Source organism: Musa acuminata, chromosome BXJ1-11 (assembly GCF_036884655.1).
Source record: "Musa acuminata AAA Group cultivar baxijiao chromosome BXJ1-11, Cavendish_Baxijiao_AAA, whole genome shotgun sequence".
Classification (NCBI taxonomy): Eukaryota; Viridiplantae; Streptophyta; class Magnoliopsida; order Zingiberales; family Musaceae; genus Musa; species Musa acuminata.
In genome coordinates, this window is record NC_088337.1 from 9,616,549 (window position 1) to 9,684,917 (window position 68,369).

At 39.0% G+C, this 68,369-nt stretch overlaps 5 protein-coding genes and 1 long non-coding RNA gene across 10 annotated transcripts; 5 read left to right on the plus strand and 1 right to left on the minus strand.

The window, feature by feature from the left end:
* Positions 1-26,921: 26,921 nt before the first annotated feature.
* Positions 26,922-28,553, plus strand: LOC135597172 (mitogen-activated protein kinase kinase kinase 17-like). The gene has a single exon (XM_065089762.1). It carries the CDS (start codon positions 27,087-27,089, stop codon positions 28,536-28,538), a length of 1,452 nt encoding a protein of 483 aa, XP_064945834.1. The 5' UTR covers positions 26,922-27,086; the 3' UTR covers positions 28,539-28,553.
* Positions 28,554-28,593: 40 nt separating this feature from the next.
* On the plus strand, positions 28,594-29,785 carry LOC135597173 (uncharacterized). Its single transcript, XM_065089763.1, has 2 exons — positions 28,594-29,505; positions 29,581-29,785. Exons 1-2 carry the CDS (start codon positions 29,176-29,178, stop codon positions 29,626-29,628), a joined length of 378 nt encoding a protein of 125 aa, XP_064945835.1. The 5' UTR covers positions 28,594-29,175; the 3' UTR covers positions 29,629-29,785.
* A 4,073-nt stretch (positions 29,786-33,858) lies between these two features.
* LOC135597174 (mitogen-activated protein kinase 10-like) lies at positions 33,859-43,438 on the plus strand. 2 transcript variants are annotated; one of them, XM_065089765.1, is made up of 11 exons: positions 33,859-34,492; positions 34,902-34,952; positions 36,053-36,461; positions 37,731-37,858; positions 37,999-38,058; positions 38,625-38,774; positions 38,877-39,032; positions 39,193-39,404; positions 39,483-39,584; positions 42,620-42,783; positions 42,885-43,438. In XM_065089765.1, exons 3-11 carry the CDS (start codon positions 36,065-36,067, stop codon positions 43,295-43,297), a joined length of 1,782 nt encoding a protein of 593 aa, XP_064945837.1. In that variant the 5' UTR covers positions 33,859-34,492; positions 34,902-34,952; positions 36,053-36,064; the 3' UTR covers positions 43,298-43,438. The 2 variants fall into 2 exon arrangements, with proteins under 2 accessions (XP_064945837.1, XP_064945836.1); XM_065089764.1 differs by lacking the exon at positions 34,902-34,952 and having other exon boundaries at positions 33,860-34,492.
* Positions 43,439-45,088: 1,650 nt separating this feature from the next.
* LOC103971226 (uncharacterized) lies at positions 45,089-48,302 on the minus strand. 3 transcript variants are annotated; one of them, XR_010481148.1, is made up of 4 exons: positions 47,912-48,302; positions 47,415-47,836; positions 45,464-45,959; positions 45,089-45,358 (listed from the first exon to the last, which is right to left on the minus strand). XR_010481148.1 is itself a non-coding variant. In XM_009385193.3 (3 exons), the coding sequence occupies exons 1-3, from the start codon at positions 48,074-48,076 to the stop codon at positions 45,521-45,523; spliced, it is 1,026 nt and encodes a 341-aa protein (XP_009383468.2). In that variant the 5' UTR covers positions 48,077-48,301; the 3' UTR covers positions 45,089-45,520. The 3 variants fall into 3 exon arrangements, 1 of the variants encoding a protein (XP_009383468.2); XR_010481149.1 differs by having other exon boundaries at positions 45,089-45,363; XM_009385193.3 differs by having other exon boundaries at positions 45,089-45,959; positions 47,912-48,301.
* Positions 48,303-48,579: 277 nt separating this feature from the next.
* On the plus strand, positions 48,580-51,472 carry LOC135597175 (uncharacterized). Of its 2 annotated transcripts, XR_010481151.1 has the most exons (4): positions 48,580-48,683; positions 48,777-48,872; positions 50,777-50,907; positions 50,996-51,472. It is a non-coding gene; the product is annotated as an uncharacterized LOC135597175 (long non-coding RNA). The 2 variants fall into 2 exon arrangements; XR_010481150.1 differs by having other exon boundaries at positions 48,609-48,872.
* Positions 51,473-53,978: 2,506 nt separating this feature from the next.
* LOC135597176 (nuclear cap-binding protein subunit 2-like) lies at positions 53,979-60,313 on the plus strand. Its single transcript, XM_065089766.1, has 9 exons — positions 53,979-54,108; positions 54,208-54,285; positions 54,388-54,611; positions 56,295-56,433; positions 56,526-56,559; positions 58,468-58,572; positions 59,686-59,739; positions 59,920-60,023; positions 60,118-60,313. Exons 2-9 carry the CDS (start codon positions 54,268-54,270, stop codon positions 60,190-60,192), a joined length of 753 nt encoding a protein of 250 aa, XP_064945838.1. The 5' UTR covers positions 53,979-54,108; positions 54,208-54,267; the 3' UTR covers positions 60,193-60,313.
* Positions 60,314-68,369: the final 8,056 nt, after the last annotated feature.

The window sequence follows — 68,369 nt, forward strand, 5'->3', positions numbered from 1 at the left end:
TACCATATACAAGCTAGCAAAAAATTTCTACATTTTAAGGCCCGCAAGCTAGCAATTTTGAGATGTTCAAGAAAGCAACTCTTGCTTCTTGAAATATAAGTTTTGCTAGATGTGCAAGTTAACTTTTTGCTTCTTGAGATAGGCAAGATAGCATTCCTTGGTGATGTTCAATATAGCTAAGTTCTACATCATGCAAGCTAGTGAATTTTATAACATTTTAGAACATGCATAATCACCAAAGCATCATAAATTTTAATGATGTGCAAAATTACAAATTTTGCATGATTGCATTTGTGTGTCTTGAGATTTGTAAGATAGCACTTCTTGGTGATGTTTAAGATAGCAATTTCTTCTCTTTTGAGAAGTGCAATTTTTGCTTTCTTCTTGAATTGTGCAAGCTAGCTATCTCCCCTTTTGTCATTGTCAAAAAGAAGGGAAAAACCCTTTACATCAATTTTTAAATCATGACAAAGGTTAGTATCAATCTCATTTGTGCATCATTATATTTTCAAATTAAAACATGCACATTTTCAAAACATATAAACTCATTATTATATGCATGATTCCAAATCATCATTCATATTATTTCAATCATTGTTTCACTCATCATTATAGCTTATCATGCATAATATGTAAAACCATCTAACATGATATAAACATTTATTTATTTAATTTTTTTTTTTAAACATTCATGATACACATCATACATTATCATAATAAAAAGCATATGCATAATTCCAAATCATAAATATTTCAAATTATCATGGTATTAATTTGTCACATTGCATCCTACCATGCATGATTGAAACTTCTCATTTGCATACATCAATATAAATTCATGAATATCTCATGCATTCATATCATCACTTGAGGAATATTGAAAAGAAATAATTGGGTGATGAGATAAATATTTCATGAGTACAAAGAATTGCATAAAAATCATATCATGAATACAAGGAATACAAGTCACAATCATTCAAGAGAAAATTCATCATTCATTTTCAATACATTCAATTTGATAAATCAAGATCATGATTTTGATAAAACTCATTTCAAATTTAAATCATCAAAATCATTTTTATGGCTCACAAAATTTATAACATAAATAGATTCATGATTTCATTGATAATGTATTTTCCCCCTTTTTAAGTGTTTCATTTTAAGTGGTCGATTTCATGTTAGCATGCCTTTTCATTTATGAAAACATGCATCAATTTTTTAAAGCCACTGTTATTATCATGAAAATCGATAATCAAGAATCATCATACATAATTTCAAAAATATATACTCATTAATCATAACTTCAAATTAAACATGATTTCATATACTCAAAATCGAGAAATAACAATGGAAATCAACATGATACACATTATTACTTCTCAACCACATATAGCATGATTTCATAAGGTATTTTTAATCAAAATCATTTTGTTTATCATAAACATGCAATTTTCATGATTATTTTCAAATTTACTAGAATGATAAGCATGATTCCTAATTGTTTGTATTTTCATTATAAAATTATTAAACATGCAATTTTCAAGAAAATTAAATAAAAAAGAAAAATACTTTATGAAAAGCATCATATAATTTCAAAGTAAATTAAAGGCATTTTGATTACCTCAGCGTCGAAAGGCGTAAAGGCGTAGTTTGCCACCTCACCTTTGTTGATTTTCTCCTCGTCTTCGGAGGAGCTCGATTCATCCCAATTTTTGTTCTTCTTCTTGCGTTCAAAGCAAGTAGTTCCGTTCTTTTTACTTTTTAATTTTTGTTTCATTTGTAGTTTAAGTTCACACTTGAGCTTATGCTCGAGTGGTCTTCAAATGTTCTATGTCCCAAATCCTTCCTGTTCTTTGGAAGGTGGTTCTCAAGTTCTTCACGTGCATTGCACGTCATTTCATATGTGATCAATGAACCAATTAGTTCTTCAAGTGGAAATTGGTTCAAGTTTTTCGATTCTTGAATAGCAGTTACTTTTGAAACCCAAGGTTTAGAAAGTGAGCGCAAAATCTTGTTTACGAGTTCAAAATCCGAAAAACATTTTCCAAGAGCTCTTAAACTATTGACGACATCCGTGAAATGGGTGTACATGTCGCCTATAGTCTCGTTTGGTTGCATTCGAAAAAGCTCAAAATCATGCAATAAAATGTTAACTTTCGAGTCTTTGACTCTACTAGTTCCCTCGTGCGTGATTTCAAGTGTTCGCCAAATGTCAAAAGCCGTTTCGCACGTAAAAATACGATTGAACTCATTTTTGTCCAAAGCGCAAAATAAGGCATTTATAGCCTTTGCGTTTAAAGAAAAATACTTCTTTTCTAAATCCGACCATTCGTTCATCGGTTTAGAGGGAAGTTGAAAACCGTTTTCAACGATATTCCATAAATCCAGATTTAGAGAAATCAAGAAAACTCTCATTCGAGTTTTCCAATAAGTGTAGTCCAATCCGTTAAAGAACGGTGGACGAAAGACCGAAAAGCCCTCTTGAAGAGCCATTTCTCTCGGGTGTAAATCCGAAATGAGAAATACCCCGCTCTGATACCAATTGTTAGGATCAAGAGCACTAAGAGGGGGGGGGCGAGGAATTAGTGCAGCGGAAATCTTTCAGCGATTAAAAACGAAAGTTGCGTTCGTTCGATAAAAACTATTTTGATGTAAAAGCCGATTCTAAGATTACTTATGATTAAGTGCAGTTTACGTCTAAACACAGTTTGCGTCTAAGCGTAGTTTACGTAGTTTGCGTCTAAATGCAGATTGCGTCTAAGCGCAGTTTGCATCTAAGCGCAGTTTGCGTCTAAGCTCAGATTGCGTCTAAGCGCAGTTTGCATCTAAACACAGTTTGCGTCTAAGCGTAGTTTACGTCTAAGCTCAGATTCGGAAAGATCTGAACTTAGACACTCGTTCGCAAAAGCGCAGAAGGCAGTTTGCAGTTATAAATGGAATCAAAACATAAACGTAAACTACAAAGAAACTCGTTCGTAAAAGCGCAGAAGACAGTTTGCAGTTATAAGTAGAATCAAAACATAAATGTAAACTGCAATGTAAAGATCGTACAAAAACACCGATTTACGTCCGAATGCAGATTCGGAAAGATCAGAACTTAGAAACTTGTTCGTAAAAGCGCAGAGAGCAGTAGCTATGTAGGAGGTTTGCAGTAATGATAAAGTGCTCAAAATAAAAGCAAACCAGAGATTTAGAGTGGTTCGGTCAGTCTTGACCTACTCCACTTTTGGCTTCCTCCACCGACGAGGTCACCGACGTCAACTAGAGGCCTTCCTTCAATAGGCGAAGGCCAACTGCCCTTTTACAGTTTCACTCCTTTTGACGGGCTCAGGAGACAACCCTTACAGAACCTTTCTCTCCTCTCTTTACAACTCAAGACTTGAAGAACAGAAAGAGGAGAACTAGCAGCTTTGAGCTCTAAAAAACACAGAAATATAGCAAGATTTCGAGTGTGTGTTCTGTGCTTTCAGTGCTGAATGGGTGGGGTATTTATAGGCCCCAACCCAGTTCAAATTTGGAGCTCAAAACGATCAAATCCCAGAATTTCGGGATCAGGCGGTTGCACCTCCTGACTGGAGAGGTTGCACCGCCTAGCAGAGCTCGAAGACTGAGCCTCTGGGCGGTGCCACCTCTGTCAGGGGCGGTTGCACCTCTCTGCCAGAGCTCGAAGACCGAGCTCAGGCGGTTGCACCGCCTGACTGGAGAGGTTGCACCGCCTGGCAGAGCTCGAAACTTGAGCTCTGGCGGTGCTACCTCTTGATATAAGAGGTTGCACCGCCCAGTCTCGCTCGGAGACTGAGCCCGGGCGGTTGCACCTCCTGGCTGGGGCGGTTGCACCGCCCAGTCTCGCTTGGAGACTGCCTCCTGGGCGGTGCTACCTCTTATCCTGGCGGTGCTACCTCCTAGCACTATTTCAGGTCCGAATGAGTTGATTCATTCGGCCCAATTTGGATTTTTCAAGGGCCCGATTACCCCAAGATTAAGTTAATGGGATCACCTCCCATTTCTAACTTAATCATTATGCTAACTACGATTATTTCCTAAGACATTTACTGCAACTTGCTCCGGTACGTCAATCGCTTCTTTCGGTGAGCTTCCGGCGAACTTCCGTCGATCATCCGATGAACCCTCGGTGATGCTCCTACGGACTTCCGGCAAACTCCTGGACTTGTGACGATCCACTTGGCGAGTTCCGACGAGCTTCTTTGGCAAGCTCCTGGACTTCTCGGATTTGTTCCCGCAGAACCTCCGACGACCGTCCGAACTTCCGTAGAACTCTCGAACTCCCAACGTGATCATTGTCTTGACTCCGGCGCAACTCCTGCTGCATGTCTTACTTTCATCGTAGTTAATCCTGCACACTTAAAACAAAAACTTCGATCGAGACAATTAATCCTAAGCAATTAACCAAGTTGTCCAGCATGTCATTGGTCCCTCGACGCTTCGTCCGATTCTTCGGCGCATCGTCCTTTCCTGCAGCCTATTGCCCAATCGGCCTGTTGACTCCGCAACTCCGATATCCTTGGCACAATACCCGCTCTTCTTGGCCCGATGCCCGAGTCTACGGCCCGAAGCCTTCTGTCGATACGTCGACCGATCCACCGGCCCGACGTCCAATCTTCTGACATGTTCCTCCGGCACAACATGATTTTCCTGCTTTAATTGTCTCATCCTGATCGAGGCATCTTGCGTCACTCAAAACGCAAATTAAATCATAAACATATATCAAGTAGTTTCATCATCAAAATACGAGATTCAACATGATCGTCTCATCAAATCTTATGTTCCAACTTTAGAAAGTTTGTTTTAATCCAAAGATGGACCTAAGCAACCTACACACCTTATCTGGACTATCTTTGGATACGAATCCCTCGTGTTGTATCATATACACCTCCTCCTCGAGGTTGTCATTGAGGAACGTGATTTTCATGTCCATTTACCAGATCTCATAATCATAGTGTGCTGCAATAGCCAATATAATTCAGATGGATTTTAGTATAGCTATGGGTGAGAAGGTTTCATCGTAGTCAACACCTTGTCTTTCATAATACCTCTTGGCTACTAGCCTTGCTTTATAAGTCTCCACGTTTCCATCTACTCCGATCTTCTTCTTGAAGATTCACTTGCAACCAATGGGTATAATACCCTTGGGTGCATCAACGAGGTTCCAAACCTTGTTGGAGTAGATAGAATCAATTTCAGAATTTATGGCTTCTTGCCACTTCTTGGAGTTTATATTCATAATAGTTAGTCATAGGTCTGAGGATCAATATCCTCAACATTCTCTCCTTTAATATATCTCATGTATCTCTCAGGAGGATGGGATACTCTACCACACCTACGTAAAATTAGAACTTGTTTGCTAGGTACCTGAACAGACTTGGGCAATGGATTGGCGCTTGAGCTAAGTTTTTCAACCTCACTCAACTCTATCATGCTCCCACTATTTCCGCCAAGAATGTGTTCCTTCTAATGGAACACTGCTCTCTTAGCTATAAAGATCTTTTGGTCCTTTGGGTGATAGAAATAATACCCATAAATTTCCTTGGGGTATCCCACGAACTTGCATAGTTCCGTCCTGGATTCTAACTTATCAGGGTTATCTTTTAATATGGGTAGAGCATCTCCAAATCTTAATAACCTTAAGATCGGACTTCTTCCCTTTCAATATCTCATATGGTGTAGATACTACTGACTTAGTTGGAATTATGTTCAGAAGGAAAGCTACGGTCTCTAGGGTGTATTCCCATAATGAAACGGGTAGGTCGGTGAAACTCATCATAGACCGCACCATGTCTAACAGTATATTGTTGAATCTCGTATTTTGATGATGAAACTACTTGATATATGTTTATGATTTAATCTACATTTTGAGAGACGCAGGATGCTTCGATCAGGATGAGACAATTAAAGCAGGAAAATTCATGTTGTGCTGGAGAAACATGCCAGAAGATTGGACGTCGGGTCGGTGGATCGGTCGATGTATCGACGGAAGGCTTCGGGCCGTGGACTCGGGTATCGGGCCAAGAAGAGCGGGTATTGTTGTTAGGATCGAGAGCACTAAGAGGGGGGGGGGGGGTGAATTAGTGCAGTAGAAATCTTTCAGCGATTAAAAACGAAAGCTGCGTTTGTTCGATAAGAACTGTTTCGATGCAAAAGCTGATTCTAAGATTACTTATGATTAAGTGCAGTTTACGTCTAAACACAGTTTGCGTCCAAGCGCAGTTTACGCAGTTTGCATCTAAATGCAGTTTGTGTCTAAGCACAGTTTGCGTCTAAATGCAGTTTGCGTCTAAATGTAGTTTGCGTCTAAATGCAGATTGCGTCTAAACGCAGTTTGCATCTAAGCGCAGTTTGCGTCTAAGCTCAGATTGCGTCTAAGCGCAGTTTGCGTTTGAGCGCAGTTTGCGTCTAAGCGCAGATTATAAATGGAGTCAAAACGTAAACGTAAACTGCAAAGAAACTCGTTCGTAAAAGCGCAGAAGACAGTTTGCAGTTATAAATAGAATCAAAACGTAAATGTAAACTGCAATGTAAAGATCGTACGAAAACACCGATTTACATCTGAATGCAGATTCGGAAAGATCAGAACTTAGAAACTTGTTCGAAAGAGCGCAGAGAGCAGTAGCTATGTAGGAGGTTTGCAGTAATGATAAAGTGCTCAAAATAAATGCAAACCAGAGATTTAGAGTGGTTCGGTCAGTCTTGACCTACTCCACTTTTGGCTTCCTCCACCGACGAGGTTACCGACGTCAACTAGAGGCCTTCCTTCAATAGGCGAAGGCCAACCGCCCTTTTACAGTTTCACTCCTTTTGACGGGCTTAGGAGACAACCCTTACAGAACCTTTCTCTCATCTCTTTACAACTCAAGACTTGAAGAACAGAAAGAGGAGAACGTTTGGACTTTACACAAATTTGAGCTCTTAAAATCACAGAAAAGATGTAGAATTCAGTGTAGGTCTATATCTTTTCAGTGCTGAATGGGTGGGGTATTTATAGGCCCCAACCCAGTTCAAATTTGGAGCTCAAAACGAAGAAATCCTGGAATTCCGGGATCAGGCGGTTGCACCTCCTGACTGGAGAGGTTGCACCGCCTGGCAGAGCTCGAAGATTGAGCCTCTGGGCGGTGCTACCTCTGTCAGGGGCGGTTGCACCTCTCTGCCAGAGCTCGAAGATCGAGCTCAGGCGGTTGCACCGCCTGACTGGAGAGGTTGCACCGCTTGGCAGAGCTCGAAACTTGAGCTCTGGCGGTGCTACCTCATGACAGAGGAGGTTGCACCGCCCAGTCTCGCTCGGAGACTGAGCCCTGGGCGGTTGCACCTCTTGGCTGGGGCGGTTGCACCGCCCAGTCTCGCTGGGAGACATAGCCTGGGCGGTGCTACCTCCCTGCCTGGGCGGTTGCACCTCCCACAGCAACCTGGGTCCGAATGGGTTGAACCATTCGACCCAATTTGAGTTCTTCAGGGGCCCAATTGCCCCAAGATTAAGCTAATGGGATCACCTCCCATTTCTAACTTAATCAAAGTGCTAACTACGATTATTTCCTAAGACATATTCTGCAGCTTGCTTCGGTGCGTCACTCGCTTCTTCCGGCGAGTTTCCGGCGAACTTCCGTCGATCATCCGATGAACCCTCGGTGATGCTCCTGCGGACTTCCGGCAAACTCCTGGACTGCGACGATCCACTTGGCAAGTTCCGACGAGCTCCTTTGGCAAGCTTCTAGACTTCTCGGATTTGTTCCCGCAGAACCTCCGACGATTGTCCGAACTTCCGTCGAGCTCTCGAACTCCCAACGTGATCATTGTCATGACTCCGGCGCAACTCCTACTGCATGTCTTACTTTCATCGTAGTTAATCCTGCACACTTAAAACAAAAACTTCGATCGAGACAATTAATCCTAAGCAATTAACCAAGTTGTCCAGCATGTCATTGGTCCCTCGACGCTTCGTCCGATTCTTCGGCGCATCGTCCTATCCTGTAGCCTATTGCCCAATCGGCCAATTGACTCTGCAACTCCGATATCCTTGGCACAATACCCGCTCTTCTTGGCCCGATGCCCGAGTCCACGGCCCGAAGCCTTCTGTCGATACGTCGACCGATCCACCGGCCCGACGTCTAATCTTCTGACATGTTCCTCCGGCACAACATGATTTTCCTGCTTTAATTATCTCATCCTGATCGAGGCATCCTGCGTCACTCAAAACGCAAATTAAATCATAAACATATATCAAGTAGTTTCATCATCAAAATACGAGATTCAACAATCTCCCCCTTTTTGATGATGACAACCACTTGATGACGGAGTTAACCTTAACTCCCGAAGTTTAAACAAACTCCCCCTATCAATATACCATATTGATAGAAACTATTAGATTCAAAAATCTAAGCAACATGTCATCATAAACGGAGTTAACCTTAACTCCCAGAGTTTAAACAAACTCCCCCTATCAATATGCCATATTGATAGAAACTCTTGGATTTAAAAATCCAAGCAACATGTCATCATAAACATATGCATAACATGTCATGTCATCAACATACTTCTCCCCTTTTGTCATCAACAAAAAGGAGAAGTACCACAATCAAGTGTTTGTGATATTGGTTCAACTCATTGCATGAAAAACATAATATCTATTGTTATCATCATGCAAGTTTGCTATTATCAAATGGTAAGATATCAACATGTAAAATTGCGATTCAAGTTCTTGATATCTTAACATGATATGACATTCATAGCACCTATTCATATAAATGCTGCTTTTGATATCTCATCATAATATGGCATTCATAACATCTATTCATATTCTTCAAATATGGCACTCATAGTATCAATTTATATATTTCTCCCCCTTTGTTATCAACGACAAAGAGAACGATATAAGCAAATTTTAAATATAAGTGCGATGCCATAAGTTGGTTCATGTCATTTTCCAACAGTGAGTGATAGGATACCAATTATGCAAACATCTCGAGGAAAACATGACATAGAGATAGCTTTTATTGCTTCTTCCTTTTTATTTGTTATCTTTTTACATGAAGGAGGAAAGCCATATGTGAAGTTCAAATCGATAAGATGTTAAAGCACACTTCATTTTTTGTAAGGATTAAGGTATGTAAGTGAGTCAAATCCTTGTATATCTTCCTTTTATAAGAGGGAATCATCAAATATGTTTCTCGAAAAATATTTTTCACATGATAAGTGCATTTGCTAGATGATTCCATATGTCAAAAATCAATGATGTGAATTAAACTTGATATGACATATGCTTGTTAAGTTCGGAAGAGGATAATGTATCAAGAAAATCTAATTGTTAGGATCAAGAAAATCCGAAAATGAAATTTGACACTTTCATACATTCGGACAGGGTTTTACTAGAGATATTCAATTACAATCATGAAGGTAAAACATGCTTATTATCATGGAAATTTTTGTATTCAAGCACATAATTTCCAACATGTAATCATGGCAAGTAATTGTGTAAAATCATTATGGCAATCAAGTGATTTGATCATTCGATCAAAAAAGTCCGAAAAATAATTTTAACACGTTTAATCATTCGGACATATTTTTGCCATAGTTTTTCAAATATAATCATGAAGATAAGGCATGCTCATCATCATGGTAGTATGATAGCAAGTTTACCATATACAAGCTAGCAAAAAATTTCTACATTTTAAGGCCCGCAAGCTAGCAATTTTGAGATGTTCAAGAAAGCAACTCTTGCTTCTTGAAATATAAGTTTTGCTAGATGTGCAAGTTAACTTTTTGCTTCTTGAGATAGGCAAGATAGCATTCCTTGGTGATGTTCAATATAGCTAAGTTCTACATCATGCAAGCTAGTGAATTTTATAACATTTTAGAACATGCATAATCACCAAAGCATTATAAATTTTAATTTTTCTTTTAAACATTCATGATACACATCATACATTATCATAATAAAAAGCATATGCATCATTCCAAATCATAAATATTTCAAATCATCATGGTATTAATTTGTCACATTGCATCCTACCATGCATGATCGAAACTTCTCATTTGCATACATCAAAATAAATTCATGAATATCTCATGCATTCATATCATCACTTGAGGAATATTGAAAAAGAAATAATTGGGTGATGAGATAAATATTTCATGAATACAAAGAATTGCATAAAAATCATATCATTAATACAAGGAATACAAGTCACAATCATTCAAGAGAAAAATCATCATTCATTTTTAATGCATTCAATTTGATAAATCAAGATCATGATTTTGATAAAACTCATTTCAAATTTAAATCATCAAAATCATTTTTATGGGTCACAAAATTTATAACATAAATAGATTCATGATTTCATTGATAATATATTTTTCCCCTTTTTAAGTGTTTCATTTTAAGTGATCGATTTCATGTTAGCATGCCTTTTCATTTATGAAAACATGCATCAATTTTTTAAAGCCACTGTTATTATCATGAAAATCGATAATCAAGAATCATCATACATAAAAAATATATACTCATTAATCATAACTTCAAATTAAGCATGATTTCATATACTCAAAATCGAGAAATAACAATGGAAATTAACATGATACACATTATTACTTCTCAACCACATATAGCATGGTTTCATAAGGTATTTTTAATCACAATCATTTTGTTTATCATAAACATGTAATTTTCATGATTATTTTCAAAATTACTAGAATGATAAGCATGATTCCTAATTGTTTGTATTTTCAGTATAAAATTATTAAACATGTAATTTTTAAGAAAATTAAATAAAAAAGAAAAATGCTTTAAGCATCATGTAATTTCAAAGTAAATTAAAGGCATTTTGATTACCTCAGCGTCGAAAGGCGTAAAGGCGTAGTTTGCCACCTCGCCTTTGTTGATTTTCTCCTCGTCTTCGGAGGAGCTCGATTCATCCCAATTTTTGTTCTTCTTCTTGCGTTCAAGGAAAGTAGTTCCGTTCTTTTTACTTTTTAATTTTTGTTTTATTTGTAGTTTAAGTTCACCATCACTTGAGCTTATGCTCGAGTGGTCTTCAAATGTTCTATGTCCCAAATCCTTCCTGTTCTTTGGAAGGTGGTTCTCAAGTTCTTCACGTGCATTGCACGTCATTTCATATGTGATCAATGAACCAATTAGTTCTTCAAGTGGAAATTGGTTCAAGTTTTTTGATTCTTGAATAGCAGTTACTTTTGAATCCCAAGTTTTAGAAAGTGAGCGCAAAACTTTGTTAACGAGTTCAAAATCCGAAAAGCTTTTACCAAGTGATTTTAAACCATTGACGACATCCGTAAAACGGGTGTACATGTCAACAACGGTTTCGCTTGGTTTCATATGAAAAAACTCGAAATCATGCAGTAAAATATTAACTTTCGAGTCTTTGACTCTACTAGTTCCCTCGTGCGTGATTTCAAGAGTGCGCCAAATATCGAAAGTCGTTTCGCACAAAGAAACCCGATTGAACTCATTTTTGTCCAAGGCGCAAAATAAGGCATTCATAGCCTTTGCGTTTAAAGAAAAATACTTCTTCTCTAAATCCGACCATTCGTTCATCGGTTTAGAGGGAAGTTGAAAACCGTTTTCAACGATATTCCATAAATCCATATTTAGAGAAATCAAGAAAACTCTCATTCGAGTTTTCCAATAAGTGTAGTCCAATCCGTTAAAGAACGGTGGACGAAAGATCGAAAAGCCCTCTTGAAGAGCCATTTCTCTCGGGTGTAAATCCGAAATGAGAAATACCCCGCTCTGATACCAATTGTTAGGATCGAGAGCACTAAGAGGGGGGGGGGTGAATTAGTGCAGCGGAAATCTTTCAGCGATTAAAAACGAAAGCTGCGTTTGTTCGATAAGAACTGTTTCGATGCAAAAGCCGATTCTAAGATTACTTATGATTAAGTGCAGTTTATGTCTAAACACAGTTTGCGTCTAAGCGCAGTTTACGCAGTTTGCGTCTAAATGCAGTTTGCGTCTAAGCGCAGTTTGCGTCTAAATGCAGTTTGCGTCTAAATGCAGTTTGCGTCTAAATGCAGATTGCATCTAAGCGCAGTTTGCATCTAAGCACAGTTTGCATCTAAGCTCAGATTCAACAATTGTGCCAAGGATATCGGAGTTGTGGAGTCAACTTGCCGATTGGGCAATAGGCCGCAAGAGAGGACGATGCGCCGAATAATCGGACAAAGCATCGAGGGACCAATGACATGCCGGACAACTTGGTTAATTGCTTAGGATTAATTGTCTCGATCGACATTTTATTTTACATGTGCAGGATTAACTACGATGGAAGAAAGACATGCAGTAGGAGTTGCACCGGAGTCAAGACCATGATTACGTTGGGGGTTCGAGAGTTCGACGGAAGTCCAGATGATCGTCGAAGGTTCTGCGAGAACAAATCCGAGAAGTCCATGAGCTTGCCAAAGAAGCTCGTCGTAACTCGCCAAGTAGATTGTCGCAAGTCCAAGAGTTTGCCGGAAGTCCGTCGGAGCATTACCGAAGGTTTGTCGAATGTTCACCGGAAGTTCGCCGGAAGAAGCGATTGATGCACCGGAGTAAGTTGCAGTAAATGTCTTAAGAAATATCGTAGTTAGCATGTAGATTAAGTTAGGAATGGGAGGTGATCCATTAACTTAATCTGGGGGCAATTGGGCCCTTGATAGACCCAAATTAGGCCGAATAAATCAACCCATTCGGACCAGAATTCCTGCTAGGCGGTGGGACCGCCCAGGAGATGGTCTCCCAAGAAAGCTGGGCTGTGCAACCGCCCAGGTCAGGCGGTGGCATCGCTTGGGCTCAATCTCCGAGCGAGACTGGGCGGTGCAACCGCCCCTGTCAGGCGGTGGCACCGCCAGAGCTCGGTCTCCGAGCTCTATCAAGCGGTGGTACCGCCCCTGTCAGGCGATGGCACCGCCAGAGCTCAGTCTCCGAGCTCTGTCAGGCGGTGGTACCGCCCCAGTCAGGAGGTAGTACCGCCAGAACCCTAGAAATCCGGGAAAAGATACTTTTGAGCTCCAAATTCAAACTAGTTTGGGGCCTATATAAATCCCACCCTTTCCTGCATGAAAGGGCAACCAAAGGCATCGAAAATCCAATTTACTCTGTGATTTTTAAGAGCTCAAAAGTGTTATAAAGGCTAGAAGTTCTCCTCCCTCTTTTCTTCCAAGTTTTGAGCTTTCAAGAGAGGAGAGAAATTCTGTAAGGGTTGTCTCCTAAGCCCGTCAAAAGGAGTGAAACTGTAAAATGGTGGTTGGCCTTCATCTATTGAAGGAAGACCTCTAGTAGACGTCGGTGACCTCGTCGGTGGGGGAAGCCAAAAGTGGGTGTAGGTCAAGATTGACCGAACTACTCTAAATCTCGGTTTGCATTTACTTTTAGCATCTTATCTTTACTGTAAACCTCCTCAGTATCTTACTGCCTTCTACTCATTTATGAACGTGTTTCATAGTTAAGTATTTTCTGAATCGACGTTAAGACGAAAATCAGTTTTATCATACGAACATCATATTTCAGTTTGCGCTTATATTCTAATTTTCATCATAACTGCAAACTACCTTTATATCTTTGCTTTAATTGCATCTTGCTTGATCACAAGTTAAAGTGATTTCCGAATCGGCTTTCTTACCGAAATTATTTTTATCGTACGAACGTCGTTTTAAATCGTCGAAAGTTTTCCGCTGCACTAATTCACTCGACCCCCACCCCCAACCCCCCCCCACCCCCTCTTAGTGCTCTTGATCCTAACATATATGATTCCTCCTTTCAAATACACCATTGAGTTGAGGTATATAAGGAAATATCCATTGGGATAGAATCTTATGGTCCTTGAGGAATTGAGCAAACTCTGTACTCAAGTACTTACCTCCTCGATCTGATCAAAGAGTCTTGATACCCTTTATAGTGGGGTTCTCAACTTCATTCTTATACTCTTTAAATTTCTCGAATGTCTCAAACTTATACTTAATCAAGTACACCTGTCCATACCTTGAGAAATCATAAGTAAATGTAATGAAGTAGGAGTAACCACCTATGGTATGAGTTGACATGGAACCATATACATCACTATGTATGAGTTCTAGCAACTCAGTGGCTCTCTCTCTAGTTCTACTAAATAGAGAGTTGATCAATTGTTCACGAAGGCAAAGCTCATAAGTTGCATATAACCCATAGTCAAATGGATCTAAGTATCCATCCTTTATTAACTTTTGAATCCTTTCCTCACGGATATGACCTAGCCTACAATGCCATAAGTATGCACTGTTCACCTCATCTCATTTTCTTTTGGACATACTTACATTCATGATATGTAGAGCAGTATCTAGTATAAATAAACCATTGTGCAACGTTCCTCTCGTGATGATCTTATCATTTAATAATATTAAATAATCATTGTTCTCAAAAACTAATTTATATCTACTAATTATCAAACACCAAATGGAAATAATATTTTTAATAATAGGAGGAACAAAATAGCATGCATCCAATGCAATAATGGCTCCACCAAGCAGATGTAGGGTGACCTCGTCAACAACTATTATAGCAACTTGTGCTTCGTTGCCAATTTTGAGGTCCATCTCACCTCTCACCAATCTCCTAGGTCTAATCAGAACCTGCAACAAATTACAGATGTAATAAGCACTCTCGGTATCCAATACTTATGTGTTATCATAAGAGTCTAACAAATGGAGACTGATCATAAATGTACCTGAAGCTTCTTCAAGCTTCTATTTTGCCTTCCCTGCAAGGTACCCTTTGTAGTTCCTCTTTCGGTGCTCATCTTTTCCATAGTGGAAGCATTAGTCTTTGTCCCTTACTGGGTCCTTCTTAGCAACCTTTACTTTACCCGATCTGCCCTTGCCTTTGTCCTTCTTAAGGGACTTTTTTGCTTTTATTTTCTTTATGGTCTCACTAGTATAGAGAACTAGCTTCTCTTTCTTGATAGCACTCTTTGCCTCTCTCAACATATTAAGGAACTTAGGGAGAGTCACCTTAAGCTTGTTCATATTAAAATTAATTATGAACTGATAAAAGAAATCTGGTAGGGATTGAAGTATAAGATCCACACACAGGTTATCCTCTATGACCATTCCTAAACCTGTGAGTTTCTATATACACTCAATCATCTTTAGGACATGGTTCTAAACCGATATCCCCTTAGTCATCCTAGCGCGGAAGAGACTCTTGGATATATCATATCACTGAGTCCTTCTATATTCCTCAAACAGCTTGTAGACATATAGTAGAATGGATTTGGCATCCATATTTTCATGTTGTCTCTATAACTTGGGAGTCATGAAGCCTAACATGTAACATTAAGCAAGAGTAGAATCATCTATATACTTTACATAGCGAGCAATATCATCCTCGCTTGCCACTTCCTCTGGTATAAGCATCATTGTATCAAGGACGTATACAATTTTCTCTACCATAAAAACAATTCTCAGGTTGCGAAGCCAATCGATGTAATTTAGACTAGTGAAGCGGTTGACATCAAGTATGTCATGTAAGGGATTTGAAAGCGATATTTTTTTGAAAATAAACATATAGCAAAAATGAATAACATGCAAACTTTGTAAAAAAGTAAACAACTAAGATATGGTCTTCTATCTTAAACTACTCCCACTATTTTTTCATGAAATACACAACTCCCTCCGATGTGTGAATTGGAGATCTCCGATGGATCTTCAGTAGGGATCGGGATCCAATCGGCGTCTCAACGTAACCTCAAGTGACTTGACTAATCACACTAAGCCCAAAATATAGGCAACTTTTGTCGATCACAACTCCTTATGATTGTCGTCATATTCGACCTCCGAACCATCATGGTCTCGAGGGACTCGACTAACCATGATATTCGGTTAAGTCATCATTATCGTTACAAGATGAGTCTGATTTAATAATATGCACTCAAGGGACTCGACCAAGTATACCATATCCTCAGGTCACCAATGACATCTTTATGTCATAGGTAAGATCTTGAATCATGATATAGGTGAGCCTTAAGGGACTCGACTTAATATAACGATGGTAGGCCATGTGGGCTAATCTAATTACCTTACGTTTATCGACTTAATATTATCGAGAGAGAGGATTTTAATTTGATATCCTAATATGATGTGTCACACACATACATATTTAATATATATCTACATCGCATGCAAATATATACATATATATATAGTAGGTGTATAGGCAATCACATATTATGACCAATCATACCAGATGATCATGAACCATAACCTAATATGATCAGGCCTGAGCTAGTGGGCCCAATCACTCGTATTAAGGTCTATGTGTGCAACGACGCATCTCCATGTCATGTGATCATATATCTCGTCCTTATTGATTCCATCGACATCTCATCGCATCTCCATACGTCGTGATCGTCCATCTCGTCCTCGTGGGTCCCGTTATTGCTTCTACGCTTCCCTTGCACTTTCTCACGTAATTACAACTTAATCACAGGTATGCAAACCCAACAATAAATGAGAAATTAATTGGTGGCTCGTAGGCCTCAATAATAATAATAATAATCACATCACATCACATGTACACATATCACACGGCCCATGATCATCCATCCACATCACACCTCATTTGTATACATCATCATGTAGGACTACTAGATATTATTATTATTATTATTATTATTATTATTATTATTATTATTATTATTATTTAATTAATTAATTATTCTATAGTATTTTGGGAACCCTACCAAAGGGTGTCCTCATATGGCAGGTAGTTCCTTAAGTGGCTAAGAAATCTCAATCACTAAAGACTCTCTTGTGGCCATGAATCCTAGGCCATAGGACTGTCTTGTGTGGCTAGGAAACCCTAGCCACCAAGGAGTCCCTTACAACCAGGAAACCTTGGTTGTAGGGTAGCCTTGTGTGGCCAGGAAAATTGGTCGTCTGCTTGCCCCACTCCTGACCACTAGGGACACTTGGGCGGCTAGAAAACCCTACCTGCCAATGGTGCCCCCTACAGCCAGGAAATCTGGCTACAGGTATTGCCAACTCCCAAGTAGAGAGCCCCCTTATAGCTCTCGGCCTCCCTACTTTTGGCCAGGCCGAGAGTAGCAATGTGCTCTCGGCCAAGGCTACAAGCAACCTTCGACCAGATTGTAAGGCAGCAACAATTACTGTCATTTCTCCCTTTTCTGCCCCAATAATTTTGACATTAAATGACCTCTCTAAAACACCTCTTAACAGTAAGAAAGGGTGCAACATAGATTTGAAAACTATGACAAAAAAATTGTAGCAATCGTGTAAAATAATTCTATGTGATTTAATACAACACACGTAATTTAAAATCCAATCTTTTGCACAAGCAACCTGGCTCTGATACTACTGTTGAAAAATTTAGGGTGATATCACATGTGTAGCAAAAAAACAAAAAATAAAAATGCTATAATTTTCTACAGAAAAGAACATTTTATTATCATGCAAAAGTTGGTGCGTAAAAACCCGTGAAACCAAAAACTACGCGTATAAGAAATATGTGTTACATAGGGAGATTGTATATCCATGAAAACCTATAGTTCTATAGAAAAGGATGAAGAAGGTTAACTATCCTCCTCTCTAGTTGTGATCCACATGATAAGGGCTGCAATGATGCTCCTCAAATCGCTACACAATCCTCCTCACTGCGTGCACTACACAATCAAGAAGGGTTTGCCCCTTCTTGCTGTCTACATGTCCCAAATAGGGTCTGTAGGTTGAGGAGGAGAGGGAGAGAGGAGAATAAAAGGTGGCAACTAAAAAGAACCTAGCCCATAGTCCTTTGGTTTCCTCCTATTTATTGATACCGGGGAGGGTAAAATGCAGAATGGATTTCGAAAGAAAACTAATGCAATAGTTTCTCAAATAGAAAATGTCACAATAGACAAAGAACGAACTCTTGAAGAAAAGTCACAGTGCAGTTGTATTTGCTGGAATGAATGTTTTGAATAGAAAAGGCACGAACTCACGATAAAACATAAAGAAGATCAAAAAATAGTTCACCACCAAGTTAAAATCACAAAGGGATAAAGAAATTTACCACCCCAAGGATTATAAACGAGGATACAGAACAGAAATCAAAAGACTCACCACTCAAGGACGCATCCAAGAGATACAGAGTTTAAGGGAGTTCTCCAAGAGAGCTTCTACCAAGATATTATCGGTTTCTAAAGTTCTTTTTAAGTCCTAAATATCAAAATAAATACTAGTATATGAAACAACCCTTCATGCATAGGGAATTTCGAAATTAAGTGTTTACGGTTGCTAACCAACTCCTTTAATGCATTCCTTAGTCATGAAGAAATGTTTACAACTGCTGACCAACTCCTTTGTTATAAAGAAAAGCACCTTGAAACAGCTTTAACTTTGTGTAGGGAATATGCTGATGAGCTGTCTTATTTGAGTGAGCTGAGTTGAAGATTATGAGGTATCATTATTGGCTAAAAAAAATATCATATCATAATCAAGGTACATATAATCAAATTATAGTAAATTAGACACTCCCGTGTCAATCTCCCTTGGTTGAAAAAGACTTGTCCTCAAGTCCTTGTTTGATTCATCAATATGATTATAAAAAGGACTTAAATCAGTCACATTAAATGTTGGGGATACTCCGTAATCTTCAGGTAGCTCAATCTCATAAGCATTTTTGTCAATTCTCTTAAGTGCTTTGAATTGACCATCAACCTTTGGTTTTAATTTTTCAAATTTGTCCGATGGAAATCTCTCCTTCCTTATATGAATCCAGACTAAATCACCTGCATTAAACTCCACATATTTTATGTGTTTGTTGGCAGCATGCATGTACCTCTCATTTTGCTTCTCAATGGTTGCTTTCATACCCTCATGCAGCTTCTTTATTTGCTTAGGTCTTTCATCAACATTTCCACTAAATTGCTTTGTTATAGAATGAGGGATTAAGTCCAAAGGACTAGTAAGATTAGCACCATAAATAACCTCAAAATGACTCTTACCAATACTATGATGGATAGAACGATTGTAGGCAAACTCAATTTATGAAAGAATGAGATCTCATTGCTTAATATTCTTACCAAGATAGCTTCTAAACAAATTTCCCAAGCTTCTGTTCGTTACCTCAGTTTGCCCATCGATTTGTGGATGATGCGAGCTGCTAAAATTCAAAGAAGTATCTAACTTCCTCCAAAGAGTTCTCCAAAAATGATTAACAAATTTTGAATCTCAATCAGACACCATGGTTCTTGGAATACCATGCAATTTAAAAATCTTCTTAAAATATAAATCAATAATATAAGATGCATCATTTGATTTATTGCAAGGAACAAAGTGAGACATTTTTAAAAATCTGTCAACAACAACTATGATAGAATCCTTGTTCCTTTGAGTTCTTGGCAGTCCCAAAACGAAATCAAGACTCACTTCCTCCCATGGAGCATTTGGCACAGGCAATGGAGTGTACAATCCAGAATTTTGGCTTCTTATTTTTGCCAAATGACACACTCGGCATTGCTTTACATGTCTTTCCATATCTCTAAACATCTTAGGCCAATAGAAGTTTGATTGAATAAGAGCTAAAGTCTTATCTCTACCGAAATGTCCACCCAAAACATCACCATGAGCTTCAACTAGAATTACTTGTCTCAAAGAATAAGATGGAACACATAAAGTATTAGTTCAAAAAAGAAAACCATCAAGGATAGAAAATTGTTGAAAGGAACCTGATTTGTAATTCTATCATATTGAGCCAAAATCCACATCATTCTCATAGAGATCTTTAAACGTCTCAAATCCAACAACTTTGACTTCCATTATCGATAATAAAAAGTACTTTTTGCTCAATGCGTCAGCAACCACATTTTAAACACCAGATTTGTGCTTAATTGTAAAGTTATAAGATTACAAAAACTCCACCCAAGTTACATGTCTCTTGTTTAGCTTATGTTGGTGATTTATGAACTTTAATACTTCATGATCTGAATATAACACAAATGGCTTGGTAAGAAGGTACTGACTCCAATAAGATAAAGCTCGATATATAGCATAGAACTCCTTATCATAGGTAGAATATTTTCTTCTTGTATCATTCAGCTTCTCACTAAAAAATACAATCGGCTTTCCGTCTTGACTCAAAACAGCACCAATTCCCACATTAGATGCATCTAATTCAATCTCAAACACATTGTCAAAATTTGGTAGAACTAAGATAGGAGCTTCAGTCACCTTTTTTTTTTTAAGCTCAAAAGCATCATTAGCCTTATTAGTCCATTTGAATTTATCACATTTCAAGCATTCAATGATTGGAGCTAGAGCTGAAACTCTTGATGAATATTCTGTAAAAAGAAGTTAAGCCATGGAAACTCCTCACATCATATAATGAAGCAAGTGTTCGTCAATTGAAAATAGCTTCTACCTTACTTTGATCCATCGCGATTCCATCTTTTAAGATAACATACCTCAAAAACACAATACTAGAAGTAAAGAAATCATACATTTAGATTAGCATAAAGCTTTTGCTGCCTCAAAATAAGAAAGATCTCTTTTAGATGATTCATATGCTCTTCTTCGCTCTTACTGTACACCAATATATCATCAAAGTAAACTACAATAAATATTCTAATACATGACTTAAGTATGTGATTCATAAATCTCAAAAATTGCTAAGAGCATTAGATAGCCCAAATGGCATAACCAACCATTCATATAAGCCTTCTCTAGTTTTAAATGATATTTTCTACTCATCTCCAAGCCTCATTCTTATTTAGTGATAGCCACTCCTCAAATCAATTTTAGAGAAAATAAAAGCACAACATAATTGATCAAGTAAATCATCTAATCTTGGAATGGGAAAATGATAATCCATTGTGATTTTGTTGATAGTACGGCTGTCCACGCACATTCTCCAAGAACCATCCTTCTTAAGCACCAACAAAGCTGGAACTGTACAAGGACTCATGCTCTTCCGAGTTAACCCCTTTTTCACCAATTTATCAACTTGCCTTTGAACTTCTTCATGCTCCTTGGTACTCATTTTGTATGCTACTTTATTAGGTAGAATAGCCCCCGGAATGAGATCAATGTGATGCTGGATATCTCTCCAAGGTGGAAGGTCATGTGGAATCTCTTCCGGTATAACATCTTGAAATTCCTCTATGATTGATTTCATGATTACCGGTGTCTCCTTATGTTGTTCATTCTCGTCTACTACCACTAGAGCCATAACATGACCACCATTTTTCGATTCTCCTTTGCACTCACCATAGGACATAAAAGCGCTAACTTCCCTTTTTAGTACGCTGATTTTGGAATGTTATAATGGAGCTAAGATAATCTTCTTTTCATTCATCTTAAAAGAATAAGTATGTTTGTAGCCGTCATACAACACCCTCCTATCATAATGCCAAGGTCTTCCCAACCGTAAATAACACGTGTCCATAGGACCAATATCACACCATATTTCGTCTTTATAATATTTGTCAATAGAAAATAAAATTAAATATCTTTTGGTTACCTTAATATCATTTCTTTTTTGCAGCCAACATAATTGGTATGGATGTGGATGAGGGAATGTGTCCAACTTTAGCTTCTGCACCATCTCCAAAGATACCATATTCTCAAAGCTACCGCTGTCGATGATCACCAAGCACACCTTGCCAAGAGAAGTATATTTAGTGTGAAACATATTTTTTCTCACCCAACTTTCATCCTCGGCTATATAGGACACTTGTAAGCTACGTTACAATACAATAGACAAACCATGATCAGCATAAGTAATCTCTTCCTCATCATCATCGTATTTTGGTTCGTTGTCAGCTTTATCTTCTCCTCCATCACTATGATCTTCAACTAAAGTTACAATCCTCCTATTTGGACAATCTGAAGCAATATGCCCAAAACCATGACATTTGAAATATTTTCGGCCACTTGGGGTAGAAGAGTTAGGTGTTTTTTTACTGCCAGCAGATTCTTCACCCTTTTCTTGCACCTTCGAAATCACCTTACTTTGGACAATAGGCTTTGAACCTCCTCCTTTTTTATATCCTTCTTTTGAACCATATCGATAACTCTTTTCAAACTTCTGTTGCTTTTCAACTTTGAATGTCAGCTTGCTCACATCATTTAAAGACTAATATGGCTGCACTTGAACCACTTTAGCAATCTCATATTTCAGACCTCCTAAGTATCTTGCAATGGTTTGCTCTTCCGGTTCCACAAACTCTCCTTTTAACATCAGATTATCGAATTCTACAGTGTATTCCTCCACACTAAGATCTTTTTGCTTGAAATCATGGATTTTGAGAAATATCTCTTGCCTATAATTGTGAGGTAAATATTTTCTCTTCAGCTCCCTTTTCATTTTTTCCCATGTCACAATTTTACTCTTCCTCTCATGTTCTCTTTATTTTTTCAGATTTTCCTACTAAAAAGATGCATTCCGTTTGAGTTTGAGTGCCACAAGTTTGACCTTTTGTTTTGGTGGTTCATGAAAATCGAAAATTCTTTCTACTGTATTAAGCCAATCGATAAAGCCATCAATATTTATTTTACCTTCAAACTCTGGAATCTCCAATCTTGGGTTATATTTATTCTGTCACTCGTCTTGGATTCTATTTCTTGTCCGACATCTTCTCGACTCCCTTGGGAGAGGAGGTGTATCTTTATCAGAAGTATATTCATGAACATCATTTTTATGCTGATTTTGTCTACTTTGAAGTTCTTCAATTATTTCATTCTTTTCTTGTAGACTATGCAGCAATCTTCGTAGCTGCAGCCTCAACGACTCAGCATCATCTTCATGGTCACTACTTTCACCAACTATATCTTTTCTATTCCGCCTTGTCATGATCTCTAGCCTTTAGCTCTGATACCAAACTGATACCGGGGAAGGTAAAATGCAGAATGGATTTCGAAAGAAAACCAATGCAATAGTTTCTCAGATAGAAAATGTCACAGTAGACAAAGAACGAACTCTTGAAGAAAAGTCGCAGTGCAGTTGTATTTGCTGAAATGAGTGTTTTGAATAGAAAAGGCACGAACTCACAATAAAACTTAAAGAAGCTCAAAAAATAATTCACCAAGTTAAAATCACAAAGGGATACAGAAATTTACCACCCCAAGGATTATAAACGAGGATATAGAACAGAAATCAAAAGACTCATCACTCAAGGATGCATCCAAGAGATACAGAGTTTAAGGAAGTTCTCCAAGAGAGCTTCTGCCAAGATATTATCAGTTTCTAAAGTTCTTTCTAAGTCCTAAACACCAAAATAAATAATAGTGCATGAAACATCCCTTCATGCATAGGGAATTTCGAAATTAAGTATTTACAACTGCTAACCAACTCCTTTAATGCATTCCTTGGTCATGAAGAAATGTTTACAGCTGCTAACCAACTCTTTTAATGCATTCCTTTGTCAGAAGAAAAGCACCTTGAAATAGCTTTAATTTTGTGTAGGGAATATGCTGATGAGCTATCATATTTGAGTGGGTTGAGTTGAAGATTATGAGGCATCATTGTTGGCTAAAAAAAATATCATATCATAATCAAGGTTCATATGATCAGATTATAGTCAATTAGACACTCCCGTGTCAATAGCCCTAGCCCATAGCCCTTTGGTTTCCTCCTATTTATAGAGGTCTCGTATAAACTTACCATAATGGATCCTACTATATTGGGTATTGGATCTCCATCCAACTACCCAAGCCTCTTATATTAGTAAGCCTTTACCTAATAATCTCTTATTAGCTCTTATTGAATCTCATTCATAGGATCTAATAATTCAGGAGCTTATTGGATATTCAATAAGATATAGGCTCCAGCGGATATCTCATATCCAAATATCTATTCATCGCAATACCTACCATATGTGTGTGACCCTCTAGGCCCAATACTGAGCTGGTCGTAAGTTATTGACTGTGGATGTACTAGGTCACTATGCCGCAATCCTCAAACGATATAGGGGAATCCAATCCTTTGGACCTATTTGTCATCAATTACTATATATATATATATATATAGTCCCTCATCTATCTAATACCCTAGAGACCATATACTATGGTGTTGTCAGGCCAATATAGTTTCTACTCGAATCTCATTTTAATCGGATTCTCCCAAAGAACTATTTCTCTCTTAATTCGAATGACTCTAGCTCGGGATTTGTTTGAGCAAGAACATATGATATATTTCTCTTATGATACAGAGAGCAAATAATCCTCTATCAATACTCAATAATCCTTGTAAAGTTGACTACCACTCCCAATGACTGGTTGCCCTAGATCTAGACCTTCCAATCATCTAAGTCCGGTATTAAAGAGTGGAATACTCATATAGGACATCCTTAGTATCTCAAGTACAAAGACCAGATACACCACTAGGACGACGGAATTACTATTTGATAATAAGGCATCACCAACCATCCAACATTCCATGAGTGGATCAATCAGTGAACTCATTCTCCAATGAGCACCTACACTATATCCCTAGTGTCCTCACACGGCTAGCTATGAGATCAGCTACCTCCATCATATGTATAAGTATATAGTATACCAGTCTGTCCGATTATCTCGATGTCCCTCTTGAGTAACCTATGACCGGAATTATTTAGGGTTTGTGTTTAAAGATGAATTGGTCTCATTATCATGATCTCGTTACGATCTGATTCTCATTGCACAAATCCATGGACTCACAATATATTCATATAATAAGTAATATAAAGTGATAAAATATTAAATAATATAACTAACAAGATTGTCATAAGTTTGTTATCGAGGAAGTAAGAGATTCAATAGAATTATCCTATGTAGTTAGATATTCTTAACATCCCGATCTCTAAACTTAAAAAATTTATATTGAAATCTCTATAGTCTCATAAGTAGTTGTTGTGGATGAGAAGAGCGGCGACAAGAAGTGAGGGTTGTTAGTTATCGACGTAATTGCTGAGCGATGGAAAGATCGCTCAGCATATGTATTGATGTCGACATAGATATAGAGCAATGCTGCTTGACAACTACGTCGACGTCAACATAGATATAGCTCATATGCAACAACCATCCACAACCCCTAGTGGCACTCTCATTCACCATCATCAACACCGTGCACCATCATTGTCAACTGAAACGTTAAAATTATTTTTTTACTCATTATTTTTATATTTCTATAGATGAAACTAAGATAAATAAACCTAAATATTTTATTTTTATAATTATAAAATTTTTAATATAATTTTTTTAACTATAAAGATTAGATGAATAAAAAGATCTAACTACACGGGGCATATGTAATTAGCTAGACAAAAGATGCACCCAATACCTTTCATCGCAACAAAAGAATGTACCCGAGTATTTTCATAGTAAGTTTGGGTGAGGAGATAATATATGAATCAATTATGTGAAATCATCAATCTTTATTGGTCTTTTTATTGTTGCAGGTGCTCTCGCCTTGACTCATCCAAATCACCCCCATCTGGTTCAACAGCTAGGCTGGATCAGCACATGAATCGATCGATTCCTGCAGGGGGCAAGCCATGGATGGCCCGAGGGATTTCTGCTCTTACGGCGCCAGCCCGGCTTCGACTGCGATGGTGGCCTGCCTTCCCCGAGACCACATGCTGGGGGGAACGTGCCTCGTGCGTTCGAATGGTACCGACGCCGTCACCACGAAGGAGATGGACCCTTCCTCGTCTTCCTCCTCCCCGTGTGGTCCAACGCCTAACTAAACGAAAGCTACGTCCTACGCTACGCCACCGACGCACGGCCGAGGTGGGCGTGCGGTGGAAGGCGTGCGTTGGCATCTCTTTTCCTTGTGACTTGTGACGGCAGGGAAAAGGGGGAGGCGGAGATGCATGATTGGCTTCCAAGCCATGGCCTGTTCTTTTCTCCCTTTAAATCCCTATTCTAATTAGCCCCTCCTCCTTCTTCTTCCTCTGAAGTCTTCTTCCCAATGGAATGTTCTATATTATATCTTCTTCTGAATCATTCTCATCTAAGCAAAGCAGGTGCCTTTCTTCTTTGACAATACAACTCTCTGAAAACATCCATTCAACGCCATGCATCTTATCCCATTCATCAAAATTATAATGGAGGTGGCAGCTCAACCATCAACGTTTTCCAGGAATTCCACCGCTCTCTCTCTCTCTCTCTCTCTCTCTCTCTCTCTCTCTCTCTCTTTCTGCAAGGAAATCCACTGCCCACCCACCTCGCCCATCATTGTAGCTTACCCAATCCAGATGTACAGTGACCACCTTTTGGCGTCCGCCCCCCAAATATCAAAGCCAAAAGGACACATCTTTGTGAGCTTGTTCGATTGCCTCGGTTGATGGATGGCGAAGACAGAAAGATGCGTCAAATCCAAGCGTCGACAGCGTGTATAGTACTGTTTCGATCGTTAGCTCAACTACAACCATGCGTGATGTGCTCGTGTGGGAGTGGCGCCACCAAACCCAGTCGTGCACATTTGGTATGACGGCGTCCACAATCCCATATGGGAGTGGCGCCACCAAACCCAACCGTGCGCATTTGGTATGACGGCGTCCACGATCCCCACCCCCCCGTCCGATCCGCTCTTGCTTAATTCAGTAGGTGAGGCGTCGTCCTGGTTGTTGTCCATGGTGTTCTTATGCTGGTCCATGCTCGATTCCCTGGACCGCGGCCGACCACGTAGCTCTCCCTCCAGCCACTTCGGAAGGACTATCAGCCGACGGCCATGGAACTCATCTGTGACGTCATCGCCATGGCTGGGGCCTGAGTTCTGTTCGTCACGCTGGCAAAATTGCTCACCATGCAACGACAGTAAATATTCTCCGTCCACGTTCAGCATCTTTAAAGCAGGCGACGGACGGCTGACCTCATCCGGCACGCGTTAGCCTTTTAATTAATAATATTGCTTGAGAGAGGAGGTAGAGTGGTGGTATACTTCATTGCTCGGCCAAGCCAGCCAAAGGCCTCGAGGCTCTTGAGAGAGACAGAGGGTGGAGGAGGAGGACAGGTCTTCCTCTCTGCTTTCGACATCTGGAGATCTCACGCCAAGGGCCAGAGTGACTCTTTCGAACAGCCAAAGTCCTAAATCCCATCCCACTCCTCAGGCATATATATAAATATATCCACTCCCACCAATGCTTTCCCGAAACAAGCCACCGAGAGCGGGCTCTTTATCTCGGCCTCTGCAAACCTTTCTCTTTCACCCCACCTTTTCTCTATCGCGCTCCGGAATGGGGATTGGTGGGTGGCACCGAGGCCAGGTCATCGGTCGCGGCTCTTCTGCCACCGTCTCCCTCGCCACCGCTCTTACCTCCGGTGAGGTCTTCGCGGTCAAGTCCGCGGAACTGTCTCGCTCTGCCATCCTGCAGAGGGAGCAGAGGATCCTGTGCTCGCTGGATTCTCCCTACGTGATCTCTTGCTTCGGGTTTGACCTCAGCTTGCCGACGCCCTCCGGCGGTCTCTACTACGATCTTTTCATGGAGTACGCCCCCGGGGGGTCGCTGTCCGATGAGATCGCGAGGCGTGGTGGACGGCTCGACGAGGTCGCGATTCGAACGCACGCCTGTGACGTCCTGAGAGGGCTGGCTTATCTTCACTCGAGGGGCGTCGTCCACTGCGACGTCAAAGGCCGGAACGTCTTGATTGGGTCCGACGGACGCGCGAAGATCGCCGACTTGGGCTGCGCAAGCCGGATTCGTGGCGACGAGGAGGAGGTCGAAGGAGATTGCCAGCGATTAAGGGGCACGCCGATGTTCATGGCGCCGGAAGTCGCCCGAGGGGAAGAGCAGGGGCCGGCGGCCGACCTGTGGGCACTGGGCTGCACGATCATCGAGATGGCCACCGGGCGCCCGCCTTGGCCGGACGTCTCCGATCCGGTCGTTGCCATCCACCGAATCGCATTCTCGCAGGAGACGCCGCGCTTCCCGAGCTGGCTCTCCGGTGAGGGGAAGGACTTCCTGAACAAGTGCTTGAGGAGGGATCCCCGGGAGCGGTGGACGGCGGAGCAACTCCTCCACCACGAATTCGTGGCTTCCTCGTCGAAGCACTGCCCGAGGTCAAAACCAGACGCCGATCGCAGTTGGGTCTCCCCGAAGAGCACTCTCGATCAGGCCTCCTGGGAGTCATTGCCGGAGCAAGACGAGGAAACGGTCGAACACCTCGATGATCCGTCGGCGAGGATCCAACCGTTGGTTTGCAGCTGCGGTCCAAATTGGACATGGGAGGAGAATTGGTCGACGGTCAGGCGCGACGGCGACCCGATCGAATTGATGAGCTGGAACAGCACAGGACGAGCCGATTCAACGACGGATTCTCCTCACAGTTCACACTGCTCAATCGATGGTAACGGTAATACTAGTAATTCTTGTAATACGAGTCTTGCATTCGTCAGCCGTCAGAGAGTGGCGAGGTTTTCCGAGAGCGGCAATGTTTCAGATAACCATGAACAGCGAATCCAATCTAAGATTTGCTATTGGCTCGTTTGCTTCCATCTTATTGGCTATCGGCTTTCGTCTTTCCCCTTTTGTCGTTGTTGCTGTCTTATCTGTCATGCACGGAGAGAGATGAGAGGAATCCTAAATGATTAAAGGGCAGCCGTCCCAACCGCTGCGCGCACGGAGAATAAAGCAACGAGGAAGAGTTAGATTTGGGCAAATCTGGTTGCTTCCCTTGTCAACCATCTCCGCGATCAGTGGCGACTTGAGTCGGGACGTAACTACTGACTTCAGATGGAAATAAATGTTACAGCGATTCGACGAATGACGGATCCGAATTGGGAAAATGATTTATAATATCGTACGGTTCAGATTAGAAATTTTGGCAGGGTGATGTCAACATGTCGGCTAGGATTCAATCACCCGGGAAACTTTGGCAGGGCGATGTCAAGCTTCTCCTTGACAATGTGTTGAGAAATATAGATCAAAATTAAACTAAATTTAAAGAAAAATCAAAATTTCTTGAATGATTATAGGCTAATTTATGGGACTAAACTGTGGTGATGCAATTCAGATGAGGAAACGTTCTACCTTACGACCGTCCACTAACCAAAAACGGTGGACTCGTGTGTCGACGGCTTCCTCTTAAGCGCGCCGCAGATATCACGGGAACTCCGCGCAACGACGAACGCCTACTGCCTCTGTCCTCTGCCAAAGGATTTGCATCCTGACACCCTCACCGAGTCGAAGCAGCTCCGTGGACACCCTCACCGACCCCAAAGTACACCAGATGCCGCCATTGCCAACCCAAGCGCTGCTGTTTTTCCTCTTCGCCGTTGCAGCCTTCGTCGGCCTATGCGCGACCGCGAGAAAGAAGAGAAACCAGTCGGTGGAGTCCGCCGGTAGCAGCGCCACGAAGCAACTCGCGGAGACGGCTGTGTCCGCTTGGGACGCTCTCGAGAAGGACAGAGAAGGGGACAGCAGCATGGCGTTGCCCCTTTGGCAGAGGAGGATACTGATGGGAGAGAGATGCGAGCTGCCCAAGTTCAGCGGCCTCGTTCTCTACGACGAGCTCGGCCGTCCCGTCCGCAGCAGCTCCAGCCATGACAGTCTTCTCAAGGTGATCAGCAAACGCAAGCTTAATCTTCCAACTCTTTACATCTCGTTGATGTTTGCTTCCACTGCATGCATGCAGGTGAAGCCAACGCCGGCAGTGACTACGCTCAGAGACTTGCTAGTTTGAATTCTCGAGCTGTAGGCTTGATATATATAAGCCCTTTGCTTGCAGGAGGAACTGATGTCTCTCCCTTTCATCTTCCTATCCCAATTCTTTTTCCTCATTGTTTGAGCTTTCAACAGGTTGAATTAACTTAAACCAAGAGGTGATTGAAGGTGATCTACTCAAAATACTTTTGGAGGCTTTGGTTGTGTCCAAGTCAGATCAGAGCTATGAGGAATGGAAGGACTCCATTTGGTTGGCTGTGATCTAACTGCGATCTTTCCCTTAGAGTCAATGGATGAGCAAATGCTCATAGCCCAATGTTGATGTGAGGAGTTGAACTTAATTATGCATGGAAGTCAATAGTTAGTTCCATAGAGAAGACTTCGAGTCACAGTTCTTTCACAGAGAGATATGCTGATGATTAAGAAACAATATGTATTTAGAAAAATCAAAATCAGTGAATCTTAGTGTTAACACATAGTAATAAAAAAAGCATATCCACCTTGCGAAGTAATCGTCGATATTAGTATTCATATATAATTTTATCTTCATATTTAAAGAGACTATTTCCCAAACTTAAATTCTTATCTTTCAAGTCAAAAGAGTAGTCTTACTGTTATTAATATTTAGTATATCCATTATAGAAGCTCGAACTTCTCTTATATCATCAGAGCTAATTTACTGAAGAAAATATTATATTATATATATATATATATATATTGGTTTATATTGTAAGAAAATTTATATAATTTTAACGTTTTAATCATCTAACAAAGAGAAAGAAATACTTGTTCAAATATTCATAAAATAAAGATTTTTTATAAAAATTATAACCAGTTCATGCAAAGAATAATTTATATATTTGAGGCATATATGAATAGAGCAATTTTATTCATAAAAGCCTGACAATAGATTTTTTACTTGCGAGCGTATCTCTTTTCATATTTATTCAATTACCCCAAAGGTCTTTGAACTTAAGATGTAAAAAAAATCTAAAATAATCAATTTGGATTTAAAATTCACTAAAACAACCAAATACATTAAAATTAGTAGAGTAATTATTTATATTATGCTTCCATTTGATTAAGTCATATAACTTTTATAATATTATGCTCATAAATTGTTGAATCTCGGACTTTGATGATGAAGTCAATTGTCATTTGTTATATAATCTATATGTTGAGATAAGTGTGCAGGATTAACTACGATGAAAGTGAGACATGCAGCAGGAGTTACGCCGGAGTCAAGACATTGATCATGTTAGGAGTTCGAGAGTTCGACGGAAGTTCGGACAGTCATCAGAAGTTCTGCAGGAACAAATCCGAGAAGTCCATAAGCTTGCCAAAGAAGCTCGTCGAAACTCGCCAAGTGAATCGTCGCAAGTCCAGGAGTTTGCCAGAAGTCCGCAGGAGCATCACCGAGGGTTCATCGGATGATCGACGGAAGTTCGCCGGAAGCTCACCGGAAGAAGCGATTGACGCACCGGAGCAAGCTGCAGTAAATGTCTTAGGAAAAATCGTAGTTAGCACATTGATTAAGTTGGAAATGGGAGGTGATCCCATTAACTTAATCTTAGGGCAATTGGGCCATTGAAAAACCCAAATCGGGCCGAATGGATCAACCCATTCGGACCCTGATTTCTGCCAAGCGGTTGAACCGCCCAAGGTAGGAGGTTGCACCGCCTGGGCTCAGTCTTCGAGCGAGACTGGGAGGTGCAACCGCCCCAGCCAGGCGGTGGCACCGCCTGGGGCTCAGTCTCCGAGCGAGACTGGGCGGTGCAACCTCCCCTGACAGGAGGTGGCACCGCCTGAGCTCAGTCTTCGAGCTCTGCCAGGCGGTGCAACCGCCTAAGTCAGGAGGTGCAACTGCCTGAGCTCAGTCTTCGAGCTCTGTCAGGAGGTGCAACCGCCCCTGACAAGAGGTAGCACCGCCTAGAGGCTCAGTCTTCGAGCTCTGCCAAGCGGTGCAACCGCTCCAGTCAGGAGGTGCAACCGCCTGATCCCGGAATTCCGGGAATTGACAGTTTTGAGCTCCAAATTTGAACTGGGTTGGGGCCTATAAATACCCCACCCATTCAGCACTGAAAGGCAGCAACTTAACACCGAAATCTTGATTCTTTTATGTGATTCTTAGAGCTCAAAATTATTGTAAAGGCCAAAAGTTCTTCTCCCTCTGTTCTTCCAAGTTCTAAGTTGTAAAGAGATGAGAGAAAATTTCTGTAAGGGTTGTCTCCTAAGCCCGTCAAAAGGAGTGAAACTATAAAAGGGTGGTTGGCCTTCGCCTATTGAAGGAAGGCCTCTAGTTGACGTCGGTGACCTCGTCAGTGGAGGAAGCCAAAAGTGGAGTAGGTCAAGATTGACCGAACCACTCTAAATCTCGGTTTGCATTTACTTTGAGCATATTATCTTTACTGCAAACCTCCTCTGAAGCTTACTGCTTTCTGCGTATATACGATCGGGTTTCAAGCCTTTCACTTTCCAAATCAGCGTTTAGAAGTAAATCTGCTTTTTCGTACGATCATCATATTTCAGATTGCGTTTACGTTTTGAGCTCTACCATAACTGCAAACTGCCTTTATACTCTTGCTTAAACTACATCTTGCCTAATCAAGTGATTTATGAATCAGCATTTAGACGTAAATCAGTTTCTTCGTACGAACGTCGTATTTCAGCTTGCGCCTATATTCTGGTTTTCATCATAGTTGTAAACTGCCTTCATAGATTGACTTTAACATCATCTTGCTTAGAATCGGCTTTCACACAGAAATCATTTTTATCGTTCGAACGCAGTTTCGTTTTAATCGTAGAAAGTTTTCCGCTGCACTAATTCAACCCCCCCCCCCCCTCTTAGTGCTCTTAATCCTAACATAAATAAATTGTGTTACGCTCGATTATAAAATAAAACAAAAAAAATACTAAATTTGATTATACAGAATTTATAAAAATCAATAAAAATAGAAAATTAAATGTAGCAAATTGTTGTACCATGTTTTTCTTGTATGGTTAAAATTTAAGGTGAATTACTTAAATTTTATAGTGTTAAATTTGTAAATGAATTATATTATACTTGATTTCAGAATCAAGATATTGATTTTCTAATTGAGTGTCACGCAATTTATTTACAAGTATAATACCATGAAATTTATCAACTCATTTCAATCTTTCAACATAGCAAACAAATATGATATATATATATATATATATATATATATATATATATATATATATATATATATATATATATATATATATATATATAGTAACTTCATTTGTCTTTCTAATTTTTGAATTATTTTATGAGTTTTTACATCATATTTTGATATGTTATCATGTTGAGTTTTATGAGCATAATACCATAACATTTATCCAACTCATTTTAACTTTTTAATATAATCAATAAATATGATAAAAATAATTATTCTATTTTTTTTTAACTTTTATATACTTTTTGAGACCTTTAAATCAAATTTAATTAGATAAAAAAAAATTGTAAAAAAAGACGAATAAAAAATTATAAATTATTAAAATCTTTATCAACTAAGGTAATCAATGCCACCATATATCTATATTTACATAACATAAACATCAATCATATGATAATTATTAAAATGACATATTTACCCTTTTGCTGTCTTACGGTTCTTGGTAAATTTTGTAATGAGAGGGGCTCACTGGTAAAAACATATTAATTCGTGTTTTTGGGGTAAACTGCGCCCCCATATGAATATATCATGGTAACCATATCCCCTTTCAGTCTTAATATTCACACAAAAGTAGGACATGAAACACATCCATTATGCAATGCTACATTACTGGAGGCCTAAGCATACCAGCGACATCGTAACTCGTAAGCTGCACACACTACGAGCGGGCCCCAGCTCCGTTTCCAATCAGCATGCGGGTAGCTGACAAGCACAGACGCGTGGATAAATTGTTGTTACCAGATCAGGAATAAATACAGCGAGCCGGTCAATTTGTTGTCGGCTGGGATAGACCGAAGAAGATTTCCCAAAAGGAGCAAAAGCAGCATAAATCCGATGGCATACCCACCCACACCCACCACCGATGCCATCCACGAAACCCCCCTGTGACAGTGAGTACCACCGACACCCCGATTCTACTGGTTCCTTATACTTGCTTCCCCTGCTTGCCCGATGATTGGATCGTGTTGTGGTGCCCACTGGCTCTGCCGTTCTGGTAATAAGAGGAGCGGCGTGGGAATAGCGTCGGCATCTAGGTATTAAGATTCGGGTGGGAGGAGGGGTGTGGGGGAAGGGAAGAGGGAGGACGAGATCGAGAACACCGAGTCGGCTTCTTTCTACGGCCGTGTCCGTGCCGCTCTGCTGTCCCACCAGTCTCGAGGCCGCTTCGCTCACCTCCCCTCCGCTTCGTGTTCTCCTCCCCCTTGTTGGTGGACCTCCCACCATTCGTCTCGCGGAGAGATCTGCGTCGGCGCTCTCGAGGGGCATCGGGATCGAGGCCGAGATGGTGCCGAACAGCGTCGCGAAGCCGTGCTTCGGCGCTGTATGACCGTGCTGGCCGCAGGGTTTTCCTTCGAATCGAGGGCTCGGTGGGCGGCGGCGGAGGGCCAGGAGGAGGCGGGGTGCATGAGGGATTTGGTTGGGGATTGGAGACGGGCGAGGAGGGACTGCAGGCTCGTGATCCGGAGCAGGTGCCGGTGGGGCAAATGCGGCTGAGATTGCCGCGGACTGTTGTCTTCTGAAGTTGAATCAGCCGATTTCTTTCCGAACTTCAACTAGTCGGAGGGTCCTTATTTACTCTGCGCAACAGGAAAGAGAAGGGGGAGATAAGGATCTATTTTAGGAGGAAGAGTACAAGAGTGTATAGTCAAGTCCTAAAAGATGCAGCAAGATCAGCGAAAGAAGGTTAGGGTTTCTTGATGTGCTCAATTTTTGCATGTATTGCATAAGAAAATTTAGCAAGAACTTCTTCTCCTTGTTTTCATTCCCCGTAACCCATTTCTCTTGCTTCCTTTCCGATAGGATTAACATGATATCTTTGCGCATAATTGATATGGGGATGAATCTCATGATTTTACTGTATTACCTGAATAACATTTGTTTCTATAGTGGACTTGGTTCTTTGGACTGCCATTTTGTTTTGGCCCTTCTGTGCCATACTATGATTTAAGCTTTTATTAACTTTGTCATCTAAAATTCTGGTTTGACATGATTTAGCACTTTTGCAAGTCAGTCACGTCTGATTAGTTTATTGCGGTAAAATCTCGTCTTTTGTTATTGAATTTTCCTCTCTATCTTTTGCTTTTATTTGTAGGGGAGTTTACTGTTGCATCTAAATATGGAGATGTGAACCTCGCTGCTGTAGGTAACTTGACCCTATTTTGATGCCTTTGGAAGATAATTACATAGAGAAAGAGCACAAAGTTTGTCCACTTTGATGGCGTAGTGGATTCCACTTTTCAAGGAACCTGATTCTGTTCCATTAAATTGCTAGTTTAATAACAAGAATCTCTCTGTTATCATAGTTATCAATGACATTACCAAACATTCCGTGTCCTTCCTAGCAACTTCTGCTGTATCCTCCACTCTGTCTTTGTTTGCAACAACTTGAAGAATCATTGGATTTTGACTTAGCTGGCGTGGAGATTAATTATTGTCTTCTGATAGTGATTATCTTTGAGATTTGTTCTAAAAGGTCTCTTCCTTGTTTAATATTGTTACTTATTTCTGCAACTGAATTGGTTGTATATCATTGATCATGAGCGATCCCATTTGTTATCTAGATGATGCAGTAACCTTGATAATTTGGAAATGGTAATAGCGAATTAGCGAAAAGAAATAAGAATAGCAAACATTTCCATGCATAGGAGTGGCACGTATGAAATGTTGATGAACAAAAAGAGACCTGTATCATTTTGAAGTGTTTCATTATCTTTATGAGTTTTAGGGAAAAAAAAGGCTCTTGTTGTATTCAATTGCACGTTGTTAAAAATAGCAGAGAACATTTTTTAAGAGATTTTTCTAAATCTAGATATACAAAGTTGATCTGGTATCTAGAGTCTAATAAAGCGGTGAGTTATATTAGGTTTGGACTTACGGTACAGCTGTTCTAACTTATGAGATCTGTACATAAACTATGAAGAATATGGACACATATTGCTTGAACATTGCTTATAGTACGCACATTCAATATTTTGATGTTCATGTGGCTGTTGATATGATTTCGTGGTTTTACTTTTTGATCATTTTCTTGGAAATTATTTTATTTCCTACAAGGATTTCGGGTAGTCTAGCCTTTAGCAAGCTTATCAAGAAAGAAATTGTATGCAAAATCAAACTGATTATTAGCTATGCATGATCAAAGCAATAGCTCCATTTAGGGTTGCAACAAGTCAATTTTTTCTGGTGCTGGAATCTTGTTAACTAGGTCACTGACTCTATCTTATTGCAATGATATTTCTACAGAACACATCGGAGATGGACTTCTTCACGGAATATGGGGATGTCAGCAGGTACAAAGTTCAGGAGGTCATTGGTAAAGGGAGTTATGGACTTGTGTGTTCTGCCATTGACACACATACCGGTGAAAAAGTGGCCATAAAAAAGATACATGATATTTTTGAACACATTTCTGATGCTGCTAGGATTCTTCGTGAGATTAAGCTTCTTAGGCTTTTAAGACATCCTGACATCGTGGAGATAAAACACATTATGTTGCCTCCATCAAGAAAGGACTTCAAAGATATTTATGTTGTCTTTGAGCTCATGGAGTCAGATCTTCACCAAGTCATAAAGGCTAATGATGACTTAACCAGGGAGCATTACCAGTTCTTTCTTTATCAACTGCTTCGTGCATTAAAATATATCCATACAGGTAAAAATCTCATGTCAAATGTTCTATTTCATGAAGTAATTCATTATGATGTTTTATATGCTCTTTTGGTATATTCTCATTTGTAAACCTCTATAATGATCCAGAAAGCATTGCTTGTTTGACACTGTTCAGTGTTACTTTTGATCATGTGTGGGAAAACTTCATATTAAGCCATAAATCAGGCTCTTCAAAAGAGGTTTATGAGTGGGGATCCATTTAGCCAATCATGTCTATACATACAACTCACATGAGATCATTTTCAGTTTTAGTTTTTTGCCAGTTATAGTTTGTGAATATGAATGCTTAGAATTACTTCCTTTGTCCATGCTGTATACACGTCTAATGCTTCAAGATACTTCCTCATTGTATTTGACACCATAGAAGATATTTTAGCAAGTGAAATTTACTTGCTGTATCCATATACTCTCAGGATTCTTAGGAAATGTTTCATAGATGCTCCATTGGGAAACTTTGTTTGCTAACAAAAGGGTGATATGCATGTTCTTGCTCTACTTACCTTCTTATAGCTTGACTATGTTAGTTACACACCAGCTACATTTACCTCTCTCCTTTTATGGGAGTGAAAGTTAGCTGAATATTTATGATGTACCATGGGCAGCATAAATAATTTATGATGATCTCTCCAAACAGGCACAACCTGGTTGCAATTGAAAGTAGTTTTGCGGCACCTGTTTGTCTTACACTTCATTTGGTAGGGCAATCAAAGTAGAAAAATAAGATACTTGACCATTTTTCTGATTGTGATCTTCTCATCTGATTGTTATTTTCAAACTTTTGGGAGGAGGTGATATCTTTTGTATGAGTAGGTGATTTCTTTTGTAAGATGCTTCCTCTTTATAGTTGGCAGCAAGAGGAGTTCATTTTTCATTATGATGTGTCTATTCTCTTTGTTTTGTGTTTTTCCTGAAGAAATTTATTTCTCCAGGGATTTTGATCTGCTTGTTTCATGACATATGGTAGTAACGTTGTTCTCTTTTTTTTTTTCTTGTAATGACTGTCTTATATCTTTCTTATATTATATTAAATTGATCTGTTATCAACATGAACTTTTCTGAATAATGTTTTCAAAATTCCTAAATGTTTCTTGGATCTTGTTTCTTAAATTTCTTTTTATGGTTGACTTGTATTAATCTTATGCTGTCGGTTATCTTTTTATATTCAAAATGCTAGAGTACTAAATGCCAAATACAGTGTTCAAGCACTTCAGATATTTGCCTTTGTTCTGACACTGGGCTTTTGTAATTGCAGCTAATGTTTATCACCGAGATCTAAAACCAAAGAACATTCTGGCAAATGCAAACTGCAAACTTAAAGTATGTGATTTTGGTTTAGCAAGAGTTGCATTTAATGACACACCAACAACTATATTCTGGACGGTATGCCAAGAAAACAGTGGAGTTCTTTATCTTGAAACTTGCTTTCTTTCCTTGAGAATTTTATGTAAACTGATCTTATAGTTTCTTTTTTCTGTAACTTGAGTATATTGACCTTCAGAAGGTAATGACATATCTTGTAGGATTATGTTGCAACCAGATGGTACAGAGCTCCAGAGCTATGTGGATCATTTTATTCGAAGGTATTGTATATTTGTAGGATAAATTGCTTGTCACATGATGCAATCCCAATAAAATAGTACACCTCTAAAAGTTTTATTGTAGTTTTAGTCATGTTGAAGTGTCACCATTTACTAAACCAACTACTGGGTCTTTCGTGTTGTAGTGCCACATGAGGTTGGTTTTTGAAGCATTATTTTAGTTAGACGAATTGACTAATAGTTGTAGAAGAAAGTTTCCCATATGCGATACATGTTTAATATGTGTATCTCTATGCATACTTTTGCGCATGCATACTATCATACACAAGTAATTATAAAGTTATGTGCATATATTATACATGAATGTGCTTGTGTATTCATATGTATTAAAAAAAATGTTGAAGTATTCACCTTTAGATATTTTACTTGGAGATGTAATATATTAGAAATGAAGAATTGGATATTCAAGAAGGATTAATTTCTCCTCTCCTATAACCTGACATAGCTTGGTATTTGGGCACTTGATTGTGCTAAAGAACAACATTTATTTTCATTTATGCTGTTTTGTCATTTAGAAATAGTAAATCACAGTTTTTATGATTTTGCAGTATACCCCTGCTATTGACATTTGGAGCATTGGATGCATTTTTGCTGAACTCTTGATTGGAAAGCCACTTTTCCCTGGTAAAAATGTGGTTCACCAACTGGATTTGATGACTGATCTTCTAGGAACACCTTCCTTAGACACCATTTCTCGGGTATGCTGACCCTTCTCGTGAATTTGTATGGAAAACATGATATTATTATGTGCCAAGTACCAATGAAATTATTTATTTAATCGGTTCTCTTGCTGATTCCAGGTGCGTAATGAGAAAGCAAGAAAATATTTAAGCAGTATGAGGAAAAAACAACCAGTGCCCTTTTCTCAGAAGTTTCCAAATGCTGACCCACTAGCTCTAAAATTATTAGAAAGGCTTTTGGCGTTTGACCCAAAAGATAGGCCATCAGCTGCGGAGGTATGTTTGGTTAATTTATGTGCATATGTTGTCATACCCTAATTTTTTTTTAGATGTTCTTTGCTTTAGAGTGAATTTATTACCACAGAAGTATCTCTTTTCTACTAGATATCCTGAATAATATTTATCTGACAAGAAGAAATTCTGTGTTATTGATCAGGCCTTAGCTGACCCTTATTTTAAGGGTCTGTCTAAATTGGAAAGAGAACCTTCATGTCAACCAATTTCAAAAATGGAGTTTGAATTTGAGCGCCACAGGGTGTCAAAGGAGGACATTAGGGAACTTATCTTTCGAGAAATATTGGAATATCATCCACAACTTCTCAAAGAGTACATTAATGGAACTGAAAGACCAAACTTCCTATACCCCAGGTATTAACCTGGTTTTCTTTATTTATATTTTTTTCTTATGCATCCTGTAAAACTTTCTGCATCACGTCTATTTTGCAGCGCTGTTGACCAATTCAGGAAGCAGTTTGCGTACCTTGAGGAAAATCGTGGTAAAAGTGGACCAGTAGTTCCATTAGAGAGAAAGCATGTTTCTCTCCCTCGGTAATTGTTCATTTAGCATTTAGGTTTTGTGTGCATCTTATTTTCTCTTTTTTTTTTTAATGTGAACATGTTAAGTTCTTTATGGAATTTCTGTGAGTGTTTTGCATATTTCATGCATAATGATGACATAATGCAAAATGGCTCAGAATCATAACATGTTTTGTGAAGGTGGCTAAGTTAGGGGAGAGTATAAGAGGATAGTGGTGTTTCATAGATTGATATAATTGGCTTGTGGCTACACCAGTCTTATGGTGGCTTCAGGAGTAACTTGATATAGCAGCTTGAAATATTATTGAAGGAGCAAATAGATGTTTTAACATAGTTTTTAAGGAAAAAAATAAGAAACATAAAACATGTTTAAGTCAATAAAGATAAGGTCATAGGGCCTTGCAGCCAAATCAAAATTTTGTTTCAATAGTCTAATTTTTCAAACAATTTATCTTTTCTGACTTGCCTTCTTTTCAGAGACTTGAACATATGATTGCTAGGGTTCTTATGAATCTTAAAATGGGATGTTGGGCATGTACTTCTAGAGTTAAAAAAGACTTTGTCATTATGCCATGTTATGAAGTTAATGGCAAACATGTTTTTTTCTTGAACTTCACGAGCCTTTAAAGGTTATTTGTTGTTCTTTGATGGAGGTAAGTATAGAAGAAAAGTTGAAGAATACCTTCTTAGAAACAGTAATGTCACAGTCAGCTGCGCATTGTGCACCCACAACACCTACGTCATTTTGTCACTAACTTAGCTAAATTTGCCTAAGTTATGCATAATCCTTGCGACTGTCTTTTTAAGGATCAACCTAAAAGTAACCTTTTTAAACTTTGCGGACACAAGAAGTAGTCTGTTGGCATATCATTTTGTAAAAGAATGACACCATAATGCAATTACTATATCATTTATGATAATTGGCCTCACGAACTGATTTTTGAGCTTTGACTTCACTGTGCAAAACGTCAGTCATCTCAACTCATTTAAACCTTCTTAGGTGGCATAGGTTCGGGTGGGGCTTTGGAGAGTTAAGTTTGGGTCACTCAGGGATAGTCTTGCTGATCTTTGACACCCAGTTAAGTGGCTATTGTGGACCTGTGGCTGTCTTTTGAAGTGTTTGAAGTCCTTCAAGGTGTCCCTCAAGTGTTTGTCGAATTGTTTTAATCATGTTTGTACGAGACACTAGAATTGTTTTAATCTCAGTTGTACGAGACGTGAATTGTCTGCCGCATTTGACGTTACCAATCTCTCTTATGTAGGTCCTTTGTGGACCACACAAGGTTTCTTTTTTGCTAATTCTTTGCGGACTGATACCACAAAGGTTTTGCAGGACATAAGAAAATATAGCTAAACTCTATGATGGTAAGGTGGTCGACTTTATGCATTAAAGGACAATGTTTGATTGGAGAAAATAAGTTCACCATGCATCCCATGTCAATATTATATAGAGGCTGATTCTGTCAATTATATGAGTTCACCATGCGGGTTTGAGTCATAAAGTTTAAAACCTTGATCGAGTGGGGGTTGGGATGATATTACTTATCCTTGTCTTGAATGAACCCTGCTTGTCCCATAAAAAAATGCCTTTCACATTTCCATATAAATGATTCCTCAATTGACAAATACAATCAAATATATATCAAACATATATCAAATGTAATCATAGCACTGAAGGGGGACAAGTGGGACTTTTGAGTGGTGAAACAGGAACGTTTTAAATATAATCATAGCACTGAGAGGGGACAAGTGGGATTTTTGAGTGGCGAAAAAGGGACGCTTTAAGTAAAACGTGCTCTGCCCTTGCACCTTGTCATCCCTATTTGTGATAATACTTTGGACTGGCATCACTGAAGATATCTCTATCTGAAGACAGCCAAAAAGATCTCAATAGTTTAAGATCTTCAAGAATTTGAGGCTGATTCTGTCAATTATATAAGTTCACCATGGGGGTTTGAGTCATAAAGTTTAAAACCTTGATCGAGTGGGGGTTGGGATGATATTACTTATCCTTGTCTTGAATGAACCCTGCTTGTCCCATAAAAAAATGCCTTTCACATTTCCATATAAATGATTCCTCAATTGACCAATACAATCAAATATATATCAAACATATATCAAATGTAATCATAGCACTGAAGGGGGACAAGTGGGACTTTTGAGTGGTGAAACAGGAACGTTTTAAATATAATCATAGCACTGAGAGGGGACAAGTGGGATTTTTGAGTGGTGAAAAAAGGACGTTTTAAGTAAAACGTGCTCTGCCCTTGCACCTTGCCATCCCTATTTGTGATAATACTTTGGACTGGCATCACTGAAGATATCTCTATCTGAAGACAGCCAAAAAGATCTCAATAGTTTAAGATCTTCAAGAATTTGAGTTTTCTTTTATTTTATTATAGTAAGAATTTAACTTGGCATCACTTGTAGCTAATTTTCATTGAGAATTGGAGGGTATTGGTTGTTGAATTTGTTCTACTGTGAGTGGCCTTGTCCTGTGCCATACCTTACTAGATCCAATAATTTGGTCATATTTAATCGGTGGTTCATCTGGATCCAATCATTTAATCTGTTGAATCCACTGTCAGATTGACAATTTTTGGCAAAAAGTAGTTTGAGAAGTAGAAGAAGAATATGACTGAAATAAAAGGAGAAAGTGGTGATTTCGATAAAGTGAGGGCTATAACTTGAAACCTATTGATGTCAGCTTGAATCAATCGAAATCGTCTGGGACTGACAGATTCAGTTGGGAATAACCAGCCTCAATCGATTGTGATTGGTTGTGCAGTGGAGTTGATTGATCTGGTCATTGAATGTTTTAAGAATAGAAAGGCCTATCTCTATCCAGATTGGTTGATTTTCAGAATTTGACATGTGTTTTGTGATCAATGTTCTTGTCCATTCCAAATTTTGACTCTTTTTTGTGCAGTCTAAAACACATACGATGATAATGGGGAACACATCTTTACTGGGCACTGATGTCTCTCCCACCTGTACTTAATCTCCCATCGATGAGACTTACGTATTTCAATCACTTGTTTTTGTAGATCGACTGTGGTCCATTCTACTTCAGTTCCTCCAAGGGAGCAACCAAATTTGGCTTCATCAAGAGGGAGTCAAGTCATGGATGACACATCCAACAACCCTGGAGACAGTGGAGCACCTAGAAATGTTGCAAGGACTTCACAGTTACCTCAGAGGATTCCAACTGGTACATATCTCATCCCCAAGTTCCCTTTCAAGTCCATTATTCCATCCCCTGGTAAATCATCCTATTTAGCCAAGTTGGCAATATTGCTTTTACGATTGCAGCTAAACCTGGGAGAGTGGTGGGTTCTGTGCTGCCATATGAACATGGAGGTCCAAAAGATTCCTATGATCCAAGGAGGCTGATTAGAAATCATGGCTTTCCACCCCCGCCGGTCATTCCTCCCACCTTCTGTTTCAACAGAGCGATGGCCAATCCGACATGCTCGGAGCGGAACTCAGTAGAGGCAGAGAGACTCGTGATGGACCGGAAACCTCACCGATCTGTGCCTGACTTGGTTATGGACATGGGTGTCCACGCTTTCTGTCAGCCTCGAGGTGCGAAGGCTGATTCAATGGAAGACGGGATGATCGTGGATGCGAACATGCTACCCCCAAAACCTACATACAACGGCATCGCTGCTGCTGCTAATATGGGCGCTGGTGTCATGCAGTTTGGCGTAGCAAGAATGAAATAGGTCGCAATATGTTGGTAATGGTGTTAACTTGTATTACTCATGAGGGAAGAGAAAGCAAGGTTCTCCAATATTATGTTAGTTTATTGTGGATGCCCTCCTAAATTACCGTAGATGAAACCCCCGATGCCTTCTTTTTTTTTTTTTCTCGTACTATTTGCTTCTTTCCTTTGTTTTCCTCCCGCGAGATATCTCCCGTAGAGCGAGTATGTCTTAAGCTTGTTTTTAGTCAACAGGGATGGCTGCAAATGTTGCAAAAACAATAATATTTTGATAAATTACAATATATGTCTATTCATCCATAGATGTCACGACATAGCAAGACTAAATGTTTATTTATAATTTATAATATGAGATGACATCCGAAGAGGTATCGCAAATTCTAGCTCGTTATGACTTTTATAGCATATAACTTTGCTCTTGTGTTGGTTGACGTAGTTTTATACCTTTTTCTCAATTTTTCTTGGGATAATTATAGATTATTCATTTACTTAAATCTTTTTAATATTTTAGTTCTTAGATTTAAAAAATTTATATTTGAATTTTTGTAGTTATTAAAGTTAAACATTTAACTTTATTTATCCTAATGTTATCTGTTCTATTGATGAAAATACAAAAACGATCAGTAAAAAAATAATTTTAATATTCTAGTTATGTTTTCAATGGTGACGAATGATGACGCTCTTGGTGTCGCGAGTAATTGTTTTGGATGAGAGAGAGCGATGACGAGAGGTGAGACAAAGAGAGGAGGAAGAGAACGATGTGGATGTTGACGTTTTGCATCTACATCGACGTTCCTTGGCAACTGTGTTGACATCGATACAAATGTAAAGTTATAAAAAAATTATTCGAGATCTGCATCGTCATCTGATGCAAATGCAGAACAATGTCGCTCGGCAATTACATTAGCCTATGCAGATGTAGAGCGTCACTCTGTATCTATATTAGCGCTAATGTAGGTGCCGAGAGGTTATTTCGTCTCTCTACATCTATGTTGATATCGCTAAGCAATTGTGTTGATGTCGCTTTGTATCTGCGTCGACACAAATACAGATGCTGAGTGACTCTTTCAGCGCTCTACAGCTACATCGATGCAGATGCAAAGCGTCGGCATCTGCGTCATCCTCTCCCTCCTCATCCATAACAACCACTTGCGATCTCCAACGGTACCATCGTTCATCACCATCGAAAATGTAAATGAGATATTGAAATTATTATTATTTTTTATTTTCATGCTTCCGTCGATAAAATCGATGGTATTAAAGTAAATAAAGCTACATATTTCATAACTATGTGCAGCTTCAGAATTACATTCTCATGGTCAGTTGTCATATGCCAACAATCAATCTAAACACGAAAGACAAATGACTATCGCGTTGCGTCACTTTTTAAATGGCTATCAGAAAGCTTCGAACTTTCTGTCTACAAAATCTGATTCTCATCCAGCCATTGGAGTTGAGAATAATTAACCTGTGGTTCATCCTTGTTCATGTAAGAACGATTTTAGCAGTTGTCCTCAAGGAAGAAAGATAAGGTAAGTTGATTATGATGATTTTGATTTATGAAGAGGTTCACAAAGAGATACAGAATAAAAATGATGCTTCTTTCTTTTATGAGTACCTAATTTAAACATTTTGTAATCCCAGCAACTACTATCATATAGGAGCAAACGCGTAATAAATTAATGAAGTAAGATCGACAATACCAACTGCAGAAGGGTGCAATCATCATTCTAATTCGTAATCAGCTATTCCATAGGGATCTTAAAAATTAACCACGGAAACTCTTCCACCGGAAGCTCAACCGATGACAAGGATGAATTGTTTTATGAACTATTCATTGTACAAAGCAAAAGAGTGCAAATACAACATGTTTTGAAGAATGTTTATGGGGTCTAATATCACATCAGAAACCGATAATCAAGACACAAAATTGAACTTTTACAAAGTTTTTAATATTCGGTACATGACTTTCCCCCAATTGCCAGCAGAAGTCAGCTGATATCTTCTTAATGTGAGTGAGTCACTCTCACACTTAAAACATGATCGGCTATAATTGATTCTTCTGTACTAAGCAAAGATACAGTAGCTCAATACTTGAAGTGTATTAGAAAAAAGCTTATTGAATAATGTCAAAGTTACAAACAAGAAGAGAGACATTTGAGCATACCGTACCCACAGCATAACGCTTATGGCACTAGATGTGCAGCATCGCCTGCATTCCATCTTATAGAACCAATAGCCGTTTGATCCCGGCCTTCTGCTCCGAAGTCAGCCTCGGCGGAAACCTTATGTCGAACTTGATACGAAGATTTCCTTTCCTAGATGGATCTTTTGGTATTGGCATTCCCTCTCGAACGACCACCTCCTCGTAGCCAGGATGAATGACGGAGTTTATGGGTATTGTAAGGCTGCGACCATCAAGTGTAGTCAAATGAACTGTATAACCGGTCAGGGCTTCGACCAAAGATATTTTCTGAGTTGCAATCAGATCGTTTCCTTCCCGTGTGAACACATCATGTGGCTTTTCATCTATGATGAAAACTATATCCGCAGGGATAATGTTGGGAGATTCATTCCCTTTATCTGGGAAAGTAATTTTGGTTCCCTTTTTCCAACCTGCCTTTATGTTGATCGTCAGAATTTCTTCCACTGTCTTTGTTTTCCTGTGACACATTTACAGAGTAAGCAAAATATTAGTAGATCCAATGAATCTAACATAAACATCACATTAACATAAATCCTATTCCTGTAGGATAAACAGAATGTCAATCTACACTGCCTACAGGTAGACATATGTTGGACTAGATTCAAAATAGTAGCAAGGCTAGTAGTTAATAGTAAAGCATGAACTTTCCACTGAATAGTAGGTTCTGCACATTGGAAGAGGTAAAACGCTCCAACTAGTAAACCAGTTTGTGATTAAGGATTGCAGCAACAGCTCTACGTTTCAAGAAGGAAACAGTATATAGGCATGACTATGATTCTTCCATACAAATACCTTGTGCCTCAAAAATACAATAAAAATTGCAGTAGCAGCTCCATATCTTATGTAGAGAGCACTGGGCCAAGTTTAATTAGAAATATGTTTCCATTTAATGACTTTCTTCGTACTGCATCTACCATTACATTATTGCATAAACTTCTTATTAAAACATCCAATGTGACAGTAATTTACAAGACACCATTTGGAAGAGAACAACTTAAGAGACATATCCTATCGATTCTGCACAATATGTTTATCTTGAATTCCCAGAAAAATAAAATGCTTTCTATCTAATTAAATAACGAAACGATAAAAGATGATGGAAGAAGCAACTCAATAATGAATTATGTGGGGTACATAAGGTGTTACTCATTACTTATCCTATCAGTTCACGATCAGCAACCAATGATGACTAAGAGTACGCACGACTAGAATAAAAAAACTACTTACTAGTAGACAACTGAGACTTTCATACATGAGATCCATGAACCAACCTACATCATCCATTATGATGATGCTGACAGTTTTTAAAATAGAGGGAATTAATGTATGTATGTATGTATGTATGTATGTATGTATGTATGTATGTATGTATGTATATAAAGCAAACAAGTATTACAAGTGAAAGGAGAAAATTCAGAATAATGCAATCACAATAAGAGAGAAAGGATATATGACAGCATTCCTCTACATGATCGATAAAAGTGGTGAAGTCCATTCATAGATATATATGATCTCAAACTAGTAAGTTTGATGACTGTAAGATGAATATAACACCCGATTGGCAGCTATAGGCCTAGTGATTAAAACTAATGAGGAATCACATCAAAATAACTTTGATCATGAGAATGGGGAACGGTAGCTCTTCAAAGACATCTTTTGTTTCACCAAGACAAACTACCTCGTCACATCTTTACCGATGGATCCAACTTTCAGTGATGAAAAATGAAGTTATTATCTTGTGCAGATCACCAAAACACATAGCAATAATGTTTCTACAGTGAAGCAAGTTTCTTTCAACAGCAAGAATGTTTGGAGCATATTCCGAAAAAGCACGCACTGATTAGATCAACCAAGAAAGCATGATGAACCAAGCTTTAAGATCTCTTCGATAAACATAAGAGAAGAATCTCACCCACTGGCATCGACAATCTCGCGCGAAATCTTCATCTTCTTGGTAGTCCCTTTATACAAGTCCTCGAGGCTGCATGGCAGCCGATTCTCGATTGGCGCTGCCTTCCGCGGCTGCTGAAAATTCATCGACGCGCCTTCCCCGCCGCGGAAGGTTGACCCGAACATCTCCTCCCCAAACATCCCCCCCATCCGGCTAGGGAACCTCGATCCGCCCCTGCTGCCGCCGCCGCCCATGCCGCCGAACGGACTAGAGAACCCGAAGAACTCCGAGAAGATGTCGTCGGCGCTCCTGGGGTTGAACCTGAACGTGGCCGACTCGTCTCCGCCGTCGAACCCGCCGGACCCCGGCGGCGGGACCTGCCCCTTAAGCCCCTCCTCCCCGTATTGGTCGTAGACAGCGCGCTTCTGAGGATCGCTTAGCACCTATCAGACAAGCGAGCCACGGATCAGCAAGGCTGGATCTTGGGAGGCGGGATCAACGGATCACCAAGATCGTACCTCGTAGGCTTCGGAGATCTGCTTGAACTTGGCCTCGGCCTCCTTCTTATTGTTCGGGTTCTTGTCAGGGTGCCACTTCATGGCGAGCTTGCGGTAGGCCTTCTTGAGGTCGTCGTCCTTGGCGCTCTTGTCCACGCCCAGGATCTTGTAGTAGTCCACGCCCATCTCCTCCTCCTCGCCTCCTCTTCTGCTGTAATTCTTATGCTCCTCCTGCCTTCTCCTCTTGCTTTTATGGTGATCGGGGTGATGAGCATGCGCGCTGTGCCTCTTCCTTCCTCCTAAACCTTCCAGTGTGGCTTTCTTTCTTCTCCCTTGCTTCGACCTTCTTCCTGCTCGTTGAATCGGTGCAGCGATGGATGACACTTCGATCTTTTTCTGTTCGTGGAATTGGGTGGTTTGGTTGGACCGGGAGGGCTTTGGAAGGTTTGAGAACGATCGTTGCCGAGTTGAATGGCTCCGGCCCAATCAAGTGATCTGTCGATTTGAATGGCTCCGGCCCAATCAAGTGACCTGTGGCTTTTGTGTGAGACCGTTCACTAATTGGGCCAATATGGGATCAATTGCTGACGATTAGACCGAGAATTGAATCAGGTTTGAACTCCAAGATCCGCTTCTTATCGGATCCGGGTCTCTGTACGAGGTAGTCTCAACCCGATAACATTTCGTCCTTGAGCACTCCGTCCTTGTAAGGAAGTGGTCGTAGCGTCTGTCGTGGATCGGGGAGAACCAGCCGTGAGGGTTTTGAGCTTTTCTTTGAGGACTTCTATCGAATGTCTGGCGTTCGCAAATTCCATTCACAGGATGTTGATCTGATCTCTTTTTCCTCTTTTCTAGATTATCATTTTCTCGTTTGCATTTGGTTTAGGTACTTCTCCAAAAATGAAACGTTCTTGAATACATGTAAGACGTTTGTGTTCGAGGTGATTGTGAAGATCTAATCAAGAAACCTATATGTTTTGAGGTAATTGTTGATAAATCCTTTCCGGATACAAATAAGTACTTTGGTTTCCAAGTTTTTAACATGCTTGATGCTGATAGTGAGCATAATCTACATATTCTAGCGCTGCTAATGAGTGATCTTTCTTTACCTTTCACAGCAGAACATATTTGTGGAACTTGTGATACCTCTATGATCCTTGGGAGTAAAAGATGTATTCTGCTCTTCCTGTTCGTTAATTAAGATGCTTGAACGTTTCAAAACTTGAGTGATATGTTTTGTGTGGGAATATTGTATATATAACAAGGCATGATGGGAACACTTTGAAGTCCAAGAAACAGATAATGAGAGATACTTACAAAGAGTGATTTGTCGTCCATATAGTGCATCTCCAGTGCTAACACTCAGAATGTCAAATTTATTTATCATATTTAATTAATCTTTTAGGTGTAGCACCAAAAAGTTAGCTCCAACTATTGGAACTTCTGAGGTTTTTTTACCTAAAAAAAAGACTTTTTGGCCCCATCCTGCAAAATAAGATCACAGTTATGTCAATGTGCAAAACCATTAATCTTTATATGTTGTTCTTCTATATATAATTTCAGATAATCCATACACTTTTGACAACATGGTATGTAGGGTATTTCAATTTTTGATTTATCTATTACAGCATCTGTGGTTAATTTCTTAGAAGCAAATAATAAGCCACAAGCCTCAGCTCATTCTTGACAACGAGTAGGGTACAAGATGTACACAAACCATTTAGTATATTATCAGTGAAATGATAATATTATAGTATCACTTAGTGTCTTACAAATGAAATGGTAATGTTACAGTGAGGTTGGATTTACAGTATTGTATTCCTCTAAAAAGAAAAAACAATGGCTTGGGTGAAACATTATGTGAGCATTGTTGCGTATGACAGATAGCTGGTTAGAAGTTTGGAAGAATCAAGGAAATTTGAGGAAAGTAACAAATTGAAACAATCATCAGTGGCCGAGCTGCTTAGTTCTTTACCTCTGGATAGCACCCCACAACCCTCTGTGGAGTTCTTATCTGTGAGTTATGGTAAAACAACTCCTATGCAGCTACATGTTTGTGTGTATATCTCAAGCCATCCATCTTAAGTTTTCTTCACTTGTTTTGAAGTATCATCTAAATTGGCTTTCTATTGCTAGGTTAGATGGCCTTTTGGTTTGGAAAATTGCACCAGCATAACTATGTGACTAGTCAATCAAATTAAAAGTTATTCTTGCTACATATAGGGAATGATTACCAGAACTGTCTGACATTCTTACAATGTAATATTGATATAGCAGGGTTTCTAACGTGGATCAGAATTCCGAATTGAGAATCAGCATAGTGTATATACAATATATCAAATTATGATTAGTTCTTTTCATAGAACAGCTATGATATTCTTTACATGCTCGGGAATCCTTGCTGTCGTTCTCTGGCGTCCTAAGAGGACCTTGAAACGCATTACTAAATTTAATGTAGCGTACAGTAGTTCATAATATCAAGTAACTCTTAGTGTGTTGGAACCATCTTATGGCAAATCTTTGTTAAATTAACTCTTAGTACCTAGAAATCATCTAATAGCTTACCTGCCTTGGTCGAACAAACTTGGAATCCTTAATTCTACTCTGTCCTCCATCACCAAGCGATTAACTACAACCTACATGTTTCAGCCATTCAAGAACCCAAGTTGTGTTGTTATTTTGGCAAATTTTAGTTACCTGTAACTAAATTGTAATGAAACTGCATGTGCCAAATCCACACCGATAGGCCAGTTCAGAAACCTTTTTCGTGAAGTACATGAGACTTCTGAAAGAATCCTTTTTCAGTTACTCCTGCATCCTATCTTATATTCTTTCAGAAAAAAACATATACAAATATCTCAATATTTGCTTATTGAACTCTAGCAGGATGCTTTTGAATGGTCTAAAGAGCTTTTGATTGATCATCAAATGTTGCAAACCAGTGCCGAAAGCTCAATTTGACATAGTTCGAGTGAAAAGGGTTTTTCGCATACTCTTCCTCTGATTTCGACACTGAGGTATCTCTTAATTGTCATTTCACTCATTCTTTTTAAGCTCGATGATCATAACATCACAGTATAGATTGACTGAACTTGTTATGTTTAGAACATGAGTTCACAAGATCCTTGTTTCAAGATCATAGCACGATGGTGACTAGAGTAGATGGAAACCTTTGCTTCACGAAAGTGTTCTTGCCAGAAGAATCAAGATGTGCTACAATGGTGAATCCATCACACGATCCTGCTGCATCTGTGCTCCTTATATGGACGATGTTCTTCCAGGAAGAACCAGTTCAAGGTAGTGAAGCTGGCCATGACAAACACTGTTCAGATCATGAGGGAGACCATCTGCTGCATTTTGTAACTTGTGAATGTATTCTCAGCTGATGATATTTGCAGACGGCAATCTCCTCTGGGAATAGCTTACAATTCCTTGTATGCTTTAACATACTGTAAAAAGGAAAATAAAATGCAATCCACATCTACTGAAATGAAGAAGTGATTAAACTACATAAGCCATTGATCCACATCTACTATAATATGTGAGCCCATATCATCTCATTCACTTGTGCTTCCGTTATCATGTAGACTCACAGGTTCTCAGTAAACACTGTCTTGTTGATTTGGCTTAGAGTGGAAATTGATGTTTCTTTCTTATGCTCTAAACATCTTTTTCTTTATCATAAGGTTGGAAATTATTTAATTCCTTAATTTATTGATCAAATTATATGATCCAATAAGAATAAATTTGTAAGTCTCCAACTATTTGAGGTCAATTACATAAATTTTTTGTCAATTACTATTTGAGGTCAATGAGATTTGTAAAAAAATTATATGTTTAGTAAAGTAAATCTTTATTTATAGTTTCTACTAAAACTTTATAGGTTTTTTTCTACCTTTTTCATACCGCTAATTTTTTTTTTTTATTATCACGGTCTTATTTATTAACATATATTCATATCATTTTAAATAATTTTTCTCTCATTTATCCTCTATCAAAATGATACATAATTATCCATAAATAAAAGTATTTTTTTCTTATTTTTTATAGTAACTCCACACATTTATCTTAATATTCTCATCTTGATAACATAAATTTTTTATATATTTTTTTCTTAACTGCTTAACACTTAGATCCATAAAATATTATTGATCTTATAATTACTTTATAAAATTTTACTTTTAATCTTAAAGATAGTTGATAATCACTCAAGACTCCCGATGTCCCTCGACATTTTAAATATCTTATTTTTACTCAATAAGTAATATATTTATCAATTTTTTTCTATTTTATTAAATAATTAATCAAAAATATCTAAAGTTTTTATTTAAAAGGATTTCTTGTTTATTCAATTTAATTATATTCTATTTTTATTTTTAAATTCACTAGAATTATATTTTATGTATTTAATTTTAGTCTTATTTAATCTAAAATCTTTAGTTTCTAAGATTTACCTCCATAACTCATGTTTATAATTAATTCCAAACATAAAAATTTAATGTGATTCTTTAGTGTAATCTTATACTAATAGAAAACTCACTAAACATACTTCTTATAATTCAAACATGGGTCGCTACATTAATATATATATTTTTAATAATATCAATATAATTAGTAGATACATCATTCTTTTATAAAACTCACCATAATAAATGTTTAGTAATTCTATTGTAGGCCTTCTCTAAGTTAATAAAAATCATATGTAAATCTTTCTTTTTCTCCATATATTTTTTCATTAATTATATTAATAAATCAATAACTTATATAAATAATCTTCCAAGCATAAAATCAAATTGATATTCAGAGATATTTGTTTCAAGCATTATCATATTTGTTCCAAGCATAAAACTCACCTTATGATTTTAATTTTTCTATAATTTGAATAAATTTATATTTTACCTTTATTTTTATAAATTGGCACCAAAAACTCTTTCTTCATTTATCAAACATCTTTCCAAATCTCATAATTTTATTAAATAATTTAGTTAACCAAGTTATTCTTTTATCCCATAAATTTTTTCAGATATCAACTGGCCTTATACTCTTGTTATTTTCATCTTCTTTAATATGTTTCTTATTTCATTAACTTTAATTTTATAAATAAATTTATAATGATTAAATCTATTACTATTATTTATCATTTAATTTAAATACTATGTGGAATATTTATTAAATAATTCATAATAATTTTTATCTTTTCTTAGTCCCGTTATCATTAATAAATATTCTTTGATCTTCATCTTTAATACATTTAATATTACCTAAATCCTTACACTTTTTTTTCTACCCTTAGTAATTCAATATATATCTTTTTCATCATCTTTAGTATTTAATTTATTATAAAATTTATCATATGCTTTATATCTTATCATATTAATCATTTTTAGCCTTTTTTTAGATTATTTATATCTTTTAGGTTTTTTCTATTTTTAAAATTTTATCAATCTTTAAAACATGATATTTTTAGTAATAATTATTTTTAAACTTCTTCAGACTACCACTAACTCATTCTTAAGATTACGCCTCTATCCTTAATTTATATAAAAAAAATTTTCGTTAGCTTTTAATCTTATTAACCGTTGTTAGTCCAAACAATATTAATATTATCCTTTTCTAAGTTCCAAGTAACATCTGTTTTGATCTTATTCTTAAAAGTATTTACATTACTATTTTTAAAATTCGATCATCTAGTTCTAATAATTTTTTTAATTTTTATAATAAATATCTAATATTATTTCATCAGTCATCGAGTATAATTTTATAATTCATACAAATAACTTTATATATCGTTTTAGTGAAAAAATTATTTGATTATAATTATGATCAATCTTATGAATAATTAAATATTAATTTTTATATTAATAATTATAAGATCATACAAAGTTATAAAATCTAAAATCATACTATTATCTTCAATTTTTCTCCCAATAACCAAAACTCCCATATATCTCTTTATATTTACTATATTTTTTTCTAAATTATTATTTATCATGATATTTATTGATTTTTGTCCTCCCGATGAACTTAGTAGGACATTTGTGGAACTCTTGAAGATGATCTTATATTTTTTGTTTTTGAAAATTTAATATTTTATTAAATTTCTTTTTGTAATATCAAAGTAGTCTACTAGTTGTATGCATTTGGGGTTGGGGTCTCTCTCTCTCTCTGGCTCTCTCTGTGCTGTGTTCGCTCCTCCCTTCGTCCTTTACGCTCCTACAGTTAAGCTTCGCACCTTTTATGCTCGCTTCCAAGTTTTCCCTTCTTTAAAACCCTAGATTCTCTCTCTTTCTAACTCGCGCGCATTTGTCGTCTTCAAGCTTGATCGGTAGAGCGACCGGAATCCTACTCTTGATCTGATGCTCCTGTAACCCTAGCAAATGGCTTCTTTGTTCAAGGTCGTTGGGACTTCGAGTTCGACGATAATTTGTCTCGCTGCCTTTTCTTCCTTTTGATTCAGAGTTGTTTGATTGATTTCCTCCCCGTTTGCTTGTCGACAGGATCTCGCCAAGCTATCGGCGTACCGGGACAGGAGGTTTCCGGGCAACCAGGAGGAGTATGAGGGCGCGCTGCAGACCTCGACGACGGTCTACGTCGGCAACATGTCGTTCTACACCACTGAGGAGCAGATGTACGAGCTCTTCTCTCGCGCCGGAGAGATCAAGAAGATCATCATGGGGCTGGATAAAAACAGCAAAACCCCCTGTGGCTTCTGCTTCGTCTTGTAATATGTGTTCCTCCGTCTCTGTTTGAAGCTTTGCGGTGACCGACTTTTTAGTTGAGCATTATACTAGGTTTTTGCTACATGGGGTTTTCTTCTCAAGATTCCAACTTTTGGTTGCTATATTTGGTATTTGATGTTTTTTTTTTCTAAATCAAGATCTAGTTAGACTTGATTTTATCGAAATTTAGAAATAAGCTAGTGGCTTACCTGTCTTGCCTTTAGTTCCATGGACTTAGTAGTCGTAATATGGGTAAGCAGACAATGGCCTCGACAATAGGGAGACTCCTCGCTGAGATCAATATGGGAATACTTGGCGTGCATTTCCATGAATGTAGAATTAGATTTATGGCAACTGTTGATTGGATTTATTACAATTTTCATGTTTTCATCGGATTTTTTATGTTTGGATTTGCAGTATTGGAAACCCTTTCCCTTGTTTAATTTATTATGTTTTTGAGATGGTTAACGTTTATTCATTTTCAAGTTATTTGGATTGTTGCTGTTGGATATTAAAAGTGACTATGTTAAATTGAGCCTTTTATTGCCCATCTTTGCCCTTTCTAAAACTGAACAATTAACAATTGCCAACAAGCATTACTTTAACTTGAAATGAACTAGATAGAACTCTAAGTTGAATCTACTTCTAGTCAGCTACACTTCCTTTTCATTTCTTGAGCTTCATCAAGGTCTGTGACCTTGATAGCCTTGTGTTTGAGTCCATGAATACCCCCTTACTTGTGAATTATGTGCGAATATGATCTTGCTTATGCCCAAAGCACCTTGTTTATTGCTATTTCCAACTCTACCATTAATAAGCCAGGTTGAGCATAGGTTGGTCTGTAATGGAAATTACTTCAGGTTCTTCAACAAATTGGCCATGTTGATGAAAAAACCTTGCTAAATTTTTTTGTTTTGTTCCATCTGCTGACAGACGAAAAAAATAGCAAATAATATTTTTCTTTAGGTGTAATGTTAACAAGTATGACCCAACCAACATATATATATATATATATATATATATATATATATATATATATATATATATATAATTAACAAGGAACATGTAAATAGTTACAACCAACAGATATGAACTCAAATATAAATATTAGACAACTACAAGTCTTTTATGTTTGTTTAAAACAAATTGAGATATGAATTATATATAATTTAGGAATTCTTATGTGATCCAATTCTTTTGGCTTTGGACAAACATTTTACATGTTAAGTTTGAAAAGAAAAGGGGAACGAAAAAAGATCACGTTTTCTAGCATAAACACATAGGTTGAGGTAGTTTCTTTGTGGAATGACAAGATCCTTCTTATATAAATTATTTGTTTTAGATTGTCTTAACAGTACCACACACGCACACACGCACACACATATATTTTCTTGTTTATACTATAAGCAGGAATTTCTTGGCTTTCTTTTGCCTTTATAGTGCATATCCCTTATGGGCTTCTGAAAGTATATCTAAGCTAGTATGCTGATATATAAACAAAAAGGTGCAGGCTTAAATATTCTTCCTGAAGAGTATGATGTCCATCAATTTGTTCATGTTTTCTTCTATGATTTTTAGTAATTTATAGTCATTTCCCTTTCTGAGGAAACAAAATCATTTCTTCTCATTAGACTTCTTATTCAATCTAAGAGCCACAGTTAATTACATTAAGAGTTCTTTCGTAGGTACTACTCTAGGGAGGATACTGAGGATGCTGTCAAATATATCAGTGGCACAATGCTTGATGACCGCCCAATACGTGTAGATTTTGATTGGGGATTTGAAGAAGGGAGGCAGTGGGGTCGTGGTCGAAGTGGTGGACAGGTTATTATCTATCTATCCTTTTCTTATAAATACTTGTTCTTCTATAAGTAGAGTATTATTTTCCTAATGCAATGTTATGTTTCTTTTCATAGGTGAGAGATGAATATCGTACTGATTACGATCCTGATATCCTTTGAGTGGAATTACATGTAATTACATTTTACAATAATATGTTTTATGGTGAATTTAGTGTCTTATTCTTCTGTCAGTTATGATCTAGATTATTAATTGCTCATTGTCAAGCATGAAAACCATATAGTGAGACCCTAAGCACTTTAAATTAAAATTTAATTTGTAGAATTGTCTGAGCCCATTTACTTGTAAACCTTCACATGCTGAATAGGAAAATTCTCTTTGTAGCCCTAACATTTTGTTATAACCAAGATTTTAAATTTTGTATCATTTCGGTGTATCAGGCTTTGCTCGGTACGGTATGATATGACATACCGAGCTGTACACCCTTCTTTTAAGAAGAAACCATCTTGCATGCGGGCGAGGATGGTTTCTTCTTAAAAGAAAAAGAAGAAACCATCCAGGGGAGCTGGCAAGGATGGTTTCTTCTTAAAAGAAGAAGAAACCATCACCCTCTTTCCATATCGAGAGATGGAAAGGGGGTGATGGCGGAGCAGGCGACGATGCGATGGGTCGCCTCCATCCCCAGCTCGAACTTATCCCCGCGAGGCACTTCGCAATGCTCCCGGGATAGTCGGATTTGGTGGGGATCCAGCCCAAGCTGAGCTCTTCTCCCGCTCCCCCGTTGTTGTCGCCCTCAGTGACTGTGAGGAAGAAGACCAAGATGACGGCGAGAGCGAGAAGGGGAAGCAGCAGTCCAACCTGGGCCAGGATCCCTCCGCCCCCTATTGTGTTTCGCTCGACGGAGCAAGGACGGCACCCTACAGTGTTCCGCCCGACGAAGCGAGGACCCTCCCCTTATCGTGATTTGCCGACGGGGTGCTTCTTCGTGTTCCGCCACGTCTAACTCTCTTCTTTGTCATGCCTTCTCCATCCAACGAGTGCTGCAGCCTCTTCTTCCTCGCCGTCGTACTCCTCGTTCTATCCGCCAGCTGATACCATCTAGTAGCTGGCTTTGAGGATGATTATAATTTATTACAAAAAAAAAGACCTCTTATTGCAAACAGTAATTATGTTAGATTTCTCTTCATTTCAGTTTGATTATACAATTTGACCTTTCTTAAAACTTTAGTAATTCAGCAAGTTCTACAAGATTTTCAAGGTAAACATTCATTAGTTTTTAGATTTGTTGTTCCTTTCTTTGAATATAGTTTGTAATGCTACAAGATGAGAGAATTCTAAGAGGTGACTCTTCGGTGGGAGATGAAGGACATGTAACAATCGATGGTTTTCCTTTGCTGAAGCATCAAAATACTTGAAATTTCTGATAGAATAGGAAGTAATAGAAAAATATTGTGTAAGGACAAGCTCTTGTTGTTTTAATGAATTAATCAAAAGTTTGAGGCAAGTAAAAAAATATAGCAACAATAGATAATATTTTAATCTAGCTCTTATCCTTATGTGGATGAGTTGACTTGTGGTATAAATATACATGATCATTCTTGATAAACCCACTTTGAACAGAAATGCTGAAAATTTTAGTTACCCAGGAACTCCCAGTACCAACAAGTATGCAAGGTCTAGGAGACAACTTTGTGACTCACTGCCTTCAAACATCCTAAGCCCTAAATCCATCATGTGAACTGTTGTTTTTCTTACTAATGTTTGAGTTGGTTATATTGGTTCCCTGCTTATAAGAACCTACCTTATTGTGTTTGATTACCTTTTTATTTTACTTTCATATTTAACAGTCTAACTGCAATGGTTGGATCTTGTTGTTTTTTAGTAAGCTAGTTCAAAACTTGTCTTCTAGTAGGTGTTTTTTTGCATCCTTCTTGAAAATGCTTTTGAAATTCCATTGGAATACATGTTATTACATTACAAATAGGTAGATTACAATTTTTATACCACAAATATCACTTTGTAGTTTGTCTATCACCTTATATTCTTAACAAGTATCACGTAGAGGTGGCTATGGGAAGCTGGTTCAGAGAGAGCTGGAATCACAGAGAGAATTAGTGGATTATGGTGCAGGGGCACTGAGTGCTTTTCAACCACCTATGCCATGTAAGATCTGTACACTTCAGATAACTGTTTGTGCACTTCAGTAGGCTTTTATTATTATAATCACTGCATTTGTGACTCACTTTTCTGTACCTGATGTCCTTCTCTTGTGCCATATACCTGTATAATCTTTTCTTATTTAGTTCCTTGTCTGTACTTGCTGACATTTGTAGCCTCTAGTTCTAGCCTTGGCTTGTCTGTACTTGATGTTCTTCAGAGAATACATCATGTGCTGAACTTTGTTGAAAACAATTGACTTATGGCTTCTTTAGTTATTTAAACAAGACTATTTGAATTTAAAAGATCAGGGTCATCATGTTTGAATTACTGAAAAAAATTATTTTGGCTAGAGGCTACAGGTTTTCTTTTTTTGGCTTCAGTGGCTATTTTAATCATCATCACTTGTAGTCAATCTCATGTTTTATATGGTATTATATGATATTTAATATTTGGATTTTAGTTGAGTTAAAATCAAACACCCGGTTGAAGCCAACATGAGGAAGCCGGTTGATTGTACTTATGGCATGAGATATTTTATGGCGCTCGAAGACATGAAAGACATATGGTCACCACTAACAGGATATGCACTCCAATGGACATCTGGATATGATAAAGTTAGGTAGATGAAATATATATAGTTAGACTTCACTATGATGACCAAGCCTGAGATGGAGGAAGATTAAAGATAAACAATTTGGTGGAAAATAAAGTTTCTAGGAGCACTAGTTCAGGCAAGAGATGAACTTGTGGAAAAGATTATTTGCTAATTGAACTATTAGCATTGTGGGTCTTCACTAGTTAAGTGAAGCTTAAGCAGGAAGAGTCTTAGATGATCAAACTCTGACAGACCTTGTCCACAAAGGATATAACACGAGTACACATGTTGGGTAAGCCAATCATGTAGAGTGCTTACAATTTCCCGCTGTTGTTTTTGTCAATTTATCTATCACTGAGTTTGTTAAGGTTCAGTTTGCTGAGTCAAAGAAGAGTGTCACTTTGGTTGGCTAGCTATGTTTAGTGAAATGTCACAAAACGTTTCATGTTTACATGTCTTAGAATAATTAGTCCTTTTGTTACCTTTCTTTCGCAATTCTAACTTGTATAATCCAACTACAGATGGTAGGCATGGTGGAGACTATGGTCATGGTGGTTCACATCGGCATGGTAGAGGTATATGGTTACAGATTGATCATCTTGTGACATTTATTTTCCATTACGGTTCAGTCATGAAAAAGATGTTGAATGTCGGTGCTTTCCATGTTTTGTTTTATGGTGCATTCAGTATTGTAAAGTATTTCTGTTGCTTTGAAACATGGAAGTACATATTTGATATCCATTGAATGTGAATAGATTATCGGAAACGGAATAGGGAAGATGAGCATTCTGCATCTGAAATGTCAAGAAGAACATCAGGTTATGAGTCAAGGAGAAGCTCTGATCATGATTCAAGACCGGTATTCATTACTTCATGAAGCAAATCTTTTTCTTTGCTTAGTTGGCATGAATTGTTTTTCTTTGCCATTAGGGAAACTCATTTTACATCCTCAGGAGAAGAACCCTCGATTTCGAGAGAGTGGTGACTCTGATGACGAAGATGATGATGATCAGAAAAGACGGCGTTGACAGGTAAAGAAGAAATTCTGAAGATATTTACTTGGACTGTTGATTATCGAGATTATATTTATTTCCTGGAAAAATGTTAAAACTCTTTGCTTTAGTAAAACACTTGCCACTTATGTTCTCATTCTGATATGTTTAGCAATCAGCAGTTTTAATTAATTAATTGACATTGGTTGATTAACCATATTATGGAACCAAAAGTTTATTAGACTTGCAAAAGAATCTACCAACTGATTTATTTAATTTTTTTTGAAAAATAACTTAGGTTATTTTGCCTTTGGCCTGCTTGCTTTATGGTCATGAGCAAGAACACCATTTTGTATCCTACAGGATTCAAGTAGTTATAGAACTTATGTTGGTCGTGCGATGTCCGAGTAACATGTGTGTGATGTGACTTTTGGTTCTTGCATACAACAAAAACTGCTGCTGTTCTCCTAGAAAAAATGTTCAAGATTTCCAATTGAACTTGTGTTGCTTACGAAGTTTACATACGTTTCAGGTTATGAGACAAGTAACTCTTGTATTAAACATGGGTTCAGTTTTCCATTTTTGGGTGTCTGGGCGAAGGTTCCGTCAGTAACTTTGGAGGCAAAAAAAAAAAAAAAAAACGAGTATTTTTCTTCATTTACAAGAAAAAATTTAATATCACAAAAAATCCCCTAATCGAGCATCTAAAGCAAAACAGAGGCGAGGAATGCGGAATATGTCAATGCTAGTGAATTCGTACTCAAAAGGATTCTTCTTGCTTGATCTAAGGGTGTTGGTGTGGATTCGATAGTGTCGTGGCTAGGAATGTTTTATACTTGGATTCAGCTGTGTTGGGGGATGTTTCATGTTTATATTCGGTTGTATTTGTAGTCGACGGATATTTTGTCATTGGATTTCATCGTATTACAGTGGGGGGTCGCATTATAGTCGAGACGATATTTTATAGTTGAATTCGATCATATTGTGGCTGATTGGGTTGTAGTCAACGAAACACTTGGGGATTGCGTTGTAATCAAGGAATCTTTCATGATTAGATTTAATGTGCGGATTCAGTTTTATTATAGTGGAGGGATGAATCACACGTGTGACCTGTTATCATCGCTTCAAGTGTCAACGTGTATGATCACCTCTACAATGCTCTAGTTCCACGTGTGTGATATGTCATTGTCGTTTTTAGGCAGTAAGAATCTCTAGATGCGTCAATTGCGATGTTTTAAATTCCAATTTATTTAATTAAATAGGTCTAGAATTGGGTTCGTACATTTCGATCAATCATTCACCTAACTAGGTTTGTCAAAATTTGATTGATGGAATCTAAATTCAATTGAGCAATGAAAATACACGGATCAAATTCGATCAAAATTTTTTTAATTAAAATAAATTAAATTAATCAATTTTATAATTAAAAACATAAGTAATTTTTTTTTAATTTTTGAAAAGTAAAACCATACTTTTGCATGGGATATGTAATGAAATTATTTGATTTTTAAAGGGCATAATTAAAAAAATGAATTAAAATATACAGATATAAATTGTTTGATTTATGATGGATAAAAATATTCTTTTGGTCAAAAAGAGAAAAATACATCTATTAACCATCGATAGTGGGTCTCACCAGTGGTTCACCGAACCTTCGCTTGCGCACGAATCGTGATGGTGCTGTTATTCTCAAGCGGTTGACCAACGACCTCACCATCGTCGCACCATGTCGTCGCGTCCACATGTAGCTGTCCGCCACCATGCTATGCTGTGTCATCGTGCCCACATGTGGCTTTGCACATGTGTTGCCTAACAACCCCATTATTATCGCGGTGCATGGTTGTGCCCACTGTTTCACTCAGGCACTCATTGGCCTTCGGCGTTCAATTGACATCAGTCATGGCCAACCAATGTCATAGTGATGTTGCTGTAGTCGTCGCATGCAACGATAGTTGTCGTAGCTACTGCACTGTCACAAACGATCGTCGTGCACCCGCAACAACTTTGTTCGTCGCTTTTGCATGCTTGTATAGAGACATGGTAGCATGTTTTGCCTTGGTTTTGTGTGTTTTTGCTTGGAAAATATAATCAATGATAGTTCGCAGTGCTGTAGTGCGACCGCTCGTCGTGCCGGGCCGAACTACCCTAAAATGACTCCGTTTTCGCGTGCCACGGCTTGTTTTTTGCACGTCGCAGCTGCACGCGAAATGTCAGCTATCTTAGCACCTTGGAACCCCCCGAGTGGCACAGGGTTGGATGGGGCTTTGGTATATTGTCGGGCGTTAAACAATCTTCACAAGTTCGCACATTAACTTGATGGGAACTTGCCTTCGCGCTCGGCACCCGGTGAGCAGTTGTTTGTGGACTTGTAACTGTTCGTTCTATCTTCTAAAGTCCTTGTTTTCTCCTTCCCTCTCTTTTCTCTCTTGCACTCAAGGTGCTCACTGAATTGCTTGTAAAGCTTTCCTTTTTACAAGATGTCGGGACTTGTCCGCCGCTCGTTTTCGAACTAATCAACTTTCTCTTTTATATGTCATTCGGGACCTGAGTGAGGTTGCAAATTGGTTGACCCTTTGCGGATGCATATCGCAAGGGCGCGTCATGACTTAGGCAATCCCAGCTAAGTCCAAGAAGTTGGCGTAAGGGTGCTTCGCGACTTAGGCAACTCAAGCTAAGTTCGCGACTTTGCTGCAAGGGTGTCTCATGACTTAGACAATTCCAGCTAAGTCTGTGACATTGTGGTATCAGAGCAAGCAAGCAATTCGAGCAAGCAGCGAAGAAACTTCGTACTCTGGCCATGGCCAAGCATCGTGGCGAATCGAGTAAGGCAGGGCAAGCCAAACCATTGCCCCAAGCAGCTACATGTGGGCTGTAAGTGCAAACTCGCTCTCATGTTGGTGGAGCCGCTCTGGAGGATCGTGACAGCGAACATGATGAGTGAGAAGTTGGCTACTCTCTGCGGGCGGAGGAGACACAATCTAGTGTGCCAATCGGGAAAAAGAGCCATAATGAGAGACTCACGACGGCGGAAACCCGTCTAGATGTTCTTGAAGCGAGTTTGGAGCTCTACCAAGGCCAACAAAGGCTTCTTGGGGTACAGAGCTCGCAAGAAGAAGCTATATCCCAAATCAACAAGGTTGAGGCCCTAGTCGATCGATTGACGAATGATACCAAAGGCTTCGTGCAACATTTGCACGAAATCGTGGCAGAACTCACTTCCAGAGTTACAACGCCCATAAAGGGCCAAGCTCAAAAGGCAAAGCCCTAAAACCTGGTAGATGCTTCTTTGCGGAGGGCCACACATGGTGAGGGAGTGCCCACAGAAATAAGCACTCAATGTTTTAACAGCTTCCATCCATCCCCCCAAATCAGACAAGGGCAAAGCCGTCACCCTCAGTTCAAGTAGTTTAAAATCCAGCAGTGACGGTGAGGAGTCACAAGGTCCTCGAATGGGAGCAATGCGTTTATTGAATACATTACAGGGTCAAGTGGGGGAGAACATGAAGCCAAAGCCATAGAAAGCAGAGAGTAGTGAGTTGATGTATGTGGACATTAAGCTCAATGGCCAAATAACCCATGCAATGGTGGACATGGGCGCTACCCACAACTTTATTATCGACCAAGAAGCAAAGCGACCTGGGCTGATCTTGGAGAAGAACCCAAGTCGGATGAAGGTGGTGAACTTGGAGGCCAAGCGGATCTCCGGGTTGGCAAAGGGAGTTCCTATCAAGAACGGAATATGGAGCAAGAGCACCAACATGATGACGGTGCCACTAGATGACTTTCAAGTGATTATCGGAATGGAGTTTATGCATGCGGTAAAATTGGTGCCAATGTTATTCCTAAACTCCCTATGTATGGTAGGAGGTGACAACCCTTGTGTGGTTCCCTTCTCTCGGAGAGGAATTAGGGACCCCCAACAGATACTGGCTTTACAACTGAAGAAAGGGGTACGAAAAGATGAATTAACATTCGTGGCTACTGTGAAGCTAGAGCCACTTGATAAGGAGGCCATTCATGAACCTACTATGGTAACAAACATTCTGAAGGAGTTCATAGACGTTATGCCACCTAAGTTGTCGAAGACTCTATCGCCACGTAGAGGCATGGATCATCATATCGAGCTGGAGCCATGAGTAAAGCCTCCAACAAGACCACCCTACCGCATGTCCCCTCTAGAGTTGGCAGAGCTTAGAAAGCAGTTAGATGAACTGCTAAGCGGTGGTCTCATCCGTAGTTCCAAAGCACCATTCGGAGCTCCAGATCTCTTTCAAAAGAAACAAGATGGGAACCTCCGATTATGCATCGATTATCGAGCTCTTAACAAAGTGATAGTGAAGAACAAGTATCCCATCCCGCTCATCGTGGACTTGTTCGACCAATTGGGTAAAGCAAAGTATTTCTCCAAACTCGACCTCTGGTCGAGATACTGGCAGGTGTGCATTGCTGAAAGCGACGAAGCGAATACTACCTGTGTGACCAAGTATGGAGTGTCTGAGTTCTTGGTGATGCCTTTCGGCTTAACTAATGCTCCACCCACATTCTGCACTCTTATGAACCAACTATTCAAAGAGTATTTGGATAAGTTTGTGGTCGTCTACTTGGATGATATCGTCTACAGTTAAACGCTCGAGGAGTATGTCGAGCTGCTGCGGAATGGCAAACTCTGAAGAAGGTGTCGAAGCTAAGATCCTTCCTTGGTTTCGTCAACTACTATCGACACTTCATAGCTGGGTATTCGAAGCGCGCAACTCCACTAACGGAGTTGCTGAAGAAGGAGCAGTCTTGGAGATGGTCCGACAAATGTGAAGCTGCCTTACAAGATCTAAAGGTTGCTATGTTGGAAGAACCGATGCTTAAATTGTTGGACTATAGGGAGCCCTTCGAAGTCCATACAGATGCTTCAGATTTTGCCATTGGGGAGTACTCATGCAAGAGGGTCACCTGGTGGCCTACGAGAGCCGCAAGTTCAATGAGGCGGTATTCGGTGCACGAGGAGATGATAGCGGTGGTCCACTGTCTACGAGTTTAGTAGCACTACCTTCTCGGATCGCGATTTGTGTTGAAGACAAACAACATCGCTTTGAGCTACTTCCAAACTAAAAAAAAACTCTTCCCAAAGCAAATGTACGATCGCAGGACTTCCTAGTTGAGTTTGACATGACAATGAAGTATAAGCCCGGAAAAGCAAATATCGTGACCGATATATTGAGCCGAAAAGTGGAGCGAGTGAATGCCATACAGTTGGAGGGCAGAGACCAAGCTAGTCAGTTGCACTCTAACTTCCTTTCCAGGATCAGGGATGGACTGTACAGTGATCCCCAGGCAGTAACCCTGATGCAACTCATCAAAGAAGGCAATGTACGAGGATTTTGGGTCCAGGAGGGACTTGTCTACACAAAAGGGAATAGAGTTTATGTTCCTCGAGTGGATAATTTGAGGCGTGAACTCTTAAAAGAGAGTGTCACGATTCCCTTTGGGCTGGATATCTAGGTATTCATAGAACCTTGGCTCTCGTGGAGAGGGTCTTCTACTGGCTGAAGATGGGGACCAATGTGGAGGAATATGTTTGAATGTTCCTCACTTGCCAACAAAACAAGGTGGAGCAGCGGAAGTCGGTGGGACTTTTGGAGCCGTTGCTTGTACTAGAAAGGTCATGGGAAAGCATTTCCTTGGACTTCATATCAAGCTTTCCGGCAATATGGGAACTCGGATCGATACTCGTGGTGGTTAATCGATTTTCAAAGTATGCAATTTTCATTGCTGCACCCCTACACTATTTAGCAAAGGAGGTAGCCAAGCTTATGAAGAAAAATGTGGTGAAGTATTGGGGAGTCCCACACAATATCATTAGTGATCGAGACGCTCGTTTCTTGGGATGATTCTAGACCAAGCTATTCAAATTATTGGGTTCTAAGTTATACTTCTCCACAAGCCTTCACCCCCAGATGGATGGTCAAATTGAAAGGATAAACTCTCTCCTTGAGCAATATATTCGGCACTACGTGAGTGTCAACCAATGAGATTGGGTGAAGCTATTAGGTATAGCCCAATTCTCCTACAACTTGCAGCGGAGCTCTACGTCCAACAAGAGCCCCTTCGAGATCATTACAGGACAACAGTCGTCGACTCCTCACATATTGGCTATTGGGTATATTGGGAGTAGTCTGTTAGCAACCACTTTACAAAAGAATGGCACCAAAATGCAGATATTGCATGGGCTTACTTGGAGAAGGCAGCCAAAATGAGGAAGAAGTGGGCCGACTTGGGAAGGCGGCCACAAGAGTTAAAAGTCGGCGATTTGGTGTTGGTGAAGCTCCAACCAGCATCACTCCAATTCTTTAGGCACAAAGTACACAAAGGATTGGTGCGCAAGTATGAAGGACCCTTCCCAATCATCAATAGGGTGGGCAACATCTTCTATAAGTTGCAGCTACCGGCGTGGCTCAAAATTCACAATGTTTTTCACGCTAACAACTTGAAAGCCTATCACTCAGATCCACAAGATACTTCCCGAAGTGTTCCAACTTGGCTATCCCCTACCAGAGCCTCCTACGAGAAGCGAGTTGAAACCATTCTAGTGGATCGTAAGACAAAGCTACCCAATGGAGTCGAGCATACTGAGTACTTCGTGAAGTGGCGAAAGCTTCCCCGAACAGAAGCTAGTTGGGAGCCTAAAAACGCCATACGACATGAAGAAGCAATCATCAACAATTACCAACAAGCGTCAACAATTTAAGTGGGGGAGAATGTCACGAATGATCGTCGCGCACACGCAACAACTTCGTTCAACAAACCGTTCGTTGCTTTTGCATGCTTGTACAGAGACATGGCAGTATGTTTTGTCTTGGTTTTGTGTGTTTTTGCTTGAAAAATGTAAGCAACAACAGTTCGCAGCGCTGCAGTGCGACCAGTCGCCGTGTCGGCCCGAACTGCCCCAAGATGGCTCCGTTTTCGTATGCCATGGCTTGTTTTCTATACGCCGCAACTGCACGTGAAATGTCAGCCATCTCAGCACCCTAGAACCCCCTGGGTGGCACAGGGCTGGATGGGGCTTCGGTATATTATTGGGCATTGAATAATCTTCACAAGTTCGTACGTTAACTTGATAGGAACTTGCCTTCGCACCCGGCACTTGGTGAGCAGTTGTTTGTGGACTTGCAACTGTTTGTTCTACCTTCTAAAGTCTTTGTTTTCTCCTTCCCTCTCTTTTCTCTTTTGCACTCAAGGTGCTCGCTGAATTGCTCGTAAAGCTTCCCTTTTCGTGAGACGTCGAGACTTGTCTGTCGCTCATTTTTAAACTAATCAACTTTCTTTTTTACAGGTCCTTTGGGACCTGAGTGAGGTTGCAAATTAGCTAACCCTTTGCGAACACATATCGCAAGAGTACGTCATGACTTAGGCAATCTCAGCTAAGTCCGGGAAGTTGGCGCAAGGGTGCTTCGCGACTTAGGCAACTCAAGCTAAGTTCGCGATTTTGCCGCAAGGGTGCCTTACGACTTGGGCAATTCCAGCTAAGTCCGTGACATACGTAATGACATTGCTGCAACTGCCTATGACCAAGGCAGGTTAATTGCCACAAGGCTGCTGCACACAAGTAGCCATGCATGCGACCACCTTCAGTTATCGCACCTTACGACACTTCCAGTACGTACATAGTCATTGCCTGCGATTGGGTTGGCAACCATCGGAGGTTATTGCCCTCAACAATACTGTCGTTGATAACAAGTTGTTGACGGTGGTCCATTGATTAAACATGAGGAACCTTATGTTGCTTACAAGCATACGACAAAACACTAAATAGAAAAATAGATCGATAAAACGGATAGATCATTTAAGCATCATAAATCAAAATCGAATAGCACCTTTTCACAAATAAATGATGGATAAAAAGATCTGAAATACTTTTACGATCCAAAGTATTTGATTTTAAAACATGGTTCTAATACTAATTGTAAGCATAAAAATCGTAATATGCTATTGTTACGTGAAAAACTTTAATACCATAAACTGAAATAAAATAATAATGGATTAAATATATAATGCATACTTTTCGATGTCATTCAGAAATTTTTTATCTAATCTGTAAGCGCACCATCATCATCAGATCCAAAAGCTATAACGATCATCAGATCCAAAAGCTATAACGATGTGGATATGTAAAAAGAACTAGACTTGATTCTTCTCTTTTTCTATTCTTTGTATAATCGCTA

Coding starts and splice junctions, on each gene's coding strand:
- LOC135597172 (XM_065089762.1), top strand. CDS start 27,087: ATGCTTTCCCGAAACAAGCCACCGAGAGCGGGCTCTTTATCTCGGCCT.
- LOC135597173 (XM_065089763.1), top strand. CDS start 29,176: ATGCCGCCATTGCCAACCCAAGCGCTGCTGTTTTTCCTCTTCGCCGTT. Junction 29,506..29,580: donor GCCATGACAGTCTTCTCAAG/GTGATCAGCAAA, acceptor GCATGCATGCAG/GTGAAGCCAACGCCGGCAGT.
- LOC135597174 (XM_065089764.1), top strand. CDS start 34,469: ATGCAGCAAGATCAGCGAAAGAAG. Junction 38,775..38,876: donor CCTTAGACACCATTTCTCGG/GTATGCTGACCC, acceptor TGCTGATTCCAG/GTGCGTAATGAGAAAGCAAG. Junction 39,585..42,619: donor AAGCATGTTTCTCTCCCTCG/GTAATTGTTCAT, acceptor TTGTTTTTGTAG/ATCGACTGTGGTCCATTCTA.
- LOC103971226 (XM_009385193.3), bottom strand. CDS start 48,076: ATGGGCGTGGACTACTACAAGATCCTGGGCGTGGACAAGAGCGCCAAG. Junction 47,837..47,911: donor AGATCTCCGAAGCCTACGAG/GTACGATCTTGG, acceptor CTTGTCTGATAG/GTGCTAAGCGATCCTCAGAA. Junction 45,960..47,414: donor GAGATTGTCGATGCCAGTGG/GTGAGATTCTTC, acceptor AATGTGTCACAG/GAAAACAAAGACAGTGGAAG.
- LOC135597176 (XM_065089766.1), top strand. Junction 56,434..56,525: donor GTGGTCGAAGTGGTGGACAG/GTTATTATCTAT, acceptor TTCTTTTCATAG/GTGAGAGATGAATATCGTAC. Junction 59,740..59,919: donor TTCACATCGGCATGGTAGAG/GTATATGGTTAC, acceptor GAATGTGAATAG/ATTATCGGAAACGGAATAGG.